We start from the raw sequence: 72,089 nt of genomic DNA on the forward strand, positions 1-72,089 counted from the left end.
TGAATCAGGGACCTAAAAAGACTGTTTACTAATTGGTTGAGCAAATCATTGGCACATGTTTTTTCCTCTATTTTTTCACTTTCACATTGGTCAAAGATTTCAAACATGGAATGTGTGACTATTGTACTGCCAATAACTATCTTGGAAATATTTATCTTTCTAATGAACTGGCAGCTAATTAGGCATTGTTTCATTTATCTATTTATACTACACATTCAAGACACCCATTACCACTCAGCCTGTGAGTTCACTATCAATATTTCATGGTGGGGGAAGGTATGCAGGGAGTCTTTGTCCTACGGTCTATCATTTGTGATTGGACCAGGACATTGTAAGTGTATTAAATCATGGGTGCAGCCATATTTTCAGTCTGAGTTAATTATAATCACACTCACACACACAAAAACACAATTAAGAAGGGCTAAGATAAGCATATTTGAAAATATGGTCATGATTTCTAAAGTGCCTGTGTACAGGGCGTGCTATGGTCTGAAAGTTTGTGTCCCCCCAAAATGCATATGTTGAAAACCTAATCCCCAATGTGATGGTATTTGGAGGTAGGGGCCTTTGGAAAGTGATTAGGTCACAAGAGTGGAGCCCCCATGAATGGATTAGTGCTCTTATAACAGAAACCACACAGAGCCTCCTAGCCTCCTTCCACCAAACCATGCTAGCACCCTAATTGTGGACTTTCAGCCTCCAGAACTGTGAGAAGTAACCCTGTGCTATTTATAAGCCACCCAGTCTGTGGTATTTTGTTATAACAGCCTGCACAGACTAAGACGGTGGGTAACAATAAATATTAATTGAATTGATCAATATGAAGTGTGTTATTCTGGAAATATCCTTTTATCTTTCTCATTACTAACATTAGTTGCAGTTATGCCACTATAACCAAGACATCTCAAGAACACATACAATATTAAAAACAAACAAATAACCCAAAAAACCTTAAACATACGGATCACTGACTCGGTCATTTTAATGGCCAATTACATAAAAAAATAGAATCAGACACTTTCTTTCTCATCAATTAGGGAGCTGTATGTCAGCGGTTAAACAATGTAATTATGCTAAACACTCGATACAGTACGTTAATTCAGAGTTTTGAGTTTACAAAAATTGTGATTAATTGTACACTTTATATTGACCTTGCAATATATTTTTTACAACTTTATTGGGATATAATTTGCATATCATAAAATTCTTTCATTGTAAGTGTACAATTCAATAAATTTTTGGTAAATTTGAGAATTGTGTAACCACCCCAAAATTCCAATGTTAGAACTTTCCATTATGCTAAAAAATTTCCCTCAAGCCTCTTTGCAGTCAATTTCGGCTTCCACTCCTGACCCCAAGCAATCAATGTCTGCTGTCTGTCTTTATAAATTCCCTTTTTCTGAATATTTCATATAAATGGAATCATACAATATGAAATCTTCTGCATCTGGCTTCTTTCACTTACCATAAGTGTTTGAAGTTCATTTATGTTGTGGAGTATATCAGTATCATTCTGCTTATTTGCAGAATAATATTCCACTGTAGGAGTATATAATATTTGATTTATTCACTAGTTGAGGAGGGTTTGGACCATTTCCAGTTTGGGGCTATTACAAACAATCTGCTATGAACTATATCTGCAAGTCTTTGTGCAGACATATGATTTCACTTCTTTTGGGTGGATTCCTAGGAGTGGAATTGCTCAATAAAATGGTAAGTTTACATTTAACTATTTAAGAAATTGTCAAACTGTTTTCTAAAATGACTGCACCATTTTACATTTTCATTCACAATGTATTAGGGCCCAAGTTTTTCCACATCTTTGTCAACACTTGCTATTGTCTGTCTTCTTGATTAGGACCATTCTAAAGTGTATGTAGTGGTCTGTGATTTTAATTTGCATTTCTCTATTGACTAATGAGGTTGAGCAACATTTCATGTGCTTATTAACTTTCCATATATCTTCAATGTTGAAATATCTATTCAAGCTTTGCCCATTTTTAAATGAGTTGTTTGTCTTTTTATTATTGACTTGTAAGAGTTTTTTATATATTCTGAATACAAGTTGTTTTTCAGATACATGATTTGCAAATATTTTATCCCAATCTATAGCTTGTCTTTTTATTTTCTTAATTGTTTTTTGAAGGAGAAATGTTTTTAGCTTTGATGAAATCCAATTTATCAATTTTTTTGCATTTCATGGCTCTTAGTTTTGGTTTTATATCTAAGAACTCTTTACCTAACACATGATCTTGAAAATTTTCTTCAATGTTTTCAACTAGGAGTATTATAATTTTAGCTCTTACATTTAGACCATGTTGATTTACTCTTTCTGCATGATGTGAATATAAGGCCTTAGTTTGTATTTTTGAATATGGATATATAATTGATTGACCTTGTGATATATTTTTAGACATTCATTTGTAAATAGTCAAGGCTAATGAATTTGAAATTCACTTAAACTGGGAGAATTACACTGAGAAAAACAGTCTCAGGATGAACTGAGAAACAATTCTGTTCTTGGCCTTGCGCCATACCTTATCTTTCTGACTAACTCATAGGAGGAAAAGAGATCTGTGAGCTTGCTATCAATCAAAACAAAACAGAGCTTCCCCCTTTCATACCCTCTTAAAGAAGTGTTCTATTGTTTTATTTCAGTGGAGTTCTCTGCTAAAGAAAAAATTTTTAAAAATTTCTGAATATCTACAGGAATATTTAGAGGACTTGCTTTTAAAATAGTTATAAGAATAAAAAAGCAGCAAAAAGGATCTAGAGTAACAAATGTAATTGTTAATTAAAATATGTTGAAAATACACGCAGTGCTAATAATCTAAGGTAAAATTGTCCTGGATATTTTATGACGTACAGTGTGTCTATTTCCCTTGCTGGTGTAAATAAAGTAGTATTGAGAATTTGAGGTGTATTTCTTTAGTTATTAACTAATACCTGATTAATACTTCTCTACACAAACAGCTCTCTCTTCTCAATTTATTTCTCTATATGTAGAACCAATATTGTCAGAATCAGTCTGAAGAGTCAATCATCCCACCGTCCACAGCAGGAAAGAGTGATGTGTAGATGATTTAATCTCGGTTGTTTACCATTGTAATATGGAAACTAATCACTTTGGAGTTGATATGAATAAAGTCATTATTGTTCAAGAATAAAAAGTAAGCTATTTGAATGCCAAAGGCATTTTAGATTCACAGTAGTTATAAAGTAGTAATAAAGACCCAACCAACATTTTCATTGCTACCACTCATAAAATATAATTCCTTTTACCTAAGAAAGCTTTGAGTATGTAATTATAATCACAATTTTAATTCATGAATTTGTGCATTCTTATTCCCAGATAGTTAGAAATAAATTTTTATTTAATAAGGACACTCAGCAATTAATCCTGCTACTTCTTGAAAGTATGAATAGTAAAGAGATGTATTTCCTAAAGACCATGAATTCTTATTCAATATAGCTTTTGGCTGACGAATTGACTATTCATATCATCTACAGCCATTGAAAACCAATATGTGCCTTTGCGTTTTCTACTACTAAATCCAGGAGAAATCAATAAAAACAAGCTCCGAGGATGCAGTTCAGTCTTCTGTTAGAGCAATGGTTTTCGTGGTCCCCAGGCAAGCAGTATCAGTTCCATCACTGAATAAGATAACAAACAATGGGGGCGGCACCCAGCAACCTGTACTTTAAGAAGCCCTTCAGGTGATCATGGTGCATGCTAAAGTTTTGATAACCACTAAGTTAGCAATTACTGATAAACACTGATAAACCAATAAGAGCAGACTCCTGCTCTATGAGCTGGTCTGTGTTCTCAGTCTTTCTAAATTAGCCGACTTCAAGTTCCCTCAGAAGTGGCTGAGTCTGAATCTGCACCTTCTGTGGAGACTGATGTGGAAAAGCTCAGAATAAGGAGTACCAAGACTCAGCTAAGGTAAAATGCTATAATGCAGGAAGGACGGTCAAGTTCTACAAGGATGGCCCCAGGGGACATGCTTGTGTGGAACAATCTTAACTATGAGAGTACAAGGTAGCACATTTCAGAAACAGGAACCAGATTGGAAGAAACTGGTACTAGAGTGAGAGAAGTGACTAAGTAAAGTAGGTAGTAAAGTATGCCTTTTCCTGAGGGCAAGTAGAATGCTTCCCAAAATGGTGGCCTGGTTGTATATCTCCATTATCAAGGCTTGCTCTCCGTGTCACCCACACTTAATAAGGGAAATATGTGAGACCTTTAACTTCCAGTCCCTTTCTTCTAAATTATTTCCAAACTTTCCCTTTCCACTCCACCATGCCTATGCTCCATGTGTTTACCTTCTAAACGCTTCTGAAGAAGAGTTTGAGTTACGCCATTTTACCATCTAAAGATTTGCAGGGCTCCGATTTTCTCCATAGCTATGTTCATTCTTGTCAACTTGACATGTAGGGCCTCTAACCCAGGTGTCAATTACTCTTCCATCCTTACCTATAACTGTTTCTCAACATGCATGCTGTTCCCACCAAATTGGACTGTTTACTCTTTCTTGAATACTCTCAGTGTTCTCACTAATGTTATCCTGGCCTCATTCTCTTCCCTCCAAATCCCTTAGCGACGCCTCCTACAAAATACCTTTGGTAGGATGTGATCTCACTCTCTCATTTGGACCTTTATAACTCTCTGTATGTATCCTTCAACATTAACTTATTATTGTTAATGTATAACAATTATACTGCATTATACCTATTTGTGCGTAATGTGGTAAGTATGGTACAATGAGAATTGAACCTCAGTTTTCTCAACACATAAAATTAGAATGATAATATCTACTTCACAGATCTTTTTAAATAAAACAATGAATGAGTATAATTTTGGTTATATTTATTAACTTTTAATAGTGTTATTCACTTAAATATAAGGGCACTGATATAGAAAGTTATTAAAACATTAATTCCAAAAATATTTATTGACTACTTACTATGGGCCAAGATCTAATCCAAGCACTAAGATGTCTCTGCCATTGTGGAACCTAAACTCTATCTGGGAAAAACATATAAAAGAATAGATTTACCCAATAATTTTAGAGAATGAGAATGCAATGAAGAAAATAAAACAAGCTGATAGAATGGAATGTGATTTTAGAGGGGAGATACTTAAAGCTAGTTTTTCAAGCAAGGTCTCTCTTCAATGATTTATTCATCCATTTGTTCATGAATTTTTTTATTATTCATCTTCTACATGTTAATTTTTCGTTAGTACACAGGACAGAATAAGTTACTGCTTTCGTGGTGCATTCACTAAAAAGGGAGAAACAGACAGTAATAAGTAAACAAATAAAAGAAAAAATAATATAATGTTTATAATAATAAGCATTATACAAAAATAAACCAGGGCAAGAGATAAAGAGTGACTGGGGGCGGGGGAGATGGGCATTGCTACTTTAGATAAAGTGGTTAAGAGACATCCTTCAGGAAGTCAACTATTTTAGCAGAGACTTTAATGACAAAGCCAGTCAACTCTCTGATAATCTGGTAAAAGACAGTGCAGAGAGTAGACATTAAAAAGTTAAGAAAATTCCCACAAAGATCAGGAAATCTTGTAAGGAAGTCTGTTTAACAAATGTTCCTGCCCAGCTGGGCAAGCTTTTAGATATTTTGGCTCAGTGTCCAAAGTTCTGAAGGCTTAAGCTAACCAACCCTCCTAGATTTGAGGTTTTGCTTGCCACATGTTGGAGGTCAGAGGATGTGACTGTGGGAAAGTTTCCCTCCTGAGTAAGAACACTCTGAGTGGTATCCGATGAATTCCTCTTGTGATGTGAGCAAATGCTTCCTTTACTTTGTGTGCTTTAAACTGATGCCAGAATCATCAAACTACGTTTCTATTTTTTCTCCATTTTCCTTGTCTGCAAATCTTGCGCATATTCTCATACATCATTTAACTAAACAGACAGGCATTACAGTAGCCTGTTCTCACTCTTTGTTGTTCCTGTGGCTAGAAAATTTTCTTATGTGAGTTTCCTGACATATTTCCCAATAAAAAGACATTATGTACTCTAAGTACATGTTCCTTATAAGGGGTTTTAGTTTCTAACTCCCATAAATTTAATTAAGATAAGAATAAATCGTTCACTCTTTTTTACATTGTTTATAAGTGAGTAAAATAAAAAAATTGATATTTTTCAAATAAATTTTAACCAATTAAAATGAGACTGAATCATATAACTCTTTTGCCATTTTAAAGTACAAATATATTGGCCAGACGTCTACTGTTAATATGTTAAAAGAAAATAACTTTAAACCCTACTCAACATGTAAATGCACTGCATAAATATTTCAAAATATTTATATATAAATATAAGTTTGTACCCCAAAATGTTAACACATCTCTCCTTTGCTCTCAATTTATTTGCAGAGCAATGAAATTGCTAAATAAATTGCTGCTGCCAATCCCGGTTCTCCACTTGGCTCTGTTGGCAAAACTTCTGTGCTATACTTTAAAAACCAGTGAAGAAGTAGCTAAAAGGAACTACCTCTAAAGCACCCAATAAATAGTTGCTCGAAGAATGATCAACTGACCAAAGCATTAGGACTGGCCGTTGGACCTATTTGCGGTTCCTCCAAAGCTGCAACTGCACGCACATCTCTGGGTAAAAAACTCTCCTGGCACAAAGCTCTGGATAAACCTCATCACATAAAAGACAGGAAAAGGGGGTTCTAGATTTGCCCCTGCTACTACAATCTGTGTGGTCTTAGAGACGGTCAACATTTTTTGAACTCCACGTTTATGGTTGGTAACAGGATGGTTTGGTCTACAGAACATCCGGGGTTCTTTGTGGTTTTAAATTTCTGACCCTAAGGTTTCCCCTGGCCTGTTGGCTTCCAGGCAGCGTGCAGCCGGAGTCCTCGCTAGCAGCTGTCCCTTATGGAGGCCGATTTATGGACCAGATTCCCTGCTTCTTAATTTCTGGGGTTTGTGAATACAGAGGAATGAGCCTGGAGGCTGAAACAGGCAGAGGTAGGTGGGAGAAGAGATGTCGCTGGGGGGAGTTACACACCTTTCACCACCACACTTGAGAGCAAACAATTCTCGCAAGTTTCCGTTAGTGTGTAACTGTCAGGCTGGAAAGTAGCTTGGGGTATTTAAAGAGGAACTGTTGAGCCTCTCCTCTCTTGTAAGATTTCTTTAGGCTTGCCATGCAGGCCCCAACCATGTGTTGAAAGATGTACTAAAGAACGGTGAAGGCATTTCCTTTTGTGGGAGAACAATATTGAATCTGGGTGGTTCAGTTCAGGCATCTACCCCAGAATGTAAATGTCTTTCGTGATACAGAAACACAGTGCAGCCTAGTATTTTGAAGATTTCACATTCACAGTTGGAATATTGGAGACGAGCCCATAGGTCCATGATGTGTGAATATTAATCTCTGGTTATAGGACTGACTGATGTACAGTACATATTTTTTCAGTGAGTGAAACTAGATGCTCTCCCACCATCTGGAGTCTGATGGGCATTAACTCTAACTAAGATCAGAATGGATAGTACAGTTTTGAGTTATACTTTCTTACTTCATTCAATAAAGTAAATTATATTGAATTGAGACAGAGAATTTGGGGATTCATGAAAGTTTTGGCCTGTATTCTCTGCACATATCAAACACGTTCTCCATTTGAAAAACATGTTGCATATATTTTTTTAGAACATTTGATACCTACAATAAAATGAAATACCTGGTATAGACTATGTTTGTGTCATCCCAAAATTCATGTGTTGAAACTCTAATCCTCCAATATGATGGTTTTTGGAGATGGGGCCTTTGGGGGGTAATTAAGTCATGAGGGTGGAATCCCCTGATGAGATTAGTGTCCTTATAAGAAGAAAAAGAAGCTAGAACTCTCTCTCTCTCAGCCCTATGAAGACACAATGAAAAGATGGCCATCTGCAAACAGAGAGCTCTCATAGAACCGAATCTGCCTGCACCTTGATTTTGGATTGCCCCGCCTGCAGAACTGCGAAAAATAAATGTTTTTTGAGCCACTCGTTCTATGGTAATTTGTTATAGTAACCTGAGCAGATTAAGACTGTGTGTTTTACATATTGGATCTTTTTCATGGTAACCTTTGTTTACTTCTGAGAGAAGACAGTGGTTTGGGAAAAGCATTTCTGTGCCTCATCATGTGAATAATCTGCTATAAAGTGCTTCGGTCTTCTCCTTAGGAAACTACCATTTTGGTTTATTAAATATTTTGATATTTTAGATAAGAAGGTTTTCTATTTGAAAAATCAAATTGAAATATAAGATACTGCTTCTGAAAAGGGCTGAAGTGTCTGTGTCATCTCATTGAACAGGTCTTCTAAGTTTCCAAATGTTACTAATTCAAAATCAAACTACATGGAACTTTAGCCCGAGAAATTTAATTAAAATATTCTACCTATAACTAATTATTTCCTTGCCATGCTCATTTTTTCATCATTTAAAAAAACTTCCTAGTTCGTTAGGCTTCTGATACCTAATGCATGGAGCTGAATTGTAGGTGTAACTAGAGAATTGAGGATTCAGTCCCTACACTGCCAGCAATCTAAATGTAGCATGCCACTGGTCTGCTTCTGGACAGGTGATTGACAGAGGAAATCAGATGTTACATTATTTGTCACCTGGAGTCCTGTCTCACCACCATTATCAATGGAGTGAAATGCGTACTTTCTGATCACATTTCACCATCTTAACACTTTTTCTGAGAATCCACCGGTTCTGCTGTCTGTATTCCTCTCTCTGAATCTACATGGGAATAATTTGGACAGCCATATTGGAGCATTCAGAATCTTCATACTGTTTTTCTTCCCTGCCACAAAAGTAAAACAGAGAATTGATGGTACAGTTATTAAATACAGCCCAAGGCAGGACATTTTGGCTGGCAATGTCAGATACCAAACATCCAATTCATGATTTTACCGGTACCAATTCCCTGAAGGTATTGTTGAGGTAACCATGGTGAAGTAACAATAGTAAAGCAACCTGTTTTTCTTATACTCATTCATTTTGTAATTAAGATTAAAAGCATAGCTCTTCATGCTTCATGAAAAATTGGTTTCAATACTCTGAGTTTATAAGCAACTCAATTCCTTTGGAGTAGAAATGTATTAAAATGTAACTTAATTTATGCAGAAATCTTTTCATGGGGTCTACTCAAATCTATTCTGAACCTTGATATGGATCTATCTTCCCATTAGGCATATATTTATAAAAACAAATAGAAAAGTTTTGTCTTTAATTGCAGTTACATTTAATGAAATCTTGTGACAATAGGCATCTCTTGCTTCCAGAAAAAACCCTCAGGAACTCTCCGAGCTTTTGATTTTTTTAATCCTAGTTTTATAATGGAATTTTTATGTAAAACTATAAAATCTAACATAAAACAGGAAAATCTGGACTATAAAATGCTCCCTTGACTTTGTTCTCTATTAAAGGAAAACTAGATCACAAATATAGAGGCTATATAAAAAAGATACTAAAAAATATATTATTGACATCAGGATGTGGGAGGGCTACAATATTTGGAGCATGCATGTTTATTAAAGTCTCCTTTTATGGGTGTCTCCAGTGAGTGTGACGCCTACAATTGTAGGCCACACTCTATTTTATTTTATTGTTTTTCTGATGTGAGGTTTCATACTAATAGCCTCCTTCCGATATCAAACTGAGAAGCCTACACCAGAGCTCCAGCTCCAAGAAATATAGGAATTTAGTGGTGAAGGGGAAATTAGAAATGATGTTGTCTGGCCTCTTCATTTTACAGATAAGAAAGTGAATGCCCAGAGAAGTAAAATGAATTGCTTCTCATCACTCAAGTAATTAATTGATTTAAGTATTTATTGAGTAAATAGTGTTTGTAAGGCTCTGTGCCAGGAAGTTAAGTTGGAAAGATGACTAAGATAATATCTCAAAGCAGAGACCCCTAAATTGAACACTAAACTCATAGAGGTAAGAGCGAGGACAACAACTTCTAGAATAGAGAAAGGATACCTAACCCATCTGAAGGCAGTCAAGAAAGGCAGAACAATCTGAGACAGGACCTGGAGTATAAGTGGACACTAGCCTAGTGAGTGCAAGACAAAAGGCATTCAGAGGGACAGAGTACTGTGAGCAATGGCATGGTGGTTAGAAACAGCCTCTTTCCATGGTTTTGAAGCATTAAATAGAACTTAGGTAGCTGCAGGAGATGAGGCTGCAAAGAGAGGCATTATGTGATCATGAGAAATATCCTCAGCTGTTATGAATAGAGGTTATACATTTTCTGGTTTGGGTGAATAATTTTTTTCTTTTTTCTAATAACTTGTAAAATGTTTTTGGAGAGTGACTTACCTTCACTAATTGCATTAGTCCTTCCACTCTGCATTCTTCTGGTGGGACATAGTTAACTTCTAATCCACTTTTAACTTTCTTTCCTCTCCTCCACTTCCCCACTCCACAGAGACTTAAAACAGCTTTTAAAAAAACACTTCAAATCCGTTATTTCTGCTTAAAAGTTTACAACTAGTTGAAAGTGCTTCTGTCAGCCTAGATGATCAAATCTGAACAATGCCAGCATTTCAGAATATAGAACATGTAAGAACAGAGTACAGCATTACGTCGTCTCATTCTGTTCAGACCAGAGGAGCTACTTACCTCCCTAAAGAGGCTAATTGTTGAGTGATGGGTCCATGTGAATGGGAGCTGGACATATGTAGAGAGAATCGTTTTTATCGTAAATGATTCTTGCTGTTAATGTACCTGAGATAAGACTTTTTTGAGCAAAAGCCCATGGAAGTAGTTTCCTTCCCACAACCCTCCCCTAGACTTCAAGATTTCCCAGGTGTGTGGTTTCATTATGACATGGGTTTTAGTGTTGAACGAAAGATCTCATGACCTAGTTAGTAGGAAATATTGAAGCTGCTAAAGGGCACAAAGCCACTCAGCCATTCATTCCTAACTTTAGATGGTGAAAGATGAGGAATTAAACACAAGTAATTTCTATGATATGGGCCTCTGCTATCATTTCCATGATATTCCACAGCCTATCTTGAGGAGCCATTACATTTAGCGGAGTTGGAAATCTACTGGCCTTCCATTTCTTTTCAAATAAGACTAAATTGGAAATAAGGTCACATTTAAAAGCAGGGTATCTGTATATTTTTCCATGGATTCAAACTACTGTCTATGGGGGAAAGTATAGCAATGACCTTAAAAGCTTTGGAATCAGAAAAACTTGATAATGAATCTTTCCTTAATTATTTACTGACTCTGTAACCACATTTATTAAACTAATTATACCGTGTCAGGTATGTATGCTAAACATACATCATTTTCTGGAAGAATCTGTGTAAAATTGGCAATTTTTCTTTCGTCAATATTTGGTAGGGCTCCCTTGTAAAACTACCTGGGCTTGGAAGTTTCTTATGGGAAAGTTTTAATTACAAACTTAATCTTTTAGTAGTTATAAGATTATTTAGACTTTTTACTTCTACTTATGCTAGAAAAATAAGTGGTAATGAGAAGTGCTTTTTTTAATGAATTTTGCCATTTCATCTAAATTTACAAATGTATTGCTATAAAATTATTTATAATATCATCTTATAATCTTTTATTATCATAAGGACCTTAAAGTCTGTCCTTCTTAACAATTCACGATGTTGGTGATTTGTGTTGACTCTTATTTCTTGATCAGTACCACCAGGGATTTATCAATTTTATTATTTTATTCAGAGAAAATATTTGGTTTTACTTATCTACTCTATTGTATATGTGTCGTCCAATGTCTTTTTCTGTTTTTATCATCATTATTTTCTTCTTTTTACATTCTCTGAGTTCAAGTTGCTATGATTTTTCTAACTGCTTGACATAAATACTTAGATCATTAATTATCACACTTTCTTTTAATATTTGCATTTAAGAATACACACTTCCATTAAAAGTGTATATTGAAATACTTTGGCTGCATCCCACAAGTCCTGAAATATAATATTTAAATATCATTTAGTTCAAGTTATTTTCTAATTTGTGATTTCTTTTTTGATATACTGGTCATTTTAAAACGTATTTCTTAATTTTTAAAAATGTTGGGATTTGTAATTATCTTCCTGTTATTGTTTTCTAGCATATGATTGTGGTCAGAGGACGTATTTTACATGATTTCTACTTCAAAAATTTGTTAAAAATGTGCTTTGTGACCCCATATATGGTCAATTTTTCAATGTGTCCTGTCTACCTGAAAAAAATGTGTATTTTGTAGTCAAACGTATATATTTATCAGGTTCATTAGTCCAAATTTGTTAATTGGATTGCTCAAGTCTTCTATAGCCTCCGCTGTACTTTGTACTATTGTTCTATTAATTACTGAGACAATATGATTAAAATAGTCACCTCTGGATTTAGGATTTGTCTAACTCTCCTTCTAGGTCTGTCGATATTTACCTTATATTTTGAGGTCATGTATTAGGTGCAAATAAAATTGTAATTCAATTTTTTAATATCATACAGTGATGTTCTTTTCATGTAATAACGGCTTATGCCTTAAAATCTATTTTTCTGATATTAACATAACTACTATGATTGTCCTCTTCAATGTTTGCATAGTAAGAGTTTTCAATCCTTTTATTTTCAGTGTTTCTCTGTGCTTAAGTTTTGCCTGTTCTACATATTTGATATTCCTGTGGCAGAGAGTAAGGCCACCACCTAGGACTTTTTAATCCAATCAGGTAATTTTTGTCTTTTACCTATAGTAATTAGTCCACTTTAATTTATTCCAAATCAGTACATTTGGTGATATATTTTGGGATTATGGCTACATTTTCACCATGTAATTTCTATGTTCCCTGCTTTCTACTTTTCTTGTAATGATAGAGTATTTGTAGCTTTCCATTTTTTCATGAAAGTTTTATATCATATGTCTATTGTTATAGTGGTTACTCTAGAAATGACCATAGGTATTAATTTAAATTTTTGTCCTTTTCTTTTTAAAACTTTTAAAAAGTAACTCTAAACATGCATGCTATTCTTGTATATTTTAACTACATGTAGACATATATTTTTAAATCTTCCAAGATATTATTATTGTTGTTTTATACATCAATATACATTTATATGAACCCATATATTTAACACTTTTTTGTTCTTCATTCCTTCCTGCATCTCCATAATTTTTATTTTGTATATTTCTTTCTTCTGAAGAACACCTGCTGCTTGAAACTTGCTCAACTTTTGTTTTCCTGAAATACATGTATTTCACCCTCATTCTTGAAGGATATTTTTGTTCAGTATAGACCCTAGATTGGCAATTTATCTTTTCAGGATATTGAAAATGCTCTTCCAATGTCTTCTGGATTATATTATTGCAATGAAAATAATAGCTGTTCATCTGAACTTCAAACTTTGAAGGAAATATGTCTTTTTTTCCTTCTCCTTGTAAGATTTTTCTCATTGCATTTTTTTTTTTTTGCAGCTATCTGTCTAAGTGGAGAAATGTTTTTAATTCTGGGTTTGTTTTTTTTTTAATTCTTTCTGCTTGGTATTGCTGGGCTTTTTGAATCTGTGGTTTAATATTTTTCATAACTTTTCAAAAATTCTCATCCACATCTTTTAACATTGCTTTTGTCCTATTCTTTCCTTTTCTCCTTTCAGAAAAAAAATAAGTGTATATTTTAGACCTTTCAATATATTAGCTCTTTATTTTGCCTTCTTTTTGGAATTTTCTACCTTTTTTATTTCTATGCTTAATGATAGCTATTTTATCCTTACCCATTTTTCAGATCATTAATTTTATCTTCACCCAAAGAGGAGCATCCGATCTGTTGTTAAACCTCTCCTTGTATTTTAAATATGGTTATTGTCGTTTTTAGTTCTAGAATTTAGAGTTGTTTCAATTTCAAATCTACTATATCACCTTTTATAGTTTCCAAATACCTGTTGAAATTTTCAAGCTTGAATTCTACTTCTTTGAACACACAAAGTATAGTTCTTATACAGTGTGTATCTTATAGTGCCATTATCTGCAGTCTGTAGGCATCTGTATTGAAAAAAGTAATCCCAATGGTCTTCCCAGATACTGCCTCTGCAAGATTCTATGGTTCTGCTCATTCTTCCTGCTCTTGCTTCATTTTCCTGTCTCCTTATGTGCCTGGTTATCTGATTGTGTGTTGGTTCTTATATTTAAAAATTATTTATAGACCCTTTCTTCTAAAACCTATGGAATATTTCTGAGAGAAACTAAGAAATTTCTAAATAAATGGAGAGATACACCATGTTTGTGGATTGAAGTACTGAATACTCCTGAGAAGGCATTCTCCCTAAGCTGACCTACAAATTTAATACAATCCCCCCAAAAAATTCCAACAGTCCTTATATTTTTGTAGACATTGCTAGTAAGTTGTAAAATTCATATGGAAATGCAAAGAAACCAGAAAGCCAAAGTTACGTTTTAAAAACAAATTTAAGGGAGTTTCTCTACCTGATTTCAAGGCTTACCATAAAGCTACAGTTATTAACACAGTTTGCTACTGGTCAAACGGTAGATACATAGATCCACGGAACAGAATAGAAAGTCCACTTATAGTCCCACACCCTTATTTCATATCACATACTAAAATTTACGTCAGATTATAGACCTAAATATAGTAAACGAAAACTATACAACTTCTAGAAGAAAATATAGGGGAAAATCTTTGAGACTTTTGGGGAGATAATCTTTTAGATAGACTACAAAAAGCACAAACCATCAAAAAAGGAAAAATTGAACTTTTCAAAATTAAAAAAAGATTGTTCTTTCAAAGACACTATTAAGAAAATAAAATGCAAGCCACTAGGGGGAAGACAATGCTCACAACACATATGTCTGGTAAGGGAATATGTGTGGAATATTTCCACACAGTAATAAAAAAATAACCTATTTTTTTAAATGGGTAAACTTGCAAAGCAGATTATAAGAAATTAGATTGAAGATAAAAAAAGTATAATGATAATTTTGATAGTCCAATAATAAGTAACAATTTTTTGAACTCGGGAGTTATTGAGAAACACTTAGGAACAAGAAGGTGTGGTGAAGTATTTGCTGTAAAGAATCAAGTTTGACTTCTTGTATTCTGATTTTAAGATTTGGACGTAGAGCCAAGGAATAGAAAGGCAATATATTAGGTTAGAGTGGATAGAGGGAAAATGAGTTGAATTTAGAACATATTAAACTTTAGGTACCTAACCCAACATTTAATGGGTCTGCCCAGGTTGACTAGCTGATTACTTGAGAGCAACTGGAGGAAAAAACCAGAGAATATGGTGTCATGAAGTCAAAGAAAGAAGAAATGATACTTTGAGTAGCAAAGCAATGTCAAAAATGTTATATAAAAATTGAGAATTGACCACCATATTTGGCAATTTGGCTTTTGTTGTTTTAGGGGGAGGAATTTCAGGGGAGTGAAGAAGGCAGACATAAAATTGTAGTAGGTTATGTGAATAAGATATGAAGAGACTGATACAAGAATTGTACACGGACTATTCCCTCAGTGAGCTTGATTATAAGTGAGTTATGGAAGGAATAAATGGGATTTCTCAGTAAAAGGTTATGGAGAAGTTATTACACAGCCTGAGTATAAGCAGTGCTACAGAGATTGCTGGGTTGGGGGACAGAGTTGCAGAAAGAGAAGGGAGCTGATTATGGTGTTTTTAGATGAACCTAAATCTGAAGATGCTCTTAGTGCGATTTGTCCCAGAGGTATATATTAACAATGAAAGCGCATGGAAATGAACGTTCCAAGTCCACCAGAAATTTCCAGGCTGTGGCTTCAGAACCTCCTTTCTTTGATTTCCAGTGAACTCTAGATGAAAAGGAAAACTGATCTAAGCAGCTTTAAAGTGATGACTGAGGATTTATTTTAAAAACACTTGGGTATTAAATTTAAATAACTTGCTCAGGTGTTGCTGCCTCCTGGGACTTTTCATGCTAACTATCCATCTTTGTAACTTAATCACATAAATAGCAATGATAATTATTCGAAGTAGAAATATTTTATTTTTATTTTGTTTTTAATTGTAGGAATAGTGTTCACACTTTCATAGGCTTTAAGTCTCATTGACATTTAGTTAGAATGGATTTAGTTAGAAATGGAATGGTCTGTGTTTTGTGTAGTAAGACTTGATCCTCTAAGTCATTTACAGATGATATGGGAATTCTGAAATTATACACTATTCCGGTTTTAAACTTTGTGTAGATATCCTTATTATCCTTATTCTCTGTGCACAAGGAAGTAATTACTCAGTCACATTTTAATTAAAAACTATGTTTCTTGAGATTAGAGAATTAAAACAGAAAAGAACCCAAATAAAATTTAGTAAAATCACCTAGTAACTTCAAAGATTTTAAATAGACCTCTACTCCACTTATTTATTTTATACATAATGAATCTAAGGCCAAAAAATGTGCAATAAACTATGAAAACCCCCACAGCCAATTATGAGGGAACGTCAGACGAGAAATTAAAACAAAGATCTTCAAAACTTTGTTCTATTTTCTTCTCAAACACTAGACAATACTAATAATTTATGTTTAATTATAGGTATTACCAAGGACAAAATTATGATTCTAACGCCTATTTAGTAAATAGCATGAACTCTCTGGACCTCACTGCGTTTAGGCGAGTGCCAGAAGCAAACATATTGGAAGGATAAATTAATAGAAAGTGTACTTCTCTATAGATCACCGGAAGAGAAAAAGAATATATATATATATATTTCTTTGAAAATGTTCAGCTAATCTTGAACTTTAAAAAGAAGTGGAAATATGTCATTAACAATATTCTTTATTGTGTGTGAAGAAGATCAGCCCTGAGCTAACATCTGATGCCAGTCCTCCTCTTTTTGCCAAGATTAACATCCGTGCCCATCTTCCTCTATTTTATGTGGGACCCAAGCCAACAGCATGGCTTGACAAGCGGTGCGTCAGTGTACGCCCAGGATCCGAACCTGCAAACCCCGGGCTGCAGAAGCGGAGCCCACGGCTTACCAGCTACACTGCCAGGCCAGCCCCTACAATATTCTTAACTGTTTGCCTAGGCAGAAGCACAAATAGTACCACTAAGGTGACTGTTGTGATTAATTTCCCACATTCATCCCACTTCCCCTGATTCTTTCAAGTCAGTGTTGGTAATTCTTTTTTTTTCCCTTAGCTTGGATTATCTAATAAACGAGAATGTATACCCCAGATCAAAGTGAAAAAAAAAAAGAAGAGACCTGTTTAGACTTTTTTTTTTCTTAAGAGTGAACCACAGGAGGAGACTCTCATGCTCACATATAATTGCTCTTTGCTGACATCTTACAATTGTATGGTAGACCAAGACTGGTATCTAGGAAATGCATGCATGGTAGAGAAGAGAAGCAGATATACATTAGTACCAGACGACACTGTTGAGCAAACAAATCACCCAAACCTGAAATCTGCCCTCCCCTGGAGGTCAAGCTGATTTCTTAAAGCATAGGCTAGTATGATTCAGATTTTCAGTTACCAAAACTAAAAAGATCAAAGTGATCCGATTCTCTTCTCTCTTAACATCTTTATCCCACTGAATTGTAGTTTTAAAAAATATATCAAGGACAGACATAATGAAGAGTACAAAAGGAGAGGATGTCACAGAATATCATACAAAAGATGTAAGTCTGTTGTGAGGGGTATGGTGAGCAATTGTGGGAGAAAAGGGGTAGACAGGGAGGAAGAATATTATGATTGTACAACCAGCCCTAGTATACCTGGTCTAATAGTAGAGTGCTGATTGGATTGAGATGAACTTCCCAGGTCATTTTTAGCACTGAGCAGTGATGACGTTTCTGGAAGCCTAGGAAGGCTTGCAGTAGATGCAAAATAGATTTCTGGATCAGTCAAGGTCCTGGCATGAAAAGGATGACATACTCAGAGACTTTAGCAAAAATAATTTAATTAAAGTACAATTTATAGATTATGGGCAGTATAATATTTATATATTAATATATAAATATATAACATAAAATTATTTTACGTTTTATATTGTTGAACTAAAACATGCCAGATCTTTAGGCTTAATTTAGGTCAATTAGCAAGAGTCATTCTTCACTGAACACTAGCATCCGGTTAGTTTGGATTTTGAAATCTTTGTTTCTCTTGAGATTTCAATCTAAGGTTCCTCTCACTACTTCTTGACTCCTTTTTAAGTTGTGGAATTCATATTGAAATCAACATGTGGTTTTGATTGTATTTCCTCAACATGGCAGCAAAAAAGAATAGTTTTAATTCCAATAGGAAAAGAGATTCTGCATACAATCCAAGAAAAAATATTCACATTTCAGAACACTGAATTGAGTTCACATTCCAAACACAATGTACTGAAGCAAGTGTTTTTAGGCTTTGGGATGGTGAATTCAGTTTGCCTTGTTCTTATCCCTCCAAAGGGGGAGAAAAACCTTGGACTTTAGTTATTTTGTAAAACTACAATAATTTCTTAGAACAAATGAACAAACCAACAAAGAAAACTCCATCAAGGTCTATGGACCATAACTCCATATCCTAGAAGAAGAAAGGTAGCCTCAAGTTTGAACTAGGGCCCAAACCACACACCTTCATTCACATGTATCACACACAAACTCTACCCACCAACTCAGAGAAGCTGGCACCCAGTGATGCTCAGGATAGTGGACCCAACCCTTCTCTTCTTTCAGAGTTTTCAAAATGCTTGGCACATTGTGGCATTCCTAGTGTTACCTCAATATATAATTATCACTTATTGAAAATCATAGAACAACATTTCCTTTTAATTAAGAGTTGTGTGACTAGGGAAATAAATCAAAACACCATAACATAAAAATACCTCCATTAGTTAGAGGTTATCATTCCAGGCTCATTCTTAAATATTTTATTCTTTTTTCTCTAATTCACTTTATCATTACTTAGAGTTTCTCTTTTTACTTATATAATCTCCCTTACCACTTTAAAATTTACACTCATAAAAATTCTGCCATAGAAAAGGAAAGTAAAATGTATGGAAAGTATAAAGTCAGAAATTAATTGCTAATAGTGAATCTATAAATTTCATTTAGTCTTCATTTTTCTATCTTGTTTTACTGCAGATAAAAATTAAAATATAAAGGCATAGCTAAAATAAAAATAACTATTGAGAATATTATAAGGTAAAAATAAAGGTTATATTAATGATATTAAACAATTAATCCAAAATATTTTCTTGTCCACTATGTGCCAGGCATCATACTTAGCATATTGTGCACATAATTCAGCCAACAAAATAACAAAGAAATGTTTACAGCCTGATTTGGTTCATTCTAAATAATAAATAATCATAAAATATTTGAATATTTAATAAAGTATTTGAAGGAATTTATGTATTAAAATGCCTTTTCTCAGCAATAGAATTATATTCTGTTTGTGGTTTTACTTACACATCACTGTTCTCAGCCATTTTCAAATTCTTCACAACATTTTTAGTTCAGAATGTAACCTGATATGTTAAACAACAATGATGAAAAAAGCCAAAAAGCAATTTTCCAACTTTATAAAAAAATTCTATAAAATCCTCTTTTAGCTATATGGAACTGTACAGGAATTCAAAATAAAAGTGGTAAGTTTCCATAGGTGTGTAAGATGACTTCTTTTTCCTTTAAAATTTATTCTAGATTGATGGTTAAAATATTGACTTTCTCTTCATAGTTTTTATACGTTTCTTTGTGATATTTGGTATACAGATTTACCAAGTACTAGGGATTTTTAAAACAGCATATCATTTAGACAAAATGCCTGGATTGTCTTATCTGTAGTCTCAGTAAACTAAGATTTAATTCTCTACTGAAGGTGTGGTAATGTGAAGTAGAGGTGATACTTTTGAATTTAGGAATATTACAGTAAAATCAGTTATTAGGCACATGCCATTGTTGGGTTATCAGAAACAAATCCAGCTTTTGGTAACTCTTTTTATTCCAAGCGTCATGCAACAGGATGAATGGGGTAAATACTGCCTACTTGGCCCTGCACACCTGAACTGGGGGGAGCAGCAGCACAATGTGGTTTTATTTACTTTCAAGGGAAGGGGAAAAAAAGCACACACAGTAAATGTTCTCATCCTTCGTAGGGCCCCAGAGGGAAACAGAAGCTCCCTTCCTCCCTAGCCCAAATATAAAATCACCTTCTTTCAGCCAAGTTTAAAGTAAATTACAAGAGGTGCTTGCCTAGGCCAAGTTCAAATTCCAGCACTTAAGAGAAGCTGCCTGCCAATCTGTCCACCTTCAACAGGTTTATTCAAGGAAGAGGTAGCTTCCTGAAGCCTCAGGGAAGGAACAGAAAAGGCATTTCACAGCAGGTTTATAGATATCACTTTGATGAGCAACTCTTTATGTGTGTATGCAACATTTCTCTACCGAGAACATGTTCATTCACTTGGAGCATTTGGTGGTTCACAAGGCCTTCTAAACTAGATAACATGGATATTTAAACACCATTTTGTCACTGTTATTGATTTATTGTGATATTTTTCCATAGTCAGAAGATCATAATTTTAATAAGGCATTCAGTGAAAATGGTTCAATGGATGAATTCTTGCTGCACATTAGAACTTGGGAGTTTCTTCAAAATACCCATATTATGGCACCATTCTCGAAGTTCAGTTTGTTTGGTCTGGGCTAGAATCCTGACATTGGTAGTTTTAAAAGCTCCCAGATGATTCTAATTCACACTTAGAGTTGAGAATTACTGACTTAAACATTTTTTATGATTTTCTACTATATACCAAATTTTTTGCAAGGCTCTAGAAGTGAAAATAAAAAAATAGTAATATTATGAGAGTCAAGAGATGAAATAAGATGCAGAAATTGAAAAAAAATAGTGAATATGTAGAATGGTCCCTGAAAGGACTGACTGGACAAGGTTGGGTTAGGTATTGGATGGTTTAGCTCAGGTTTTAGACCAAGCATTTTTAGCGATACTTTTCCCCCAGCTGCAATAGGCAGTTCAAGCAGAGAACAGAAGTTAGACTATGGAATAATCAGGAATTGAGTGACTTGTCAAGGCTCTAAGCTTAACAGAGAAGAAATATGTGTCCATATTTTTATTTTTCTACCCGAATATTGAGGGTCTTTGTGAAAAAGTTTTTTAAGCTTTGTAAATGAGAGTCAGTGTTGGTGAGCACAGAGGGTCATAAAACAGAGCTTAAAAACTGGAGAAATGGAGATATCATAAATTGGAGAACTTAGTGAGTTATATAAAACAGGAATAAAAGTAGGAGTGGAATAAAATATCAGGAAGAAATATGGGTATACTTAAATTTAATAATTAATGCATGAGAAATTTTACCAAATAGCTATGGGTACAAGTTAGTAAACTGGAAGATCCATATTTATTAGAGTTCATGAAGTCAACAAATACGAAAAGCAACAAAACAAAACAGTGTATGGAAAATCCACAAGGATACTGATATTTCCCAAGGAAAAAAAAGCCTTTCAGTCAGTGCCAAAATTCTCAGTTAACATGGCAAAGTGATCTGGAAGTCTAAGAATGTCCATAATGGGGTGCTGAGGATATGAAGGGTTGCAGGTGTGAATTTCAAAGAAGTTCTGGTTATAAAATATTTGTTTAAGAAATGCTTTTAAATTCCCATTACTCTCCTCCACCCCTAAACTTACCCTTGATTGAAAGCAGGACAGCGCAATGAGCAGAGTCTACAGAAGCAAGCAAGAGACAGAACACACAGCACAAGGAATTTTGTTCTTTCATCCTAATGTAATGATATGACAATCAAAAACTTTGAATAAGAAATAAAACTGATCCAAAAATATCTTAAAGATACTCTGACAACTGTGTATAGATCAGATTGAGATTGGCAAAAATGGAAGTGGAGAGAAGTAGGGAGCTATCTCAGTAATCCTGGAGAGAGGTAAAGCTTAGAATAAAATGGTGGCAATGAACAAGGAAAAGAGTGCAGACGTGAAAAATGCTTTGTAGGTAGAATAACAGACTTCAGAGATAGAATGAACGTGTATATAAAAGAGACACCGGTGGCAAGGATTATTTGCAGACTTGTGGCTTATGTACCTAGGTACACGGAGGAAACATTTACTGAGATGAGAAAAACATTGGATCGGCTGTGGATGAGTAAGACCCAAAGAGCAGTTTTGAACATGTTCAGTGAAAGAGACAAGTGGAGATACCAAGTAGGCGATTGCATATATTAGTGTAAAGCTCAGAAGAAAGGTCTTTCAATATCTTTCCAGCTTATGAATAAATATCTTTTTGAAAGCAAACTCTGAAGAAGTTGAAACATGTTTACATTTTCTTTGGTATTTAGGCAACAAACCTACCTATTTCCACAGTAGTTATCAGAAACTGAGGTTTAATTATCATGTTAGTGTTCCAAGTTGCATCTTTGAAGGCAATCAAACAGAACACAACGGTAGTTAATACACTACATTAAACAGCCATGATCTTCTGGCTAACAATAAGCCTATACCAGGTTTGGCACCTCTTCCAAATCCTTCAGTCTGCCAGATGGGAAGGTACATATTTACTTTGTGTACTTTCTTTTGAAACTTATCCCAGGATCTGGCCACCACATCTGTCATATTGGATGTTAATTGACTACAGCCTGCCAATTAATGATGAGATTTGTCTCTTTGAAGCAGAAGTCATTCTGACTTCCAAAATGGATCTTCTTCCCAATTCATGAAGACAAAACCACTGATATCATAAAACAGATTTTTTTAATGTATACACTATTTGCCACACAGTCCTGCAAGTAGTAACATGGTCAGAACATCTAGAATAAACTCAGAAAGGAATTTTTTAGGGAAAAACAAGGCCACTTTTTTCTTCCTATATAATACCCCACCTAACATAAAACAAAGCGGAATAAAACAAGGAGGACTAGGGACTTGTAGAACTTTACATATATTGTGTAGCCCGCCCTTCATTATCGTACTGGCACTGCCTTGTATATTAATAAAGACATTTCTAATACTTCCAGGAAGTAAACATATTGGGACAGAAATCTGAAATCCATGCTATATCAAATTCTGAGCTTTAAAAAGAGAAATTTCTCAGTGTTCACTGAGATTTATGGAACAGATAAAACTCTGAACACCTGGAATTACTCTCTCTTCCATAAATATGCTCTCATCTGAGAAATTCTGCCCTACCCTATGGCTCTCTTGCTTTTCCTACTCCAAGTGATAAAATCCATTCACCTTCAAGGCTAAGCTTCCCTGATCTTCTGAGATAAATTGTTCCCTCTCTGGTGGCATTGCATTAAGTATCTGAACTACAATATTTGCTTGTTTGTATATTTCTATGAGTTAGACTGAGAGATCTTGAGGTCGCAGTAATACTTCTTAAACCAGAAAATATTTGCTGATGAGGGGAAAAAAAACAAATTGCTCAAGGAAAAAAACACGTTTATTGCATGATATAGAGAAATCTCATGGAAATGAAGCCCAGGATATAGAGTCAGGACTCATGAAAATTGGAGATTGGTCATCAGCCACTCTCTTCTTCACCCTTTCTGCATGGTATGCACAGTCTCTTGTCTTTGTCCCTTTAATCAGCTCACTTCTGTCAACAGACAATGATTCTTCTGCACAACCACGTTCTTGCATATTCTCTGTTTTCCATTATGCGAAAAAGATTTTGCTTGGTTCACCTTGTTAGGCTTGTTTCAATTCTCCATTCCTGAAAAAGGTAGTCTTATTGGTCCAGCTAGGTAAGCCTGATCCAATATAGGTCTTTAGAGGCCAAGATCAGGTGATATTTTTGGCTACCCAATCTAGGGGCTGTGATACAAATTTTACTCTTAGAAGTGGGATTTTAGTAGAGCGGAATCCTTATAATTTCCTTTGATCTAAGTGAAATGACTGACATCAAACCAGAGCTTCCTGGCGCCAAAGTCTGCTTTTTACATGTGCCGTGGTGCCTCCCTGCGGAATATTCTTGGTTAACCTTGCATACCTGTTTTCCCCTTTCTTCATGGTATTAGAGTTATAGCTCTGCACATGGCCACACCACTAAAGAATAAATTCTTCAGCCCTGATGGTGGCTATTTGCAGTAATGTGACTAAATTCTGGCCAATAGGATGTGGACAAAGGAGATATATGCTCCTTTTGAACTTTGCCCCTGAAACAATTGTATGTGCCTTTGTTGCTTGTTTCCCTTTCCTACTGGCTGGGAGTTGGTGAGAACAAGAGAAGCTATTTAAAAGCCTTAAGTAGGAGCCCTTTGTTGAGGATGGCAGAGATGTCTACCTACCCTGGATAAACTGCCTGCATCTGGAACACTACATGAGAGGAAAATAAATGTCTATCTTTTTTTTTAATAAGTCATCGTGTTTGACATCTAATTAAAGCAAAGATTTGTACAAAAAGGAGGATGTTGAAGTAATATAAAGGTAAACGTGTGCAATTGACTTAGCAGGCAAGCAGCAGGTGTTGAGAACATAGAAATTGCTGAAATTACTAACTGGAAATCCAATTATCCTTATTATATTATAGCCATTAATCAAATATGTTGAAACTGTTACCTCTGATAATTTGGAAAGAAAACCAAATCCATACTTTAGCGAACTCATCAGAAAGATTCAGACTATTGGTGTATGTTGCCTGACGGTTTGTACCTTTTAGACAAGTAATAGGAGAGAAGTAGAGAAACTCATGAGAGGAGTTTCAAGCAGAGATGGTGGAAAATATGCTCCAATAGAGAAGACTCTGCCTGCAGCCTGGAATCTAAATAAACTATGAGGGGAGGCAAGTAATTTTGACCTGCATAGTGTTGGAAAGCCAAGGTTGCTAAAATCTAAACATAATGAGATAAGATTGAGGCCTGAGTCATTTTAGAGGACCTTCTGTCTGACTCAAGTGATCTTGGCCAGACAACGGAACACAGCCCAGATCACAGATTAGATTGAAGGTACTGATTTCCAACCCTATTGTTTCAGACAGCCTCAAGGTAGTTGCTATTAAATAGAGGGAAAGAGATGGGCCAGCTCCAGAGGCCAGTAACTAAAAAAAAAGATTTCGGCAAGTTTAAGATCTATGACTAGACAAGATTCTTGGCTGTAGTTAATTCGCCTGAAACTGACTGCAAACAAATAGACCAGTTTTGAGGTACTTGTATTGACAAAGATATTTTAAACCTATATTACAAAAATCTATAATTGTTCAATCCCTAAGGAAATCCTTGAGCCCCCAACCTGTAAAAAGAGATCGTGTAGCCCCCCAAGCATGCATACTCCCCAATGCAAACTTTAGATGTGGCCAAAGACAATAGCGGACAAGCAAGAGTCCTCAGCACTTATGGAGGACAGTGGATAAGGGAATTCTTCCCAGAGAGTAGAAACAGGTACTAAACAAAAAACTTATTCCACTGGTTTGACAAAGAGTCTTCACAATTTCTGCTTCCCAGGAACTCATTATTGTTATGATAGCATTTTTTCATTTGTCCTTTTTCAAAATGGGAGGTTATAGTTATCCTATTTTTTTATCCACTACTGAACATGGAAAGCAAGGAAACTGTTAATTGTCTGTTATTTTATACATTGTTAGATCCATATCCAGACCTAATGGAGAACTCTGAATATTATCCAAATAATATGGCATGAGCTAGATAAAACTAGCTAGGGATTTTGTGAGTCTTCCTTGGGAAAGGGTGAATGAATGGGAAGAAGAATAAATATGAATATTTCAATAATCAGAGGTTGACTATCACACACTACTGATAGTCTCCCAGTATCCTTTTTTCTTTCTTCTACAATGATATATTTTTATTACTGGACACAGATCTACACAACCAAATACTACAGTTCCCAGCTTTGACCTAAATATAGCCGTATGACAAACTTCTGGCCTATGAATTTGAGAAGAACTGATCTGTGCCATTTTCAGTTATTGTACTTAATAATATTGACTATGGACTCCCTAAAATACCACTAGAAAAACTTGTTAATCAAGTAAGGCTAAGTGTATTAAACCTACGACGTCAAGAAACAACACCATCTGAACAGTAGTATCTTAATAAGGAGAGTCCAGGGAAGAATATCTTTAGACATTTAGGGGCTGGTATTGGATGATTTTAAGATGGATCTTGTAAGGCAAAGAATAGATGAAATAAGGCAATATTGATGATGTAATAACTTTGGGTTGGTGAGTACAACCAAGACAAGGATATTAAAGCAAGTCTTGACTAAAAAGTTGTTTGTCTTCAGAATAAGGAGTTTTGATTGGCTCACCATCTTATCTTTCAGGAGCAATTATTTCCTGAAGTAGTTTGTTAATTACTTTATTTATGATGCCAATAATGCTTAGTGCAGAAACAAGAAAATATACTTGGTTTTAGAATTGTTTGGTAGAGATATAAGAAAGTATGTTGTTCCAATTCTCAGCAAAATTTGAAGAATGCATCTCTAGTCCTGTCCTCACTTTCTGCTGGCTAGAAGATGACACACCACTGCCGTGATCCCTGGAATCTATCAGTGAAAGCCAAATGTTGAGGACAGACTAGCCATCTGTCCACCTTGACCCTCTTGCCTACCTCAGGATTGCTATATAGTAGAAAAATAAACTCTGTCTTATGTAAGCACCGTACTTTTCATATATTTAACCACATTTTTTTCTGTACCCTAATTAATTTGTTAAAATTGTGAGAAATGTTTGATTAATGAAAAACTGAAGCAAGCAGACAAACATTAAAAGGAAGAAAAATGACTTGAAATTTGGAAACTGACTCAAAGAATGGCTGAATCGAGCTCAAACTCAGTGCAAGACATTAAGGCAACCAACAGAGTAGGATAATATATAGCAGCACCTATTCTATTTTGTAAGAATAATATATAAAATACGTAAAAACAAAGTAAAAATATAGTATCCAAAAACAAGGCAAATAGTTCTTTACACAAGACATAGAACTAATACTCAAAGTGAAGTGTGGTGCTAAACTACAAGTCAAAGCAGACAACTCAGCTCTTACAAGTGATGAGAACTCAGAGTGTCCCGCATGACGGAGGTACTGGATCTAGGCTCACAGAGAGAATCCAGGAGGTGTGGAAGTACCATCCTCAAAGCCTCTCAGGAAAGTGAGCCAAAGAGACTGCTACTGACCACCACCTAAAGATTTTAGCAAGTTGTAAGCCAAAAGGGGCAGGAGGAAGCAGACAACAGCCTCCTAATACAGAACTGAACTAAACTGCACACTGACTTGTTGTCATCCTCAACGTAATCACAAACCAGAGCATTAAAATGTCATTAATTAAAGTCCTGGTTCTCATTTGAGGGTCTAGCTGCTATATAGAAGGGTGAAGAAGGAGAGAATATGAACAAACAAAAATACTGCTCTGTCAAAATGAGCCTGCAAACCAAAATTTCAAAATGTAAGAAGACATAGAATACTAACAAATACAGCCAAGAATTCTATAATTAGAATATCAATTAATTACATATGAAAATAATTGTATGGAATAGACTGAAATTTTTAAAAATTATATTTAGCTCCTCAAAGTGATAAATGATGGAATTTATTCCATCTTTAATATTTTATTCAAGAATAAGACATTATGAGAAATGAAGCAACAAAACATATCAATGTAAAATCTTGATAGTGAACACAATCATTGAAATAAACACATACACATATAAAGGGGAGTATACTCTAGATGGTTCACAGAAGAAGGGAAAATTAGTGAATGAATATATGATAGCGACAAAGACACCACCAGGAGCAAAACGTGAAGATATGTGTAGATACAAAAATAATTGGTCAAGGTACATGGAAGGTAGATTGAGAAGCATGAATTAATTGGCATTTCAGAAGAAATTGATTGCCATTTCAGAAAAAAAGCAGAGAATGACAAAGAAAGGATAATATTTAAAATGTATCTAGAATTAAAGTATGAATACTAAAAAATAAAAGTATATTCTGATTACTAAGCAAAATGAAAGATACAGACACATCATAGTAAATCTGAAAAACATTACAAACAAAAGGAAATATTTTAAAAGCTAACAGAGAGAAAAGACAGACTACCTATAAAGTAACTGGAGTTAGACTAACAGCAGTCTTATATAAAAATGGTGATAATAGATGCTAGCAGAATATGGAGAAATACATTCAAAGTGCTGAGGGAATATAATCGTTGCTCAAGAATTATAGAGTAGATAAAATTACTATTAAAGGATGAGGGCAAAAATTAACCATTTTAAAGTATTAAAAGACTGTGATTTTGGGGGACCCATAGACTCTAATTAAAATATCTATTAAAACATGTACTTCAGCAAGGAATAGTGAATCCAGAAAGACAGAGTAGGATACAAACAACAACAATAAAAACAACAATAGAAACAGTGAAAAATGTATTAGCAAACTTGATTGTTGATCATCAAAAAAATTTTGTGTGTATGACTATTAAAAACAGACAAATCTAAAACAACTAAGCAACAAAATGGCACAGCTTAATTGGTAGTGAAATCAGTATAAGGTCTTTGTCATTTCCAAGAGAAGGATAAATATACTGAATTGCTATAAACTGTTAAATAAATTTATACAGAAATGTGTATGTGCAAAATTAATGGTAATTATTAATATAAACATAGTCATAAGTTGCTGGTGGTAGACAAATTTTTATAATGACTTAGAAAAACCGTTTGGCAAAATCTATTGGAGCTAAATATGTTCCTACCTTATGATGCGGTATTTCTGCTTCTAGGTATATACTTAATGAGTGTTTATGTCTGTCAAAAACATAAGAATTTTCATATTACAAGAACCTCAAATTGAAAATAATACAAATGTTCATGAACAATAAAATAAATAAATTATAGTATATTCATAAAAGGGAATACTACACAGCAATAAAAAGCAAACAACTGTTACACATAACATGGATGGCTATCACAGATATAATGATGAACCAAAGAGAAAAGACTCAAAGAACCAGGTATAATATGATTTAGTTTATATGAATTTCAGGAATATTGACTTCTGGAATGACAGAGTAAGGCCTTCAGTGAACCCACTCTCACACAAACGCAATGAAAATATAACAATTAAACTTAACCATCCCAGAACTCTTTGAATTCACTAAAGGAACAGAGCAAACAAAGTGTTTATTCAAGAAAAACTGCTGAACCTCAGTAAGAACAGTGGAGTCTGTGATGTTTTAATTGGGGCTATTCCCATCCTCCTTCCCTCCTCAGTCAGGTGGCATGGTGGCTAAGGAAAGCTGGTCGCCTCACAGCCAACAGTAAGGCCTGACCTCTTTTGGACTCCATTAAAAGATGTATCCCCAGAGCAGTCAATAGTCTGAAAAAACTGGCAGCTTCCTGAAAATTTTCCATTCCCAGAGTATTGTCATTATTTTATTTGACTCTGAGCTCAGTTCTGTAAAAAACAAAACAAAACAAAAATAAAAAACAAAAAACCTCCATCCCCAGGGCATTACTGAAAAACTGAAAACAATAACAGTCTGCTGGTAATACTGCAGCTGCCTCAGGCTGATTTCAGTTGAGACAAACAAGAGCCTGACAAAATACTTAAAAGGAAAACTTGAAGAAAGAGACAATCATAGGGAACTTTGAAAAGCCACCACATATTCTGGGGATCTAGAAGTCTGCATGCAGATGAAGGTCTGTGTACCCCCAGGAGAGACCCAGGAAAAAACAAGGCCCTGTTACTTACATCTAGCTGACCAGAGGCCCTCTTCAGGTAGGAAGTGAAAGCTAAGGATGACTTGTAAGCTACCTGAAGTTTGTAGGTATGACTTCATTGACAGTTCCCCCCGGCAAGCAGGGGCTCAGGCATTTAGGAATCTTCTGACTGTTCACTACTGACCACTAAATTATACTGACCCAGGGATGACTCCTAGGAAACCAGGCTTAAACATAAAAACAAGAATTTAAACACGCAAGAAAGCTAGGAGAGGAGTCATGGTGGTACACTGCAGTGAATAAAGCATGTATAGAATTAGTCCAGGAAAGACATGGAACAAATAAGTAGTAATGAGAAAAAAACAACAGCAATAACAACAAATAGCAACAAAAACAACAACCATAAGGGGGGCTGGATCTGATACCAGAGTTGTTACATTGTCTTATATAAAGTGTCCAGTTTTCAACAAGAATTATGAAACACACAAAGAAAGATGAAACTATAGTGCATATACAGAAAAAAAAGCAGCCGACAGAAAATGTCTTGGAGGGAACCCAGATGTTGGGCTTAGTAGAAAAGATATTAATTCAGCTATTAAAAATATGTTCAAAGCACTGAAGAATTAAAGCATAACAATTATGTCTAACCAAATAAAGGAATAAAATTATAAAAAACTAATTTCTAGAGTTAAAAATTACAATATAACTGAAACAAAAAAAATTACTGGAGAGGCTCAATAGCAGATTTGAACTGGCAGAAGAAAGAATTAGCAGACTTGAAGACAGATTGATTGAAATTATCCAGTTTGGTGAAAAAGAAAAAAGAATGAAGGAAAATGAACACTGCTATAGAGGACATGATAATCTATGTAAAAAATCCCAAAGAACTGACAAAAAAAAATTTCTGGAACTAAGAAGTGGTTGTAGGTCACCGGATACTAGGTTAATGTACAAAATTCAATTGATTTCCAGCAAGGAACAACTGAAATTTGAAATAAAATAAAACAGCTTTTAAAATAACACCCCCAAAAATTTATGTATAAATCTAACAATATACATACAAGATCTCTATGTGGAAAACTACAAAAACATCTAATGAAAGAAATTGAAGATCAAAGTAAATGGAGAAATATGCCATGTTTGTGACTGGAAGACTCATTAAGATGTCAGTTTTTCTTACCAGCTTGATCTGTGGATTCAACACAATCTCAGTCAATATATCAGCATGTTATTCTTTAAATAGAAAGGCAAAATATCAAGAAGAGCCAACACAATACTGAAGGAAAAGAACAACAAGTTTGGAGAACTCACACTACCTGATTTCAAGACTTACTATAACGTTACGGTAATCAAGATGGCTCCTGGTAATGGCAAAGAATAAACACATAAATAAATGGGACAGAATAGAGAGCTCAGAAGTAGACACACAAAAATATAGTCACCTTATCTTTGACAAAGGAGCAAGGCAATTCAATGGAGAAAGGATAGTCTTTTAAACAAATAGTGCTGAAACAATAGGACATCCCTATGCCAAAAGAAAAAGAACCTAGATACAAACCTTTCACAAAAATTAACTCAAAATGAATCATAAACCTAAATGTAAAATGCAAAACTTTAAAACTTTTAGAAGAAAACAAAGGAGAAAATTTATACGGCCTTGGGTTTGGTAATGAGTTTTTATTTATTTATTTATTTATTTATTTATTTATTTTTTTTAAAGATTTTATTTATTCATTTTCTTCCCCCCAAAGCCCCAGCAGATAGTTGTGTGTCATAGGTTCACATCCTTCTAGTTGCTGTACGTGGGACTCGGCCTCGCGCTGGACGGAGAAGTGGTGCCTTGGGGCGCGCCCAGGATCCGAACCCGGGCCGCCAGCATCAGAGCGCGCGCACTTGACCGCTAAGCCACGGAGCCGGCCCTGGTAATGAGTTTTTAGATACAACTCCAAAAGCATGATGCATAAAAGAAAAGATTGATTAAGTTGGATTTTATTAAAATAAAAAATGTCTGCTCTGCAAAAGACAGAGTAAGTCAGTTAAGAGAATGAAAAGACAAACCACCAACTAGGAAAAATTTGCAAAACACATTTTTGATAAAGGACTTGTATCCAAAATGTGTAAAGAACACTTAAAATTCAATAATAAGTAAACAAAGCAACCTAATTTAGAAATAGGCAATGGTTCTGAACAGATAACTCACTAAAGAAGACACACACATAGCAAATTAGCATATGAAAAAGTGTTCAACATCATTGGTCATTTGGGAGTTGCAAATTAAAACCACTACACATCAATTAGAATGGCTAATATCTAAAAAACTGACAAAATCAAATACTGATTAAGATGTGGAGCAACAGGAACTCTCATTCATTGCTGGTCAATTTGTATAGCAGCTTTATTCATAATTATCAAAAAGTGTGAATAGTCAAGACAACCTTCAATAGATGAGTGGATAAACTAACTGTGGTACATTCATAAAATGAAATATTATTCAGAGATAAAAAAGAAATGAGCTAGCAAGCTACAAAAAGATACGGAGGAACCTTAAATGTATATTGCTAAAAGAAAGAAGCAAGTTTGGAAAAGCTATGTACTATATGTTCAATTATATGACATTCTGGAAAAAGCAAAACAATAGAGACAGTGAAAAAGTCAGTGGTTGCCGGGAGTTCCAAGGAAGAGTCAAATAGGTGAAACACAGGGAATTTTTAGGGTGGTGAAATTATTCTCTATGATACCCTAAGAGTAGATATATGACATTATGCATTTATTAAAACCCACAGAGCTTTATACTACAATGATTTAACCTAATGTATGCAAATTAAAAAACAAATCATTTAGGAGATTTGTGGAGGCTGGGACGGATCCAGATGGTGACAAACATAGGAAACAATCTCACAGAAGGGAATGGAAGGAAAAGGTACTGACCTAAGTAACTTTGGATATAAATGGAGTCTGCAAGACTTAAGGCAAAACACATGGACATAAACACTATGCTCCAGTTGATAAAGATCTTTCCCATGGGGGTACAGGGCTAACAATTTTGGTACTGATACAAATGCATACTGGAAATGAACAATTAAGTAATGAATGGCAGATGGTGGGAGCCAGATTTCTTACTGTTGGAGTGGGAGTTTACAGACAAGCAAGGGCTGGGGGAGGGGGAGCTAGAATAATCCATGTGGTCATGGATTACAGTTTGAGACATCAGTACAAATTCATGTTTAAGTTTAATATAGATGCAGATGGTTACATAAGGAGTATTTATAGACGTGTATATAACAAGCTGGTATGCACACAAAATTTTCCTTTCTTTGTCAGCTGAGGGGCTTAGAAGCAATGACACCCCAGTAGCAAAAAACATCCTACATTCCAAGATCTTGACCTGAGCTGCATGCCCATCACTCCAATCAGCACCCTATTCCATTGCTCCCTTCTCTACCTTCTTTTTTTAAACCACCTGGTTCACGTCTATAATATGTACGTCAATAGAGAATGATACAGATTTACATGTTCCTACTTCCAAACAAAAATTGCATTAAAATGAAATCATCAGCATTTCATCCAAAGGCACACTGAGACTTTTATCCACTATAATATGACTGATGGAAGCACTAATTTTAATCTTGAGAAAGGGAAGTTCTTCTCAATATCCTTAAATCACATGACTTACAAATTTCACAGATCTCACTTTGGCTTTGGGAGAAATTTTATGAAATATACTAAATATCAAATGTTGGGCCAGCCACAATGAATATTAAAAAATAGTAAGTACAATATTTTGGGATGAAATTGTAACACAGGAGTAGTGGTAATAATACAACTGCCTACATTTTATTGATCTCAGTATGTACTAGACATTTCCTAAACCCATTGTGTACATAATCACTTTAAATTCTTGTAGAAATTCTATTTTTTCTATTTATAATATTTATTTTTTAAGTGAATGTAACTGAGCACTCACAACTCTATTTAATACTTACAATCCTTGCATGATATCATGCCATTATTTCCATCTCCAATTTACTGATGAAGCCATCAAGGTTTAGGAAGATTAAATAAATTGCCTAAGAATCATGGTTTATCAGGTAGAAATAGGATTAAAATACACATCTAATGCCAAACTCTAGGCTCTTTGTCTTGACTCCATGCTGTCCCCATTGGTCATAATCAGTGTCTTCAGTAATTAGTGCTCTGATACTCAAAGAGAAAAGAAGAAGAGAGAGGGACAGAGAGAAAGAAATAAAGAGAAACTCTTTGTCTACAGTGTTTAAGAGTACCTGAAAAAAAGTTGCTACATTTAAGTATTTTTCATATTACTTTCTACTATCTGGTTTTTACAAATAATTTGGACAGTGTGTGATAATGTGTTCAGCAGAGGTTAATTTTGGCTAAGCTTCGTTTAAATAAAGACAAGCTCTATATTTTATTTCTGGATTCATCACTGCATCATTGAGTTTAACTGGATAAAGTCATTTCAATTTTGGGAGCCTCACATTTGACTTTAATAAATTGAGAAGGCATCTCTTTTCTAAGGTCTCCTCACATTTTAAAGAGTTACATTACAAGCAATCCTAACCCTATGTACATTCATGTTTCTCCTTTAGTGGATATGATACACAATAGAATTGAGATCAACTGATGGGGATAATTCTGAGGTTATTACTCTTTTTTGTGTTTAGTCTTCATGTATTTGCAAGGAATCACATAGTTCCTATGAATTCCATTGCCCTATCGATAAGGATGTAGCAATCAGCAGAGGGCAGTAGAACTCCAGCAATGAAAATACACAGTATTCCAGGACAAGCTCTGCACAGGTTGCTTCTGAGTAATTATTACTGCATAGATTTCTTGTTTTGTTTTTATTAAAAAAAATGTGTAAATATATACATGTGTGCATGCTCAGTAAGTAATTATAAATTATCTATAATTATTATTATAAATATTTCGATGTAGCATTTTTCAAAACAGATAACTAAAAACAAAAATTAAAAGACTATATATCCAGCTTGTTATTGAAGAAACCAATAACAATTGAGTTCCTATCTAAAGAAGTCAAATTATTTCGATTACAATGAGAATAATGAAATTGGTTGTTTTCATCAAATAAGTTAATAAGAATGTTCATATTATTTAAAGAAATATATAAATACCTACACAGAGTTTAAGATTCAAAACAAGCATGTCTCCTGCCAGAAATTTTTTTAAAAGTTTTCCTTTCATTTTGTATCATCTGTGAAGAATCAGAAATGAAGGAAGAAAAAAAGGAAAATCCATTTTGGGGCTACGTCCCAGAGAACTTATTAACTCTATGAAGGTATTTCACATAAATTTGGAGAAAGAATTTATTTTTATTCCCATTTAATCCTTTGTCTTATAGTTTTATTGAGATATAATTTACATACAATAAAATCTACACATTTTAAAAGGATGTGGTTTAATAAATGTATTCACTCAACTAAGGAATACCCAAATAAAGTTGTAGAACATTTCTATCACCCCAAAATGTTCCTACACGCTTCTACAAATAGATTTATGGTATGGAATTTCATAGAAATGGACTCATACAATATATACTCTTTTGTGATTGGTTTCTTGCGCTAAGCATAGTGTTTTTGAAACTTACACATAGTATATCATGTATACAAATCTGTTCCTGTTTAGGGCTGAGGAATATTCTTTTAGGTGAATATACCACAACTTGTCTATCCATTCACCTGTTGTTGAACACTTGGGTCATTTCAATTTTGGGCTATTATGAATCAAGCTGCCAAGAACATTTATGTACAACTTTTTGATTGAATATATATTTTCATATCTTTTGAGTAAATAGCTACAAGTACAATCACTGGGTCCTATGGAAGATGCTCATTCACTTGATTGCAAACTGCCCAGTTGTTTTTCTAAGTACTTGTACTGGTTCTCATTCCTACCAACAATGCATTAGAATTCCAGTTACCCCACATTCTCATGGACACTTGGTATTGTCAGTCATTTTAATTTTAGCCATTCTATTATGTGTGGCATTTCATTGTGTTTATAATTAGTCATTCTTTGATTAATGATACTAAACATCTTTTCACCTTGACCATTTGTTTAGCTTCTTTTGTGAGGTGTCCAAATCATTTGCCTTTTTTTAAATTTAGGCTACTTGTATTTTTATTCAACAGTAACAGTTCTTTATATATTCTTTATAGATGCTCATACATAAGCATTGTGATTTTTTAATATATATTCTTGATGTAAGTTCTTTGTCATTTGTAAGTATCATGAATATTTTCTCCCAGTCTGATGGCATTGCTTCTCATTTTCTTAACTGTCTTTAAAAGAACAGAAATTATTAATTCTGAAGAAGTGCAATTACAAAGTTTTTATCTGGTTTATGCACTTTAGTAGTGATCTTATTTTTAAAAATAATCTTTGCCTATTCCATTGTCATAAATATTTTCTCATATATTTTCCTTGAAGTTTTAGGTATTACATTTAGGAATGTGATCATTTTGAATTAATTTTTGTGTAGGCTGTGAAGTAGGAGTTGAAATGTGTTTTTCTCCATATGGATATCCAGTTGTTTGGAACTATTTGTTGAAAAGATTATCCTTTCCCCTTCAATTTATTTTGGTGCCGTGTAAAAAAAAATCAATAGACTCTATGTGTTGCTCCGTTTCTGCACTATTTTGTTCCAATGGTCTTTATTTTTATCCTTTGGCCAATGCCATGCTGTCATAATTATGTAACTTTATAGCAATGGTTCTCAACTGGGGATGATTAGGCTGCAGGGGACATCTGGCAATGTCTGGAAACATTTTTAGTTGTCACAACTATAGGGAGTGGGAGATGCTACTGGCATCTAGTGAATAGAGGCCAATGATGCTACTAACCATACTACAATGCACGGGAAAGTTCCCCAAGAGAAAGAGTTCTTTAGCCCCGAATGGCAAAAATGTCCAGGTTAAGAAACCTTTCTTTACAGAAATTTTAAAAAGAAGTTAGTGTAAATCCTCCAATGTTGTTCATTTCAAAATCATTTTGGCTATTTTAAGCTTATTGTATTCCCCTATAAATTTAAAATAAACTTGTAAGTTTCAAAAAAAAAAAAAGCTTGGCAGGATTTAAATTGAGATTTTGTTAAGTCCGTAGATCAGTTTAAGGAGAACTGACATCTTAATAACACTGACTCTTCTAACCAATGAACATGGTATACCTTTCCATATATAGATCTCTTTATCAATCAATTTATTTTAGGTGGCAATGGACAAGTCTTACACATATTTTATTAAATTACATTAAATATTTCATCTTCTTTCATGCTATTAAAGGGGCATATTTATTTTATTTTACATTTAACTCAGGAATAGTTACAATATTCATACTTAACAAAATACAATTGCTTTTTCTGTATTGGGCTTGTATCATTTGACTATTCTAAATTCTCTTATTTCTAAAAGCTTTTTAGTACATTTCTTAGGATTTTCAATGTCTAGATATCATGACAGATTATTTTCTGTTTTCAATCTCTTTGCCTATTGTTTCTTGTCCTTGCTATGCTACACTGGCAAGAACCTCTAGTTCATTATTTGAATAGATGTGATGAGAGTGAAAATCTTTGTCTTATTTTGCTTAGGAGAAAATATTCAATACTTCTCCACAAAACATGATTTCAGCTGCAGGTTCTTTGTAGATGACCTTTATCAGATTTAGGAAACTCCCTTTATTCCTAGCTTGCTGGCAATTTTCTTTCTTTCTTTTTTATCATAAACGGGTGTTGAATGTTAGCAAATGCTTTTTATCCATCTGTTAAGATAATCAGTTTTCTCCTTTATTCTGTTAATATGATGAATTACATTGATTGACTTTTGAAAGTTACACCAAATATGCATCCTTGGGGTAATCCTACTTGGTATTATCTATGTATTATCCTATTTATAGAGTATTTGATTTAATTTGCTAAGATATTGTCAAGGACTTTGTGTCTGTGTGTATGAGATCTACAGAATGTTTTTCCTGTAGTGTCTTGGTCTGCTTCTGGCATTATGGTAATGCTGGCATCAAAAAATTAGTTGGCAAGTAGTTTCTTCTCCTTTGTTTTTCAACAAGTTTGCATAAGATTGGTACAGTTTCTTCCTGAAATATCCGATAGAATTCAACAGTGGAGCCATCTTTCTTTGTAAGGTGTTCATTGTGAATTTGGTTCCGTATATACACATATATATACACACTATTATTCAGAGTTTCTATTGCTTCTTTTATAGGTTGATTATTTGAATCTTTCATTTGTCCATTCCAATTATAAAATTTATTGGGATAAATTTGTTCATAATATTCTATAATAAAAAATCTGACTACTTTTTGATGTTTGAGTGCTGACAGTCTTAAACCTCAGCACTCTGTCTTTTCCTTCTGCCTCATATCAGGGAAAGCCAATAAGCGAGTCTGCATGCTCCTTCTTTTGATACCAGTGGAAGTTTCAAACCATGTAAGCGCCTGTCTACACAAGGGAACCCTCATCCCAACCCCATCCCATAACCACAATAAAAAACCCCAAGTCAATCTCCTTTCCATGCCCTCTAAAACCATTTTGAAATAGTCTGGGTTCCTGCCCTGCTCTCCCTCAAAAGCCTCATTATGTAACAGACATTGTCATATCTTCTTGGCATGTGTGGCATCAACAGTCGACATCTGAACCAAATATGTGTAGCAATCCATCCTGCTCCTGAAAAATGACCATAATATATTTGCTTACTATTTTTTAATGCAAGTTGGATTTTTAACGTTGTCACTTTTTCACTCCTCGCAATCAGATAATGGAGGTTTATCAATTTTGTTGATCTTTGTAAACAATTGCTTTTGGGTTTATTTTTTCTATTCATTCTCTATTTTTTAGTAAATTGATTGCTATTCTTTTTTTATTATTTTCTGCATTTTGCTTACTCTGGGTTTAATTTGCTCTTCTTTCTTCTCACTAATTAAGGGGTAACCTTATTTAATTTTATGTTTTTTTCCTTTTTCGAACAAAAGCAATTAATGGTATTATATTCTCTCTACGTACCACTTTAGCATTATCTCACAGATTCTGTTATATTGTATATTAAATGTAATTCATTTCAAAATATTTCCGAATTATTTGTAATTTTTTATAGCCATAGTTATGTCAGAAGTTAAACAGGTAGTTGTTAAATTTCAAAATATTTGGGTTAGTTTTTTTTGATCAATTTCCAATTTAATGCTATTTTGGTACAAAAATATATTCAGTATTATTCAAATTTATTGAGTCTTTTTTATGCCCCTCCATGTGGTGTATCTTGGTAAATGTTCCAGATGCACTTCAAAAGCATGTGTACTCTTCTGCTGCTCAATTGAGTATTTTATAAATTTCAACTAGGTCAAATTGGTTGACGGTATTGTCCCAGTCTTCTATATCTTCACTGATTTTTACTCTATTTGTTCTATCCACTGAGTCTTTATATTTAAAATATGTTTCTTATAGACAATGTATAGTTGTATCTTATATTTTTAACCATTTATACTTAATATAATTATTGATATGATTGGGTTCAAGTATACCATTTTGCTACTTCTCTTCTACTTATTCTAACTATTCTTTGTTCCTTTTGTTTTCTATTTTTCTCCTTACTTTTGGATTGGGTATTTTTAGTATTCCTGTTTATCTTCTCTATTGGATCATTAGCTATAATGTTTTGTTATCTTAGTGATTACTCTACAGTTTAAAATATGCATCTTTAACTTGTTAGTTTGTCTTCAAATAATATTGAAAACATGGAAATTTCCAACAATATTCATAAACTATCCCTCCTTTCCTTTATGCTAACATTGTCAAAATCTTTACATTTGCATAATTCATAAATTCAACAATGCACTGCATTTATTTCTGCTTTACGCAGTCAGTTGTTTCTAAACAAAATTAAAAAATAAAATTTTTGTCATGTTTACAATTTTGGATACTTTTCACTCCTTTCTGTAGATGTGAGTTTTCATATGATATACTTTTCCTTCAACTTTATTTTTCAGCAGGCAATTATGTTACTTGTGGATCTGCTTAATCCTTTTCAGACTTATTTTTAAGATTTATTAGAGCATGTCTAGAATAGCTTTACTTGAAGACTGATTTAGCCAATTTAAGTTAGCACCAAATTGTGACCTTTTGAGATCTCTACTGAATCCTCTGGATGTTTAACTAGTTCTTTCTACTCTGACCATTTTAAACTCAATCATTATCCAGTCTTTTGGAAGCTGTGAAAATTATTGCACTTACAGTTTCCTGATAGTTGTTCTCTCTCTGATAGTCGTTTTTTTGCGTGGCCTCAATATGCAGTTTAGAATTCAGCAAATTCTACAAATATGCAGTTTAGGCTTCAGCAAAAGCCTTCAGGGGAACCCCATACAGACTTTTTAAACTCTCTTTCTCCATAGCTACCTACTGTCTGTTACTCTCATCTGTAAACTCCCACCACTACAACCTCTCTGAACTCTAATCTCTAGATTAGATTAATAAAATGTATAATGACACCCATATCAAAGAAAAAATATTAATGTCCATCTATATTTATAAATAATTCTCCTTGGGAGTTTAGAGGGAAACTGGAGAATTGTTGGAAACGAGTCTCTCCTGTTGAATGAAATCACTGGGCAGAGTTTGAATAGCCACGCTTCTGCTTTCTAGCAAGCGTGGGAGGTTGTTTTTTCCAATGGTCCTTCTGTTTGTAATATCTGCCTGTATCTCTCCAAAGACTCTCATTTCTAAGAGATCAGAGAGCCTTTTGGTCTTATTTTTATTCTGGGGGCTGATAGTTTTATCTGGAGAGCCATAATTGTTTTTAATTTTGGCTCGTTTACTTTCTGAAGCTCATTGATAAAATGTCAGCCAAATGTAGGAGAGCACCTAGCAATTTCTTACTATAATTTTAGGTCCGAGCTTAGTTATAAAAGACAGAAAAAGACTCCATCTCTTTTGTCTCATGTATCTACCACTGAATATTATTCGAAAACCCATCTAATTTTAAAATCTATTGATTCAGCTGTATTTTGTTTGCAATTTTGGATCTTTGTTCAATCTACTAGAAGAGAAAGGATTCTGAAGTGGCCTTATGAAGTGTATTTCATATTTCTTCCTTGATCTTTCAAGGATATTTTTTAAATCATTCACAACTGGGTTATTCAAATTTCCTCCTAGTCTTTTCCTTACTAACTTCTAACTAACTATGTTTCCTCATATGACTGACAATTAAGTAAACTTGTTGGTACATATCTGGCAGTCCAGGACAATAAGTACCTAAAACAATAAGTACCTAAAATAAGTACCTAAACTTTTTTGGGAAAATTCTGCCTAATTTCCTGACATTAAAAGAAAAAAACAAACTTTATTTATGGACCTCAATTTGGTTCTAGACCGGAGTTTATATCAGCTTCTCTAAATGAGCCTTCTGGTCTTGTAGTTTTAAAGGGATATTGTGCAGTATGAATGTTCTTTCTCTCAGAAAAATGGTATGAAAAAAGTAGCACATTTAAAAGGTTAGAGGAAAGAGCAAAAGGATGTAAGTGGATTGTGAAGGTAAAGTAGAGAGAAATGCAAGGAAAGTAGGTTTCAGAAGATTTGAGCAAAAATGAACTAGGAAGTTTTAAAGTGGTCTATTGTGGAGTCAGTGTTTGGCTTTGAGGCTACAAGTACCAATTAAAGAGCTGACTATTGAATATTTGGCATTATTTTTAATTTTCTTTTTTTGGCTTTCCTCAAAAGTGAAATAATTGTGAAACACTAAAATTCTTCAAAATGATTTTTCTTTCTAATATCTAAACCATTTACCAAGGAAAACACAATATCTGGAAATATAGTGGGCATTTAAGAAAAATGCATGAATTTTCCAAGGTAGATGTTAGTTTTGATGTAGATAAACTTATAATAAACAAGAGAGAAACTCTCTAAAATCTGTTACATGTGTTTGCTTATCAATGGTATTCCATATTACCCAACCCAAGCAAAGGCTAGAAAGAGGTCACACAAACAATGATGGAAAAATCATTGACCTGGGTATATGAACTAAATAAAGTGACCTTTTTCACAAATTGACAAGATAGCAAGTGAACTCATGATTTTTGAGGGCAGCCAAGGAAAGATTTGACAGTCATCTTAGCACAAATTAACCTGCAGTCTAAGGGACCCCACAACCGTCATTCTTTGGGGCTGGTTTTAGATTATGTTGGAGATTTGTCAAGCTGAAAACTCCACCATTCCCTATGGAGCATCACTTGATTCAATTTACCAGACATAAGAGAATCCATAAAAAAACAATAACCATGTGATACATCTCTTTATAAAGAGAAAGAAAAAAATAAAACGCAAGTTGCTGAAGTCAGTATGTTAGTGGCACAAATATTTAACAAATAGTTCACCATCAAAGCAAAATATCTAATAACTTCATATGATAAAACTACTTAGAAACAAATTCTAAGATAACAACATAAATTCAGCAATGAGAGCTTAATGAAATAAGAGCTCAGATCATTGTTGAAACAGTTGCACTTGGCAGCAAATCTGAAGGACAAAGGAAGTTTGGGTACAAGAGCACTGGGTACATTTGTTGGTCTAAAGATCCTAGGTTACCCTCTCAAGCAAGGTCCTTCAAAACAATTTTGGAGAAAACTACATAATTGTAAAAGAATGAGACTTCCACTCAAAATTTTAAACCAAAGAGCTGGATTTATTGTTGACCTAAGTAAAAGAGAACTATGTTGATCAGACGTAACCTCACTGAGCAATGCAAACTGCTAATTTTATATAAGTCTTTGGGGAGGAGATTGTTTCAGGTTGTATTTGTATGGGAACAGAGTGGATTGACATCAGCCTTAGAATCATATTTTGTGTTGGTTACAGAAGCATGTTTTGTGTTGGTTGCAGAGGCAGTAGTGGTTCAATGTCAGTCTTAGAAGCAGGATCACTGGAGTGAGTTGACTGCCAGTTGGGTGACTTTCAAGGCATGAGGTTATTACTAATTGATTGGCCTTCATGGGTATGTTCACTGAAGCAAGTTGTCATTGCTCAATTAGACAGATTTAAATCCAGTTCTGAGTTTTACGTGTTACCATGGCTATAGAAAGATCATTGGTTTATTAGACAAGTAGAAAACCATTCCTGGTAGTTAATTTCTTTCCCCATGGCAATAAAAAAATCTGTCTTTTCCTAGGAGGACGATATTGGTTTTGTTTTTTGTTTTTAATTCTTACAATACTCTACATCAAAGGCCCATATCATTTTTGTATTTCTCCAGGTCCCAGGTAATAAGTGGTAAAAACAAGGCAGGACCCAAACTCCAGAGGAACAGGAGTAAGAGAATTGAGTACTTAGTATCTATCAGATACTACTCTAGACACTTTACATGTTTTATATAATTTAATTATTTCAACAGCGCTAAGAGACAGGCATTGTCATCTTCTTTCTACATATGGTAAACTGTGACAAGAGAAATGAAGTAATTTGAACACGTTCACATGGCTAGTAAGTGGTAGAGGCCAGGATTCAAACCTAGAGGGTCCAAATCCAGAGTCTCTTCTAGTATCCACTGCACATACTTATTCTGAAGACAGGAACACATGATGGACAGATATTTATTCCTCTATATGTGACACAAACTAAATAGGTAAGTCTCTCTTCTTTTTCCCCGACACACACACACACACACACACACACATACACACACCTTAATTGTGGGAATTTAAACCTCAAAGCCACTCAATATTATGGCTAAAGTCTATATACTCACTAAAGACATATGAATCAAGTATTTAACCATAGCAATACAGATTTTTAATAAAATATTTATTTAATGCATACTTTGTTTCAGATGATCTGTTAAGTACTTTATATATACTACTCTAATTATCTACACTTCTATGCGTTAAATATTATAATACCATATTTATATATGAAACCCATAGACAACCTGGCCAAAGCCACACACAACTTGAAAAAGAAAAGCCAGATACACCACGGTTTGTGATTTATCACCTGACCACATGCTCAGTGAGGACCAGGATGGTTTCTGTTTTATTTAATGATTTATCCCCAGAATCTAGCATAATGCATGTTGCATAGTGTGTTCTCCATTTATAAAGATTAAGTGAGCGAAAGTGTCCACAACTCTTGTTTTTTCAACTATTTACTGAATCTATGAATAAGATATTGACTATGAAGAGAAATGCAAAAGTGCAATTTCTTGAGCTGGAGAAAGAGAACAGAATGGAGATGCTCCTCTTATAAACTCTATCTAACAGGGAATACCAGCAAAATTGATTTGTTGTTTAGCTGTAGAGATACCAGTCGAGTTTATTTAACTTCTCCCGTTGTCTTTTATCTACATGAAAGAAATATGACAATTCATTGGCTTTCCCTTGTGTATGGAATCCAATCCACCTCTTCGGTGTGACTTCTAAGCCTTGTCTTTCTAACTTCACACCTCCAGCACTACTAGTCTTCTAGTTCTTGGAATGCATTGAGATATTTGTGCATGTTCTTCTTCCTTCTCTCCTACTCTCTTCCTACTCTCCTCCCCAATTCTCTCATGGTTCTTTTTCCCATTCTGCAGATCACATATTAACGATTCCCCCATTTATCACCTGAGTCAATTTTTCCCTTTATACCACAGCTTGTTAATTTCTTCTTTCTTTTCCATTTTCGCTTCCATACTATCTGCTGAACCTATCATTAGGTTGAACGCAATGAAGATATTTAATTTATTGAATAAATGAAAAGGACTTGTTCTATATACTATAAATCCGAGAGATGTCAATACCCACAAGTAAGACTAGGTGGTCTTAACTGAGTTGATTGGAAGAATTCAAGAGAAAGGGAAGCAGGAAGTCAGTGCAATCTTTTTATAGAATTGAACTGGAGAGTAAGAAATCAAAAAGGAACCCTAGTAGGAATATTGCTATATTAGTATTGTCTACCTTCAATTTATCTTCAATATTACTGTTTATTTTTTCCAGGAGCAAATCTAATACTTTATCTTTCCTCATCAAAATTTATTAGGCACTCTTAGTTCTAGAGTAGAGTCTTAATCTCAGCATATATATAAGCTCTTCCCATTTGATCCTTACTTCCTGTCCTCTCCCTGCACATGCCTCTCTCCATTCATTCTTTGTATTCAAACAATATCAGGCCGCACAGAGTTCTCTGGACTAAATAAATGTGTTCATTCACTCTTCAGTACATTTGCATGTGGGGTTCATTTTGTCTTGAAATTCTTTTTATGCTTGCTCAGCTGCCAAATGGTTCATTCTTTCAATCACTCCTATGTTATTTCCCTGCTCATGAATCCACTCCTATGCTAATGGTATTTTATGCATATCTTCACTGTACTATAGACGTTTATTTTCATATATCTTTCTGCTGTAAACTTTATGAGTCAATTGGCCTATATATATATATATGTATACATATACGTACTATAATATGTCTGCATTCTCAACTCTTGCTACAATAATCTGGCACTCTGTAGGCAGGCATACAATAAATAATTTTAAATAAATGTGTGAACTGAAATATTTAATAATTACATATTTGCTTTGTTCTGATAGACTTATTTTTGTTAGTTCATTAAAATCAATCTAAAGATTAAGGACTGACAAATAATCTTGATTTAAAACGAATCACACATTTATAAAATGAGCTGATTAGTTGTTTTCATTGTACATGGTTATGTATCCACCTTTCTGTTTGTCTACAAATTGAATGGTTTCAATCTGTCTGTAAATATTTATCTATAATTATATATTATGCATAGATGCCTGTAACTATATTTACATGTAGTTATATAGCTATATTTAGATATAGAATTTAATATGTCAAAGCACAGATTGAATTCTACCTGTAGACTGAGGCAGGTGCAGTGGGCCTTCTCATCAGGCATTTGCTGATGAACATACTCGTTCCAGTTTTTGAAAAGCTTCTTCATCTCCAGGTTCGCTTAGTAAAAGCTTTTTCACCCTTCAGATGAGAGCGCAAACCTTTTTTTTTTTTTTTTTTTACTTCTCTGACTGTTCAAGTCCTGTTATCCTTTTACCTCAACGCACTTGAGATACCTCTTTTCCATTACACTTGTATCAGGTACACTTTTACATGTCTATGATTTGCTTAATTTGATTTGATTAATATCTCACCCAAACTTTTTAATCATTGTAGTGGCTTTGTAATCTGGGACATTAACTAAGTGCAATCACATTTCCCAGAATCCCTTTCCCCGAATGCGTCCGGATAAAAATTTGTGTAGTATTTGAAAGAGAAAAGTAAAGCAGAAGTCATTTTCTCTCTGAAAACTGGTGTAAGGCCAAGCACTGCTGTAGCTCACACGAATTGTTGCTGATTTGTTGGCTCACCTTGTTAATATGCAGTACGAGCTGGGCCTTCAGCTCCAACTTCTCAAGTCCTGAGCCAGGTACATGTGCCTCTCCATGGCCAATGGTATCAGCTTCTCCTTCTGCTCACCGTGTAACCCAGTTTAGAGGCAGTGAGAAACAAGCAAGTGTAGGAGTTTGTTAAGAAGTCCATGCCAGATCTAATCCCTAGATTTAGTCCCTTCTTCTATATCTCTCATAGTGGTTCTGATTCTCTGATGGAAACATGATGCACCTATTCAAAACAGGGATCCTTTCCCATTTTAATCATTGGTGAGCTTCCACCAGTGAGCTTGCAATGGTGAACTTGCAGGAACTTACACAGTTTCTTGCATGGTCAATAAATATTTTTGCTGGAATAAACAAATCCATACCCACTCATTCTTAGTACTCTTAATAGGCACTGAGTAAATACTGTCCTAATTCAATTTAACTAGCTCTATTTCAACCAAGATAATCTTATGCTCCTGAAGTCTCAGTATTCAAAGCCAATAGAACAGGGTTAGAAGGGTTGTTGAAGACAAGGGATGGTGTAGCCACAAGATCAACGTCTCCTTTCTCCTTGATTCAATTGCCTCAATTTCCATCTGTCTCTAATGACAGTGAAATTTTAGTTATCCTCTTAAAATTGATTTATGTTTAAATGTAAATTGACTATACTATACAATGACTGTGTATGATAAAATAGGGCATGCTGTTAAACAAGTTAAATTTGTTCATGAAATGCAACTTTGAAAATGAGATGTGTATTTTAATGAACGACAGAGCTGAGGATGAACTTTATACTGAATCTGTAATGTAGATCTATGGCATTTTTCTTTTAGAGAAACATGGGAAGAACTTGAGAATTTATTTTCTTTGAAATTAATGCCATGGTGAATATTATCATTATTATCACCACAAACAGTTAAATCAAATTAGAAATGAGAAATAAACTTTACTCATTGTATTCCTAATTTAATTTAAAACATTGAAACTGGAAACATAGTTTGAAACACATAAATACAGGTATCAAGTAGAATGTCTAACCATTCTCTGCCTTCAGCTGATGTAGGAATGCATTTTAGTATCTAAAGGAAAAGAAAAATAGCAAATATTTGCCAAGTTCAACAATCTTTTCCAGGAATATATGGAATGAGTATTCTATAGGGTCTCTTCTTTGGAAACATAAATTTCCCCTCAATAAATGTACTTAATAAATTACCTGTGAAAATGAATAACCCAATTAGCCAGTTATCCAGAATATTCTTGCTCATCATCTCCACAGCTCTGTTGAGGAGAATATGACAGAAAATCAGATCTTTTAGCATTTTAAAATTTCTTCCTGGGGCCGGCCCGGTGGCAAAGCGGTTAAGTGCATGCGCTCTGCTTCGGCAGCGCAGGGTTCGCAGGTTCGGATCCCGGGCGTGCACCGACACACCACTTGTCAAGCCATGCTGTGGCAGCGTCCCATATAAAGTAGAGGAAGATGGGCACGGATGTTAGCCCAGGGCCAATATTCCTTAGCAAAAAAGAGGAGGATTGGCATCGGATGTTAGCTCAGGGCTGATCTTCCTCACAAAAAAAAAAAAATTTTCTTCCTATGTTAACTTTGCCTTAAATAAAAAAGAGGGGCAAGGGGTCAGCCCGGGGGTATAGTGGTTAAGTTTGTGAGCTCCACTTCGTCTGCCCAGGGTTCACGGGTTCGGATCCCGGGTGTGGACCCACGCACCACTCATCAAGCCATGCTGTAGTGTTGTCCCACATACAAAATAGAGGAAGATTGGCACAGTTGTTAGCTCAGCGACAATCTTCCTCACCAAGAAAAAAAGAGGGGCTTATCATTAAGCCATCTAGGGCAAAGAAGATATACAGATGGGAAGTAAGCATATGAAAAGATGTTCAACATCCTATGTCTTTAGAAAATTGCAAATTAAAACAACGATGAGATACCATTCCACAGCTATCAGAATGGCCAAAATCCAAAACACTGACAACATCACATGCTGGCGAGGATGTGGAGCAACAGGAACTCTCATTCTTTGCTGGTGGGAAAGCAAAATGGTACAACCACTTTGGAAGACAATTTGGCAGTTTTTTATAAAACTAAACATACTCTTACCATATGATCCAGCAATCATGCACCTCGGTATTTGCCCAAATGCACTGGGAACTTATGTCCACACAAAAATCTGCACACAGATGTCTATAGCTGCTTTATTCATGATTGACAAAACTTGGGAGCAACCAACATGTCCTTCAGCAGATGAATGGGTAAATAAACTGTGGTACATCCAGACAATGGAATATTATTTAGCGCTAAAAATAAATGAGCTATCAAGCAATGAAAAGACATGGAGAAGACTTAAACGCAGGTTACTAAGTGAAAGAAGCCAATTTGAAAAGGCTACATATTGTATGATTCCAACTATATGACATTTTGGCAAAGGCAAAACTATGCAGACAGTAAAAAGATTAGTGGTTTCCAGGTACTAGGGGAGAGGGAGGGATGAATAGGCAGAGCAGAGAGAATTTTTACGGCAGTGAAACAATTCTTTATTTACTACAATGGTGGATACGTGTCTTATACATTTGCCAAAACCCATGGAATCTACAACACCAAGAGTGAACTCTAATGTAGACTAAAGACTTTGGATGATAATGATGTGTCAGTGTATGTTCATTAATTGTAATGAATGTACCACTCTGTTGTGGGAGGTCCATAGCGAGGGAGGTTGTGTGTTTGGGGGGGATGGGAGATATATGGAAACTTTCTGTACTTTCCTCTCACTTTTGCTGTGAACCTAAAAACATCTCTAAAAGTTAAAGTTTTTTAATTTAAAAAAGTGTTCAAGATTTGATATGACACTAAAGCTAGCTTGTAAATTTATCTTGCTCTGTGCAACATATAAATACATTTCATTGAGGAACAATTATGATTAGATTTATAAATTATTGAGATAATCAAAACCTCCTTATGTGTATGTAAACTTTTACTGAAGAGATATCAAATGGTAGCAATGCTATGGTTCAAAAGTCTTGGGTTCTAACATATAATCCCAAATATTTTGCTTTATGTTTGAAAATCAAGGATGATTTCCACGTATGTTTTCCTAAATCTAAGTTAACTTATGATCAAAATCTAGCCAAATGTTCTCTTCCAGTGTTTTATTTCATTATTGGTGCTTAGTTCTTTTGGAGTTCTTCTGAAATTTTCTCAGACCTTCAGGCATGAGAGAACTATCCAACTTGGGATGAGAACAAGGTTGGCAGAAGATACTTCTTAATGGAATTGTCTTGGATCTATCCCTCTTGTAGACGTACTGCACATCATTTAAGTGAATGTTTCCCTTTCATTTCTTGTTACTCCTGCCCACTTCCCACCAGCTGCAACTCCCACTCCCACACACACACTCACCCTACAAAGCATTTTCTCTACTTTCTGACAATTGCCCTCTATTAACTTGGCTTCTTTAACAGTGCACTCTCCTCCTTCTCCCTCTCCTACCTGTCTGATATTTTTTCTTTCCCTCCTTGTGAGATTTCTCTCAATCTGCCTCTTAAAAGTTGTTGTTCCTAGTGGTTCTCTCACCAGGTGCTAAGTGTGCCAGAACTTTATTTTATTTACTTAATTACTTATATATTTTAAGAGATATTTTCATTCAAATTTAGTAGGAACTTCAAAGGCAGCAAGTCACTTTAATGGATAAATTCTTTCTTTTAGGAAATATGCCAGAAAGGCCTTTTGGTTACAGAAAAGTAAAATGTACTTATTGTTTTGGGGAGATCTCAGAGTTTATAAATAGTCCAAATGCTCATATTTCAATGTTGAATATTAAATAGTCTTAGAACAATATAAATGTGTTTGGGGGCACGTGTTGGTAGAGCTGAGATTTTTTTTTCCCGTTTGTGAAAGCTGATCAGCCTTTTCTTTCCCGTGTGGAAAACTACTCAGGGACTTCTGAAATGGAGCTGAGGGTTGGCGGAAGCAATCTAGGCCAGAAAGACAGCTTTCAGGAGCAGTTGAATAGTAAAACAGCTCATGTAACCTTGGAGCCTGGTGTACGGACAACTAACTGAAAGGTGACCTATAGCCTCAAGATGTCGAGATAATGTGTGGAGCATGGGAATATTCATGGCAGATTCTAGAAAGAATTAGGGAACATTGAGGGTGCTCTGAAGAGCTACTGAATTAACAGATTCGGGGGTAGAGTTTCATCCTTGATCCTCTACTCTTCATCTTTTTCCTGTTCTTCTTGGATGATCTTATCTATTCTTGTAATAATGATTACTTAATATGTCTTCAAATAAATCATTCTCCTTTGACTTCAGGCTGACATATTTAACTTCCTGCTATTATTGGTTCCATGGGCACCCAGGTACTCAAGCCAGAAAAACAGGAGTCATTCTGAACTTCTTTCCTTCACCGTTCCCCACATCTGATACTAAGTATTTCTCAATCCTGTCATTTAATTTCCATAAAAACTATCCCAATTTATCATAGCATCAATTCAGGTCATGAATATGTCTTTGTGCTGCAAAGAGTCTCCTACCTAGAATGTGCTATCTATGCCCTCCTTATATTCATAATCTACACTGTAACTGGAGAGACCTGCTAAAGTATAAATCTGACTATGTACTCTCTGTTTTAATGGCTCTGCATTATTTAGACAGTGAAGTTCAGATAGCTTTACATGATATGTGGGCTTTCCATCAGCTGGTCCCTACCTAGTTCTCCAGTTTCACCTTCTCTCATTCCCTGTCCTACACTTCACTCGTAATAACACTGCACTGCTTCTACTTTTCCTCGCACGCCATCGTAGTTCAGCTTTCTGTGCCCTTACGTGGGTGTCCCTTTTCTTTTGCAATAAGATAGATTATGTGGGTAAGGGCACGAGGCTTACCATTTCTTCAATATGTACACTGGATATTGAAACTTGACTATCGCCAAGTGGAGCCAAGTGGTACACCTCCTTTCGCAGACTTACTTCTGTTCGTTTACATAGGCTTGAAGAGCTCTGGCGAGAAACTCAAGCAAAAGAGTCTACCTCAGAGACCCCCTGTCTTCACCACAATTTTGTGGTCAATGCCAGTTCTCATCAAGAGGTGGGACTGAGGGTGGGCCCCCATCCAAATGCAGCATCCTACCAGAGTGACGTCAACGCAGCTAAGGGAAAATGCTGGGCATCAGGCCAGTAAAGCTGAAACCCTGGGACTGTGGGAGTGAAAGGAACTGAGAAGGAAACTTTTTTTTTCTCTCCCCACCACAGAACCATTTTTACCTCGTGGCAACAAAGATCATCTATACCGGAGCAGAGGAAAGGGCAAAGAACTAACTAGCAGCTAAGGAACCTTCCTGGCACCACCGCCATCAATAAGTCCTTGTGCTTGGCACAATGGACACACACAAGCAAGGCTGTCAAGAGTGCTAGTGGCTACAAAGCTTGGTTTTAGGGGAATTCCTTGAGCTCTGCCTTCCTGAATTTTAGATAAACAAGGAACTCAAAACAGGAACTGATTAATAAATATTTCAGAGTAGATATTCCCTCTTGAGAATCAGAAATGTTTAAGGAGGAGAAAAGACTGAATTTCTGAAATTGTTAATGAAAAGTACTTCATTGGTACCTGTAGGGCAATTATGCCAAAAAACTACCTGTCGTTTCCTGGAATGCTCTTCATACTTTATCTGGCCTCCCTACATCTTACTCATTTCAAGCCATTACGTGTACCAAGAATCCTCCAAATAGGCTAAATGATTTTCCTAGGGGATCTTACAGATAATTAATAAAGAAACACTCAAGAAAATATGGAAATAAGAAATTAATTCATCCCCTCTAATTGTGCCCCCAACAAGTACTGTAACTTCCACTCTTGGGAGCATCTTTTAACGAGATAGCCTTATTCTCTGGGAGTGTGTGGTGGGTTCCCTCCTCTGTTATCACTGGTTTTCTACTTCCAACCCTTAGGTTGACAATTTTTTGTTGCACCAGCATGCCTTACATTCTAACAACAATCTTTAAAATTTACTTTTTCTTTCCATTATGACATTAGTTGTCTGTACTCTGTACTCTAGCTATTTTAAAGTTCTGTCATCTTCTCTTAGTTATTTATCTAAGGACTATTTTTTCCTTCAAATATAGCATTTCTGCAAGTTCTAGATGAGCTAAATTCATTTGTGGTTTTTTGTTTAAGTAGCTGCTTATTTTCATTTAGGCTCTTTTTCTTCGTTCAGTCTGCATTGTGTCTTCTTTTTGCTCCAAAAGCATACTAAAGATACATATCTAGAGATCGTATTGAAAATTCCAATAATTCTATACGTATTAAATTTCTTGCTTAGGTAGAGTTGTGAAGTAGGTTTTTTTGACTCATCATTTTCTCATTTCTTCATACCCAGGACTGTCAGTCTGACGTCTGGTTGCTCTGTCCCACCCTCTACTGCACGCTCATATGATAGACTCACCTGAGTCTACCAGCTTTGGGTGAGTGGAGAAAGAAGAAAAAAAATTCAGTCTTTTTTTCCTCATATTAAACACAGACATGTGGTAAAATACTATATTGCTTTATGTCCTATTTTCTTAATTGCATTTTTCTGAAAATGGAAAATATAAGTAATAAAAAAATAACATCTTGTCATGCTCCAGGATTTATTTAGAATGTTACTAAGGAAAACAACAACTTTTTGTTTTCAGTTTATCAACAGCTGTAAACCCAGGTTCCCACCTATCCTTTTTCCCCCTTGCCATGTCCAATTCTCTCCTTTCTCCAATCCCATCTCTTTATGAACTTTTATTTATTTCATAGCTGAGGGTAATTATGATTCCTCTCATTCTCTGAATTGAGTTTGTAATTCTCTCATTCTCAATGTGTATGTACTATGTAATAATAGCAAGGAGGAAATCAAATTGGATAAGAAGTAGGAATTTTACTTTTATTTTCATGACAAATGTATTACTTTATCTGAAATATAATCCTATTTACAAGAAAAAGGCACTGTTATTGGCTACAAGGGCCTCACGGTCTAGTTGAGAATATAGGACAAGAGGATATAAAAATAATTCTAATTAGTATGAGCCATGTGATAAATTATTGTTATGGACTAAATGTTTGTGTCTCCTCCAAATTCATATATTGAAACCTTAACCCCTGCCAGTGCAGCTGTGTTTGGAGATGGAGCCTCTAAGGAGGTAATTAAGGTTAAACAAGGCCATAAGAATGGGTTCTGATCTGATATAATTAGTGTCATTGTGAGAAGAGACACCAGGGAGCTCATTCTCTCCCTCCCTCTGCACGCATGCACCAAGGAAAGGCTTTGTGAGGACACAGTGAGAGGGCGACCATCCACAAGCCAGGAAGAGAGCTCTCACCAGAAATCAAATTTGCTGGCACTTTGATCATGGATTTCTAGCCTCCAGAACGGTGAAAAAATAAATTTCTATTGTTTAAGCCATCCTGTCTGTGGTATTTTGTTATAGCAGCTGAGCAGACTAATAAAATTTAGTAATATTATAACGAATGCTATAGAAATTCAAAACTAAGGGCTGTCTACATTTGAACTATGTGGGATTATTTGTTTTTTTGATATTGAGTTGTATGAGTTCTTTATATATTTTGGATATCAACCCCTTATCGGATATTATTATTTGCAAATATCTTTTCTCACTCAGTAGGTTGCCTTTTCCTTTTGCTGATGGTTTCTTTTGCTATGCACAAGCTTTCTAGTAGTCCCATTTTTGCTTTTGTCACCCTTGCCTGAGGAGACACATCCAAAAATATTGCTAAGAGCAATGTCAAAGAGCTACGTTTTCTTCTAGGAGTTTTATGGTTTCAGGTCTTACATTTAAATCTTTAATCCATTTTGAGTTTATTTTTATATATGGTATAAGCAAGTGGTCCAGTTTCATTCTTTTGCATATAGCTGTCCAGTTTTCCCAACATCATTTATTGAAGAAACTGTCTTTCCCCCATTGTATGTTCTTGTTTTTTTTTGTCATAAACTAGTTGACCCTATAAGTGTGTGTGTATTTCTGGGCTGTATATTCTTTTCCATTGAGTTCTGTGTCTGTTTTTGTGCTTGTACCATTCTGTTTTGATTACTATAGCGTTATAGTGTAGTTTGAAGTCAGGGAGTGTGATACCTCCCATTTTGTTCTTCTTTTTCAAGATTGCTTTGGCTACTCGAGGTCTTTTGTGGTTCCATATAAATTTTAGCATTATTTGATCTAGTTCTGTGAAAAATGTCATGGGTATTTTGATAGGGATTGCATTGAATCTGTAGATTGCTTTGGGTAGTATGGACATTTTAACGATATTAATTCTTCCAATCCATCAGCACAGAATATCTTTCCATTTATTTGTGTCATCTTCAATTTCTTTCATCAATGCCTCATAGTTTTCAGTGTACAGGTCTTTCACCTCCTTGATTAAATTTATTCCTAGGTATTTTATTCTTCTTGGTGCAATTGTAAATGGGATTTTCTTTGTTTTCCTTTCCAATAGTTTGTTATTAGTATATAGAAATGCAACAGATTTCTGCATATTAATTTTGTATCTGATACTTTACTGAATTCATTTATTAGTTCTAATAGTTTTTTGGTGGAGTTTTCAGTGTTTTCTATATATATTATCATGTCATCTTCAAATAGTGACAGTTTTACTTCTTCCTTTCCAGTTTAGAAGACTTTTATTTCATTTTCTTGCCTAATCTCTGTGGCTAGGACTTCCAATACTATAAGTGGTGAGAGCGGGCAACCTAGTCTTCTTCCTGATCTTAGAGGAAAAGCTTTCAGCTTTGTACCCTTGAGTAGGATGTTAGCTGTGGGTTTGCTGCATATAGCCTTTATCATGTTGAGATACATTCTCCCTATACCCACTTTGTTGAGAATTTTTATCATAAATCAATGTTGAATTTTGTCAAATGCCTTTTCTGCATCTATTGAGATGACCATATGATTTTTATCCTTTGTTTTGTTAATGTGGCGTACCATGATGATTGATTTGCAAATGTTAAACCATCCTTGCATCCCTGGAATGAATCTCACTTGATCACGGCATATGATTCTTTTAATATATTGTTGAATTCAGTTTGCTAATATTTTGTTGAGGAATTTTGCATCTATGTTCATCAGGGATATTGACCTAAAATTTTCTTTGTCTGGTTTTGGTATCAGGGTGATGCTGGCCTTGTAGAATGAGACTGGAAGTATTTTTTCCTCTTCAATTTTTTGGAGTAATTTGAGAAAGATAGGTATTAACTCTTCTTTAAATGTTAGTAGAATTCACCTATGGAGCCTTCTGGACCTGAACTTCTGTTTGTTGGGAGTTGTTTGATTACTGATTCAATTTCATTACTAGTAATCGGTCTATTCAGATTTTCTATTTCTTCATGATTCAGTCTTGGAAGATTGTATGTTCTTAGAAATGTATCTACTTCTTCTAGGTTGTCTAATTTGTTGATGTATAATTGTTCATAGTATTCTCTTATGATCCTTTGTGTTTCTGTGGTATAGGTAGTAATTTCTCTTCTTTAATTTATGGTTTTATTTATTTGGGCTCTCTTTTTTTCTTGATGAATCTGGCTAACGGTTGTCAATTTTGTTTTTCTTTTCAAAGAACCAAATCTTAGATTTTCAATGATATGTTCTATTGTTTGAGTTTCATCGATATTTTCTTTCGGTTTTTTTTAGTCTCTATTTCATTTATTTTCACTTGATCTTTATTATTTCTTTCCTTCCACAAACTTTTGGCTTTGTTTGTTCTTCTTTTTCTACTTCCTTTAAAAGTAAAATTAGATTGTTTGAGACTTTTCTTATTTCTTGAGGTAGGCCTGTATCGCTGCAAACTTCCCTCTTAGAGCTGTTTTTGCTGCATCCCAATAAACCATGATACTACATCAGGTATCTTTATAAGACAGTCACTAACATTGACTGGAGTTTACACAATAGATAATCCCTGTTAGTAAACAATAGAATTCGCAAGTTTTCAAACTGCAGCAATGATCATGAAATCTTTGTTTTTTTTAATGGAAAGGACAAGAGGATGAAGATCCTTTGGAAAAGGTAAAGTCCTTCTGGAGCACACACACATACAGATTGCAGGCAAATTATCTTGACTCTTAATCCAACAACATCTGTGACAAACATTTTAAAAATATAATCCTTTTATTTATTGACATGAATCAGCAATGTATTGTGATGAATCCAAAGAGCTGAAGAACTTTTTAAAAATATATTTATAGGTAGAATTGATCTCAAATTGTTTTCCAAATAGGTTTAATTTGTAGAGTAAATAACGGTAATGTAGGGATTGCAGCAACAAAAGCTGTCCCACCATCACCATATGGACGTTATCAAGTTTGTAAGGGATTTAATAGTAATACATTTTGTATTCTCAGAGGGGATCTGTTATGCAATGCAAAAGAAATATGTAAGTTTCTAGAGTTATAATTTTGCAACTTATAGAAATTAAGAACTGCAAATTTTATATTGAGATGGCTTTAAAGAAAACCTAATATCAGAGCATACAGTGTCTGGAGAAGCGATTTTATCTCCTCTGCACAAAAAAGCCTCTGAAAATAAAATAAATGTTAGCTCACTTCTCTTTTTCTGATAAGCATATAGGACATGTAATCATGTCCTATCAGTACCTAGACTGTAAGACCCATCAGTAAAAGAGAGTCTTATTTTGTTTAACACATACTAAGCACTTAGCAAAAAGGACTCTACAACTTGTGGATTTCCAGTAAATATCTATTGATCATGGTGTTACTTGGCTGAGGTGATAAATTCACCCCTGTAACACTCTCATATGACTGATAAAAAGACCAAGATGCCAAAATCTTACACAATTGATACACTCTTCAGGGCCATTTTCAACTATAATATTAATAAATAGTTGCTTATTGATCACCAATGCTCATATACATCACACACCTAAAAAAGATATTTTATAAGTTGTTTATTCCAATAATTTAGTCAATGAATTTGCGGCCAAATTTTCTTCCAGAGCATAAATGTCTGTTTCCAAGGTGGATCTGTCAGGGTCCCAATAGGAAACAGATCATATATTCAAGTCAGAATAATTTGAGGATGGATGGTTATTTACAAGGAAACAAATTACAGAGGTGTGAGCTAGGTATAGGAGAATATTTGAGTATGCTGGAGTTAGTTACAGTGAAGCAGAGACACCCAATAGACTTAGTAGTAAGAGGGAAGAAATGGTTTTTACAAGAACTCAGGAAAGAGTAGAGTCATGCACCACATAACGACGTTTCAGTCAATGACAGACTGTCTATACAACAGTGGTCCCATAAGATTGGTACCATATAGCCTAGGTATGTAGTAGGCTATACCATCTAGGTTTGTGTAAGTACACTCTATGATGCTGGCACAACAATGAAATCACCTAATGATGCATTTCTTAGAATGTATTCCCGTTGTTAAGGAACACATGACTATATTATAGAGGAGGCCACCTGGAGAGGAACAGTGGTGCAGTAAGGTACAGGAACATACCAGTCTGGGATGGCCTCACAGAAAGGGAATCAGAGGAGTGAATGAATACACTTACTTCGCACCCTCTTTTCTCCAATATACTGCTAGGGCATCTCAATGCATCAATCTGGCAGGAAGTCGGTGTTTAGTGGGGTCCGCAAGGTCAGCCTCCCAAGGCAGAAAACAGAATGGATAACAGGGTAGAATGTTGTGTGGGGGGGTGCCAAACAGAAGATATCTGGCACATAAGGTTAAGAGTTAAGTGCTGGGATGAGATTATAAATTGTATTTATCTCTAAGGATTTGTGGTAACATATTTGATTCTAACTATAATCTGACTATGTCCACTATTGTTCAAATGAAAGATAACATAATATGGAGTACAAGTTTAATTCAGATTAAAAAAATAGATAAATGTTCATGTCTACAGCCAAAAAAAAATGAAAAGAACACATTCCTATGGGTTTTGAATCATAAATTTAATTGTACTTCTAAGTGTCTTTTCAATGGATATTTGGGGAGTGGGGGCAGCGAGGAGGAGGAAGATCCATGATTTTGAACTAGAAAGCCAACAACTCAACACACAGAACTATGCCCTTAGAAAACTTCTAGAGAATCACTCTCTAGAGAAATGGAAGAAACTGACTAGAAGAAGACAGGGTGATTTTATGCTTTCTCCCTCTCCAGATTAAGGACACACATATTTTGACATTTGTGAGGTGGAGTGACCCAAGCTGCCTGCATATTGTGGATACACACCCAAGCGATGACTGCCAGTCTAAGTGTCTTGTACACATATGCCCAAGTTATACTGTGAATCCTCAAGTCAGAGAAAAGACATTTTGGTGGAAGAAAACCTATAAATTAACCAGCCTAGTCATTTATTCATAAATTTGAATGAGCCCCTGAGGATCACTAGATATTTGAGAAAACCAACAACACAGAAAGGACGAATGATTGGGGAAAAAAACAACTGAGGCTAGGGGAAACATATTTCAGAGAACACAAAAACATTTGGAAATTCTATTTAGATGTAGGACAATTTGAATATATAAAAGAGAACAGACTATTTGATAAAAGACCATTAAGGGAGTTAAAAAGATGTTAGTAAAAATATGATAGCTGAAATAAAAGATTTAGTGGAAGAATTGGCAAGGAAAGTCAAAGAAATTCTAAGGAAAGGAAAGAAGGAAGGAAGGAAGGACGAAAGAAAGGAAGGAAGGACAAAAGAAAGAAAGGAAGAAAGGAAGGAAGGAAGAAAGAGAAAGAAAGAAAGAAAGAAAGAAAGAAATAAAGAAAGAAAGAAAGAAAGAAAGAAAGAAAGAAAGAAAGAAAGAAAGAAAGAACAAATGAACCAACGAAAGAAGGGAAGGAAGGAAGGAAGGAAGGAAAGAAGGAAGGAAGGATGGATGAGAAGGAGAAAAAAAGTTGAGACCAAGGGAGGGACGAGGCAGCCCTTTTGACATGCAATAGGAGACCCAGAAAGAAAGAAGAAGGACAAAGGACCCGGGAAGGAAATAACCAAGGATACAATAAAAGGACATTTTCTGGAACCTAGGAAAATCATGAGTGTTCTACTAGCAGGAAACAAGACAAATAGAAACAAATGCATGTATTTCTAGATATATCCTCATAAAATTTCAAGAACCAAGGATAAAAAAAGATTGCGAAAATTTTCAAGCAGGAAACAATAGATTACTTATGGAAGAATAAGAACTAAATTGTCATTAGATTCCTCATCAGGTTCACCAAATGCTGGAAGACAATGAAATAATGACCTCAATGTTTTGACAAAAAGTACTTTTGATTCTAGAATCCTCTACTCATCCAAGTCATCTGTCAATTCTGTGGGTAAAATCATTATATTTTCTGATATGCTAAGATTCATAAAATTTGCCTTTCGTACAGTTTTTCCAAAACAAAATAATCATTTGAGAACAACTCCAGCTAAATAAAGAAATGATGGATCCAGGAAGTAGGAAGCTATGGAAACTACAAACCTAAAGTGAAAAGATAAATTCCAGGACAATATCTTTCAACAAAGCCTAAAATAAAAGTACTTTAACTTAGAAATTGTAGTCAGAGTTCTTAAGAAGAAGAAGATCTTCAAATAAGTGTTGACTGAATGTAAAGAAAAAGTCATCCTTCTACAAGATAACATACTTTGCCAACAGAAAGTTCAAGAGCAATATAAATGTCTTAGTCTGTTCTGGCTCCTCTAACAAAGTACCATAAACTGGGTGGCTAATAAATAACAGAAATTTATTTCTCACAGTTTTGGAGGCTAGAAGTCCAAGATCAAGGTGCCAGAATGATCGCACAGTCAGGTTCTAGTGAGAGACCTCTTTGGGGTTGCAGACTGCTGACTTCTCCTTGCCTCTCACATGGAGTAAAGAGAACAAGCTAGCTCTCTGGCCTCTTCTTATAAGACCACTAATCCCATTTATGAAGGCTCCACCCTCATGACCTAATTACCTCCCAAAGACAGCACCTCCAAGTACCATCACACTGGGGATTAGATGAATTTTGGGAGGACATAAATATTCAATCTATAACAATAAACCAAATAAAATATAGCATGATTTTTGAACTATTGACAAGTCATAAGCAAACATATCTATTTATCTTGGTTTTGTTTTTTTTCAAGTGTTCTTCCAGTGGAATTTCCCTATCTAACTTTATAATTGCCAACCACTTTAAATGCATTCAGACACAGCATGGAAAATTTAATTAGGGTCGCAGAATAAAATGTACACCTTATAAACCTGAATAATGTAAAAGTGATCATGTCTCAGACAAATCTAGAGATGAAGAGGTTGGGGTAGAGGAGAGAAAACGTCAGCATAAATGTAAAGCAAACCTCATAGACTTTCCTCATGTCAAAGATCCTAGCAGCTCAAGACCTACTTGTTCAATTGCTCTTTAACGTCTTCACACTTTTTATAGTTGTTTTCAGTGGGAGCTAGTTTGATACTAGCTATCCCATATGTTCTGACCCAGAAGTCCCCCAGTCACTGTTTCTTTCTACCTCCAATACTCATTTAAGTTTACAAATGTATTTTACCAATTTGTTTGCATTTCTTTTTGTATTCGATTTCTTCCTTCCAAGTTCCAATTTATTCTTGCTGAAATACATCCTTTAGTAGTTTGTATCTTGTGCCCATGAATGGAAAAAATTTTTATTTTTTTCTACCGTATGAGGTATCTAAGTGTAATAATTTTGATTGTTTAATCTTGCTTGGGCTTCGGGTTTTTTTAAATCTAAGAATTCATGTTTTCCTTTAGATATGTATCATTGGCCATTATTTCCTCAAATATTGCCTTTTCCTCTTTCCCTTCTCTTGTTTTGGAACTCCAATTAAATGTGTGTTGGTCAACTCATTTTTATCCTCTATGTCTCCTAATTTCTCTTTATTTTCCATCTCTAAAAGATGTGTTTTGAGTCATCTCTTCAGACCTATCTTCTGATTCTCTCTTCTGCTCTACTTTAATATTTAATGTATTTTAATGACCATATTTTCCATTATCGTACATTTATTTTGATTCTTTTGCAAGCTCACCTCACCTGTTCTTTTTCCATAATGTCCATCTTTTGCCTTATGGATTCTGTGCCTTTATTGTTGTGAAAAATCTGTAGATATATACTTAAAAGTCTCAGTTTCAGAAAGCCTCTATTATCTGTAATTCTCTGTGTGTGAATTCTGCCATTTTTGTATCTACTGTCCCGTCTGTTGTTTGTAAATTTTTGCTGAGCTCATCTTCAAAGAGTTTATGGTGAGACTTACAGGTTCTCTGGAGTAGGGAGGCATTCCTATGATGTGGTTTTACAAGTGCCTTTTTCAGGACCTGACACAATTCACTTTGGGACAAGTGGGGTTTTTATGATTATTGACGTTAATTACTCAGTTTGAGGTTGCTGCATTGCATGAAGAGTCTCAGCTATGATTCCAATTTCTCTCTGGGTGAGTGATTCTACAGCGATGTCTTAAATAAAAAGTGAGCTCTCTTTCTGTTTCTTGCAGCATCTCGGCACTACTGGCTGAAGATTTTCTGACTCCTGTTTCATGGAAAATAGGCTCCTGCCCTTATGTAGGGTACTCAGGTTTAGCTCCTGGTCATAGATTTGGCAAAGGCATTATCTCTAGGCTACATGTGTACATTCGGTCCTGAATTAGGACTATTATCTTTCACAACTCAAGAGCTAGAACTTACATTTGTGAACATTTGTGCATTACTCAAGCACTGCTTAAGATTCTACTTTGAATAGCTGATTTCAATATACTGTGGCATATTTGGCTTTAGGTATTTCTCATTGTTTAGCTTTTACTTTCCCTTTTGTGCCTGCAATCTAAGAATTTCATGTTCTTAACTTCCAGCTTAAGTAGGTATTTTTTAAAATTTGGTTATATTTTATCTAACATTTCTATATGTTTAGAGTAGTAGTCACAGTCTGCTGGATTGTGTTACATGATACATTTTAAACGGCAAAACAAAACAATTTTCCACCATTTAATGTTTTTGTGATTTTTCATCTTTGACATGTAAAAATAAAGTACAGTCATGAAGATTTAACAATGGGGATATGTTTTGAGAAAGGCGTTATTAGGTAATTTTGTCACTGTGCGAACATCATAGAGTGTACTTACACAAACCTAGATGGTATAGCCTGCTATATATCTAGGCTATATGGTACTAATCTTATGGGATCACTGTAGTATATGCGGTCCATCATTGACTGAAACGTTGTTATGCAGTGCATGACCATACTAAGGTTTCTTTCATAAATATTAAATAGTTTTTCTTGTATTGTATTGTTTTTAAGTAGAATTCAGAATGAATTTTACTTTGGGATTAAGGAAAAAGGGTTAGGCACCCTGTATTACACTTACTTGGCAAAGTGATATTTTCTATTAGCTCATAGATTGGCTAAAAACGTCCCGTCTCCTCACTGATGAATGTGTTTTATTCTCCCCCTAGCTGATCAATGTGGAATGCGTAGGAAATTATAACCCTGCCGTAACCTAAAGGCACGTGTCTCTATTTCAGCTTTAAAAATATTAACCTTGGCTAGAACTGTGTATAAATAATTATAATAAGCAAAAGTAAAACAAAAATTGCAATAGCCTTAGGTGTATAATCTTATTACTATAAAATAATTTCCTTCTGAAATAAATTCTATTGCTATTAGTCATATATTCAACCAGAGAAGATTTTCTTCAGGTTTCTTTAACTGCAATTTCTATTACATATGGTGTCTAACGTGATGCAAGTGAAATGTAAGCACCCATTTATTGTTATTTTAATTTTTAAAAGGCTTTCACCACTTTCTGGAAATAAATATTTATTTTCTCATGAAAGTGATACAGGCTTATATTTATTAACTCTGTTAAAATATAATAAAATTTCCACATTTAATCATGTGTTACCAACTCATGCATAGTTATATAATGTCTAAAAGAGAATATATTTTGTCTCTCAATATATTAGTTCTTAGTTTATTATTTCCTACCCCATTCCTAATACTAAATAATTATGTAATTAGATTACAGACGGCAGTATTTACTGTCTTCAAAGAACTTTGACATATTTTTGTGATCATCACAAAACTTGGAAACTTGGAAGATGAGCCTACAGCTGTGCGCCATGCACAGCCGACTGAAGACTGTTAGGTCAAGGTCACTGGAAACCTGTCTCATTCCCTCTAACAGATGCAAATTTACATTTAGAGAACTTGTACAATAATCTAGTAATAACAGGATGTTTCTCTCTGGACCAGATTTTTTTTTGATAAATGAGACCTATTGCTAAAGATTCTTCTTCACATGCATATTTCCTTTCACTGGGAACTACAATGACACTATGGAATGCTCCAAGAATTGCAAAACAGAATTTCTACATTTTAGATCTTTCAGCATTTTTGTGTTGCCTTAAGTGAATCACAAGACCTTACAGCTTACTCAGTCTTGCAGTACTGGATTCAGATAGTTCTAGTATTTTTAGAAACCAAGTGATGACCTTTCTGGGCTTTTGAAATTCTTCTGCATTATCTTTCATCTTCTAGAACTCTAGACTAAGGTATGATGTTCAAATTGATACTGGACCAAAATAATCCTGACACCCATAACTACACCATCCTTTCCAGAATTTCATTCTAGAGGTATTTCAAAAGAAGAATATTTATATTACACAGCATCTGCTATATGCCAAGTGCTGATCAAAGTGCTTTACTTAGTTTCATTTAATTCCTCCAACAAACCAATACAAGATATAAACTACAGCAAAAGTTACCAAGAATCAGAAAGTTAATAACCCATGCACGATTGCAAAGTTAGTAATTGGAGGAACTGAAATTTGAACACACAATAAAAGTAACTCAAGTCTGTATACTGCTAAGCCTCTACTCTCTGTCTTCTAAATATTACACAGAGTTCATTACCACAATGTCTTGGGTAACTTTCAAAATAAAACTAGGTGGTGTGCTTTGATACTTTCCAGTTGTTATCACCCAAAACTTTGCCTTCCTGTTGAGAATGGAGTTTGCCTTCTCTTTGGGAATAGCAAGATAGAGGCCCTTAAGTTGAAAAATTTTATTCCCCCACCCATAAAATGATCCACATCTAAGTCTATCCATGCCTCCTTCCTGATTGGCTCTTTGGACAACTCCTCCTTTTGCCTTGTCACTCAGACCAAGTCATCTGCTATGCTCTGGATCCTTGAAGGCCTGCACTTGCTTGCACTCTACTGGCTCTTTCTCTTCATGTCTCTCTTGTCATTAAAAACTAAGCAAAAGAAAAAAAAACTAAACCAATAAAAATAAACCAAAGAACAACAAAAAGCCTTGTTCCCAAATACACTTTTTATTTATTATTGTCTTCTTTTTGCCCTTTTTACTAAGCTTCTTCTTTATTAAATATATCTATATTTCAGTTTGCTCTTCATCTATTCATTCCTATTTATGCTATAATCTTATTCCATTACCAACTAAAACTATTCTCACTAAGGTCACCAATAACCTCATTATTGCTAACATCAAGGGCAGGATTAGTCTCCCTCTTCTCGTTTACAACATTTTTTGCAATCAATTAACTCTGCCTTCTTTGATTTTTGTGGTAGTAGAATCCTCTGAATTTCCTACCACTTCTCTTGCTATTTATTCATTCGAAAATACTTAGGGAGAGCTTAGCATTGTAGACAGAATTATAGTAAATAAGACATAGAAGTTTCTTTTCTTATGCTGATTTCAGTCTAATGGTAAATGCAGAAAAGATAAATATATGGAGCCAAGATGATCATAATTGAGTGCTAAATTGAGTGAAGTACCAGGTACTATGGGAGCACAAAGAAGTGCTCCTAATCCAGGCTTTCCGTGGTGATCATATGTACCGCCCGACTCCCCCCCTTAACTTCAACTATTTCAAAGAATAATGATTTCCAATCTTTTTCTTCAGCACAATTCTATCTCTGGAGTGTGCAGCTATGTGTCCATTTGCCCACTAGACACTCTACTTTTATGTCTCACAGACACTTCAAATTCAACCTGTCCAAAATGGACTTCAACATGTTCTCTGTCAAAACCAACGATTCCTTATGCATTCCTTGCATTGATTAGTGGCATCATTAATCTTCTAAATTTTCCAAATAAAAAGCCTTGCTGTTATCCTTGGCTCCTCTCTCCCCCTTATATCCCACATCAATAAATTACCAACTCATTTTGATTCAGCCACCTATGTATGCCATTTCTTTTTATTCCCATGGCTACAACCACCGTTCATGTCACCTGAATCTCTCACCTAGGTAAAATCAGGAATGTCCTAACTGCTTCCCCTTCCTCTAAACCAGGAATTGGCAAACTACAGTTTATGGGCGAAATCCAGCCTACTGCCTATTTGAGTAAACAAAGTTTTACTGAAACACAGCTACACCCATCGTTTACTGACTGTATATCTCAGCTTTCGCACTAAAACAGAGTTGAGTAGTTGTGATAGAGACCATATGTCACACAAAGACAAAAATATTTACTATCCGGCCTTTTACAGAAAAATATTGTTGACCCTGATCTAAACTGATCCTCCCCAAGCTTTTTTCAATACTGCTGTTAAAGCATTTTTCCTAAAAAGCAAATATAATCATTACACTTCTCCATTTAAAATCATGGACGTTCTCTCTATATCCTTCAAAGGGTTAGAAGTCTTCTTCCATTTCAGGATAATGATTGATCTGGTTTGTCTAGGATTAATGAAAACCCTCCACTGCTGCTGTATTCTTTTTTTTTTTTTTTTTTTTTTTGTGAAGAACATCAGCCCTGAGCTAACATTCGTGCTAATCCTCCTCTTTTTGCTGAGGAAGACCAGTTCTGAGCTAACATCTATTGCCAATCCTCCTCCTTTGTTTCCTCCCCAAAGCCCCAGTAGATAGTTGTATGTCATAGTTGCACATCCTTCTAGTTGCTGTATGTGGGACACGGCCTCAGCATGGCTGGGGAAGCGGTGCGTCGGTGCGCGCCCGGGATCTGAACCTGGGCCACCAGTAGCGGAGCGCGCGCACTTAACCACTAAGCCACGGGGTTGGCCCTGGTGCTGTATTCTTAGAGGTGAGATTTCTGGATCAAAGGGTAAAGGTATATGTAATTTTACTAGATATTTCCAAATTGCTCACTTTCTTTTGTATTCCTACCTAAAATGTATGTGTTGTCTTCTTAAAGTCTTATCAACAGTACATGTGGTCAACATTAGGAACTTTTGCCCTGTCTTGCCACTTCTATTGCCACCAGAGTTCAAGTACAGGTGATAAAAATGGGCCATGGAGCCTTCTAACAGATTGCAGCTGATTTTTAATTTTTGTATGCACTACAGGTACCCTTTACTGTGAAAGATTCATATAATGCTACCTGACACAACTCTTGATCTCAAGTTGAGGTCTGTTACTGTTTCATCTTCCAAGGAGGACACGGCCCTGAAAGCAGTTTGTCTAGACCTGAAACAACACCATTAAATTCATCTCTTATTTATTTATCTTCTCTCACTGTTACATCAGTACAGGGCGGTGGAAGTAATGTAGGAATAAGGCACATGGACAGCTGGGGTCTTGTTAAGCCTGGTCATGTCATAGCTTAACATTTTTGGGCCTTAGACATACACAGGTTCTAGAATAGTTGAGTGCAAGGTCTCACACCAAACTCATTAGTCACCACAGAATAAAAATTCAGAGTCCCTGTGTGATTGACAAAACTCCTACTTAGTTTTCAGTTCAAATTGCTTATCTTATATAATAAATAATGCATTACTTGCTTTTTTCCAAAAGTACAATGTGCCTTTTTCACTATCCCATGTTTACAACAACTTTCCTCCTCTTCTTTACCTAATTCCTTAATATTCTTTCGAACTTACTCAACAGCACTCAGATATGCCCCCAACCCAGCGTAGAACGCATTTCCTTTGTACTCTCACAGTACTCTGCACTTGCCCACCATTTATTTCCAAATCATTTTAAATGTTTGCATTATTCTTTGTAGTATACTCTGTAGATTGCAAATTTCTTGACAATAATAAATGAGTCTAGTTACTGTAATTCTAGTATCCATTATTTACAGTGGTTATTCAATAAATAATAACTGAAAGAATAAATGTCTATGAAATTACAGTATAAAGAACTGAGTCTGTGATCGTGGACACTTTAGCATCATGGTAATGCAAACGCATGTTTGATGACATGAGATCACCGTGTCAAAGTGCAAGCACATACTGTACTCATTTATTAATTTGTTTGGGAAATATTTATTGTGTCAACTATGTTCTAGACCAAAAAGTTTCTGAAGATATAAAACTATGCAAAATTACTGTTCTTCCTGGAACTTATGACTAGGAGATGGGTAATCACAAAATTGGATATATAATTAGAAACTGAGTTAAGTAATATGAAGGAAAGGAACATGGTTTTATAAGAGTGAATAAAAAAGGAACGTGGCCTAGGTTCTAGGGTCAAGGATGCTGCCCTGAGGCAGCAATCTTCAAGCTGAGCTCTGAATGATGTGTAGCAGCAGTCAATCAGGCATAGAAAAAGAAGTGGGAGAGCTTTCTAATCTGAACTCTGTGAGAGATAACATACCATTTTGAGGAAATGAAGAAGGCCAATGTGGTTGAAGCAGAGAATGAGGGGGATCATGGTGGCATTGAAGATGCAAAGCTAGTTAGGAAAAGACAGGGCCTTTTATTCATGTTAAAGGTTTATTTCCCACCCCCTAGGAGTAATAGACACCCACTGAAGATAAGAGTTTCAGTGTGTGAGAGGGGATTATTCTCAGATTGACATACATATACAATTATCCTTTGACCCAGAAAACTCACCTCTAAAAATCTCAAACCCAAAGATACACTGGCAAGAATACAATGAACTGAGTACATAAGGCTATTGATTACCTCACTATTCGAAAGAGCTAAGGACTGGAAAAACCAAAATGTCCATCAACAGGGAACTGGTTGAGTAAACTGTGGTATTTCCACATAATGGAGTACTATGCAGCTACAAAGAGAAATGAAGAATGTATTAGTCAGGGTTCTCCCAGAGAACAGAACCAATAGGATATATACAGATATATATAAGAGGAGATTTATTATAGGAATTGGCTCGTGTGATTATGGAGGCTGAGATGTACCACAATCTCTTGTCTGCAAGCTGGAGAACCAGGAATACTGATGGTATAATTCGGTCCAAGTCCGAAGGTCTGAGAACCAAAGAGAACTGATATCTGAGGGCAGGAGAATATGGATATCCCAGCTCAAGTAAAGAGAGAAAATTCACCCCTCCACCTTTTTGTTCTATTTGGGCCCTCGACGAATTAGATGCCTACTGCATTGGTGAGAGTGATTTTCTTCACTCAGTCTATGGATTCTAATGCTAATGTCTCCTGGAAATATCTTCACAGACACACTGAGAAATAATGTTTTACCAGTTATCCAGCTATTTCTTAGCCTAGTCAAGTTGACACATAAAATTAAGGAATCACATCACAAGGAATATCTTTATATACTACCAATGAGTGATCTCCAGTATATTATAGTAAGAGGCAAACTATACATATGTGTATGTGTGTGTATTATATATATACAATGCAAGAGAGACCATCAAACATTATGTAACTCTTGATGGTAATATATATATTATATAACATATACACACATACACTATATATATATATATATATATATACACACACACACCTACACACATATACCACCTAATACATAGGAAAAAAAACAGAGAATTAAAATATCATTATTAGAAAGCGCTAATGAGTTAATGGATCCAAATAATGATTATTAATGACTCCTAACTTCAATACAACAGAGACCATCAAACATTATGTAACTCCGGATTGTAATACACAAGTACAACTATAAAGTGGTTTTGTCAAATCTGTACCTGATCAAGACGTTTAGAGCTTACTACCAATTTACAGTAAATAGTGAGAACAAAGGAACACCATGGGAGGGGGCAATAAAATCCAGACTATGGAACAAGTCACATCCAGTTTCTTCAACAAATAAATTGCAAGAAAGAGAGAGGGAGATTGAGAAGGAACGTATATAAAAGAGACATAAGACACATATAAACCAATAATAAGATAGTAAGATATGGAACTATTTCGGATCCTGTCTCAAATCAATCAACTTTTGAAAATAAATTATGAGACAATCAGGGGAATCTGAACCCTGACAAAACAGTTGATGACATTAAGGAAATACTGTTAATTTATTTAGGCTAATATTAATATTATTCTGGTTATTTTTTTAAGTCCTTACATTTTAGAGATAAAACTTAAAATATTTATGGATGAAATTATGTTTTTGGGGATTCGTTTCAAAATAATACAGAGTGAAGAGTGACCATGAGTTGGTAATTATGGAAGCTGTGTACCTGGGAGTTCGTTACACAATTGTTTTCTTTTGGACATGGTTGAAATTTTCACAATAAACAATTACAAAATAAACAGAAGGGTGAAATAATTTGGTGTGCCTATTTATAAGCCTATTCTTTGCTCCAGTGTAATGAACGGATTGGAAGGGGCCTGGGTGACTGGAAGAGTGGTGGAGGAGACATGGGAGACTTAGTTGATAGGCTATTTACTGATCAACACACATCATCCCCTGCTCACATTACACCATAGTACATGCATTTCTCTTTTTCCTATGGATCAGGATAGTGAAGTCATCATGCAGAAGGACTCTGGAGTTAAATAAGACTTGGGTTCATATTCTAGCTCTGAAACTTAATAGCTGTGAGGCAGTAGCTTAATGGCAGGGACACTAGGGTAAGACAGCTATGTGGTTATGTGGTTATGCTAATAAATAAGTTTTACCCTAAGAGCCTAGACACACCATATAACAGGAAACCAGAGTTTCCTTTTTAAGAAGGACCAGGTCCATCTCATTAAGATGAAGAACAATTTTTCAGTGCTGTATCCTGAATGAAAAAAATATGTATATTTATTACTTAAACTTTTGCCCTAAGGGAAATAGACTTGACATTTTAAGTTGTCAAGTACTTCAGGGAATTTTAGACATTGTTAAAGACCCTTCACTTCACTTCAGTTCTCTTATTATTTCAGAGCCAAGTCAGTACCATAGGTGATGGTGGTGGCCAAGAATCTAAGTTATTCCTTAGTTCTGATTATTACAGCAGCTCATTTTACAACCCCATCTTCTGCCACTGATCCTAGATTTTTTAAAAAGTAAATATCTGGAAAGTACAGAAGAGCAGGATTTTTTCTTTATAAATTTGGCAATCAGAATACCAGGAAAGCCAAAGAAAAAGTCTGTCAGAAATATTTTCTTCTCAGTTTCATTGATGACATTTCTGTCAGGTTTTTGGAAGGCCATAACGTGCAGATGTTAAATGCTTAGTTGGAATTGAAAACGCATGTCCGTTTCTTGCGGTCAGCAGTGAATCAAGCAGTCAGTCTGCAGCTCTTGCCCTGATTTTTATGAAACTGACCATTCTGAATTTTACATTAAGGTGGTTGAGCAATAGATAAGGTCAACATCTCCAGTGCTTTCCTGCAAAATAACTCTCAACGTTACTTTGTGTGGCTCAACAAGAATCAGTTTCTAACGTCCAGTTCAGTTGGAGACTGACGTGGAAAAGCACTCCATGGCTCTACAACGGGAACTAGAAATTACTACTAATAGTGTGAGACAGATTGCTGAAATCAGACAAGGATACTGTCTTAATATATTTCAAAAAGTGGCAAGTACACTGATTGCACACAGGGAAACTACTAAAAAAACAGCTAGAAAAGGAATAAATCATGGGATTCAAGGCCACACTTTAAGCTCCGTCATCCTTAATATCTACCTAGTAACTTCAACCAATATAGAGAGCGAAAAAAGGGCATGCCTCACTGAAATGCTCTCCAGTCTGATGTAAAGGACTCTAACGTTCTGCATGTATTCAAATTTCTTTATGACTTTTATCCTCTTTGAAAAACCCTGGATGGAGAAGTTGAGATTCCTTCTTTCTTGAACTTGCCCACAACAAGAGAATCCATCCAGGGCAGTTTTCCTATGAAGATTCAATTATTTAGAGCTATCAATTTTTTTATCGGGTAGCTGAGCATTTGTATAAAGTTAACCCCCATCAGGTCTACTCAGAGATTGACTCTCCCAACACGTGAGTTAGACATCCTGCCAATCCATCTTACTGGTCAGGGCAGTCTCGGGCTATTTCTCTGCACCTCATCCTCACTCTTCAAGCACCTCTGCTCCCATTCCCCTTGTTCCTTCAGCATTTAGAAACCATTCTTTGCCTCTATTTGCCTCATAAGGCACTAAGGACTCTGTTGAAAGGACTTTTTCAGGAATATCAGTAGATTCTAGAAACTACCATACATCAGAACTTCCATGAATGTTCTTTTTGTTTAATTTCCCACACAACAATACAATTTATAAAAATGGTGCTACTATTAAGTTCAGTGGTGAAACAAAAGAGAGATGATTAATTTCACTTGCATGTATCAGGAGAATATTCACTGAGACAAAACTGATCTGAATCTTGAGGATGAGAAGATGACTGTGAGTCTTACATGGGGAGAAAAAAGGCAAGAAAGAAGAGAAAACTGTTTGATCATCTATGTCCCAGGTGTTGCCACAAAGACTTCACTAACAGGTGTCAATTAGTTGTCTTACTCCTGGCATCCGTATTGTCAAAATTGCCTTAATAGACAATTGAAAAAGAAGATCTTTCATAGATCTATGAAAATGTAGAGTAAAACATCATCTGTCAGGAGTGCATTAGGTTGGCATTTCATAAAGGTAACAAGATTAACTGCAGATTATAGAATTTATTTAAATTCCAGAACATGCACAATCACCCAGTATTGCTAGGAGAGAGGTCTCTGTAGGGGTCAATGGAGAGATACAAATCAATACTGCAGACATAAGTGAGTGGCATAGATGTGAGTAAGGAAGCAAAAGTTAAATTCTAGAGAGTCGATATTTTTATGGAGGTAGCAGTTACCCTGAATGCATCGATAAGACATCATTTTATTTTTATTTTTCAAAT

The sequence above is a fragment of the Ceratotherium simum genome, chromosome 12 (genome assembly GCF_057802395.1).
Source record: "Ceratotherium simum simum isolate JZ-2026a chromosome 12, ASM5780239v1, whole genome shotgun sequence".
Lineage (NCBI taxonomy): Eukaryota > Metazoa > Chordata > Mammalia > Perissodactyla > Rhinocerotidae > Ceratotherium > Ceratotherium simum.